The sequence below is a fragment of the Medicago sativa genome, chromosome 2 (genome assembly GCF_051527215.1).
Source record: "Medicago sativa cultivar Bolivia chromosome 2, Bolivia_mono, whole genome shotgun sequence".
NCBI classification, from domain to species: Eukaryota; Viridiplantae; Streptophyta; class Magnoliopsida; order Fabales; family Fabaceae; genus Medicago; species Medicago sativa.
This window is the reverse complement of record NC_140750.1, coordinates 52,422,661-52,494,288: the sequence shown is the minus strand read 5'-3', so window position 1 is coordinate 52,494,288 and position 71,628 is coordinate 52,422,661. Positions and strand designations below refer to the sequence as shown.

General features: G+C 32.5%; 3 protein-coding genes, 4 long non-coding RNA genes and 1 pseudogene across 8 annotated transcripts in view; 3 read left to right on the top strand and 5 right to left on the bottom strand.

Moving 5' to 3' along the window:
- The window catches only part of LOC146948803 (uncharacterized), a 3,807-nt gene extending 3,216 nt beyond the window's left edge, over positions 1-591 (top strand). The window contains exon 3 of the long non-coding RNA XR_015025354.1: positions 1-591. This exon is cut by the window's left edge and continues 38 nt beyond it. This is a non-coding gene — a long non-coding RNA (uncharacterized LOC146948803).
- Positions 592-12,294: 11,703 nt separating this feature from the next.
- On the bottom strand, positions 12,295-14,747 carry LOC146948802 (uncharacterized). Of its 2 annotated transcripts, XR_015027026.1 has the most exons (5): positions 14,182-14,746; positions 13,952-14,078; positions 13,540-13,829; positions 13,015-13,119; positions 12,295-12,914 (listed from the first exon to the last, which is right to left on the bottom strand). It is a non-coding gene; the product is annotated as an uncharacterized LOC146948802 (long non-coding RNA). The 2 variants fall into 2 exon arrangements; XR_015027025.1 differs by having other exon boundaries at positions 13,015-13,829; positions 14,182-14,747.
- A 13,470-nt stretch (positions 14,748-28,217) lies between these two features.
- Positions 28,218-30,325, top strand: LOC146948801 (uncharacterized). Its single transcript, XR_015027024.1, has 6 exons — positions 28,218-28,725; positions 28,825-28,851; positions 28,972-28,995; positions 29,268-29,327; positions 29,646-29,764; positions 29,852-30,325. It is a non-coding gene; the product is annotated as an uncharacterized LOC146948801 (long non-coding RNA).
- A 1,985-nt stretch (positions 30,326-32,310) lies between these two features.
- Positions 32,311-33,170, bottom strand: LOC146948800 (17.8 kDa class I heat shock protein-like). The gene has a single exon (XM_085744998.1). It carries the CDS (start codon positions 33,068-33,070, stop codon positions 32,546-32,548), a length of 525 nt encoding a protein of 174 aa, XP_085601124.1. The 5' UTR covers positions 33,071-33,170; the 3' UTR covers positions 32,311-32,545.
- A 12,631-nt stretch (positions 33,171-45,801) lies between these two features.
- LOC146948799 (uncharacterized) lies at positions 45,802-49,094 on the bottom strand. The gene is made up of 2 exons (XR_015027023.1): positions 47,404-49,094; positions 45,802-46,732 (listed from the first exon to the last, which is right to left on the bottom strand). It is a non-coding gene; the product is annotated as an uncharacterized LOC146948799 (long non-coding RNA).
- A 2,403-nt stretch (positions 49,095-51,497) lies between these two features.
- LOC146948798 (uncharacterized) lies at positions 51,498-54,762 on the bottom strand (annotated as a pseudogene).
- Positions 54,763-62,194: 7,432 nt separating this feature from the next.
- LOC146948797 (uncharacterized) lies at positions 62,195-63,822 on the bottom strand. Its single transcript, XM_085748431.1, has 2 exons — positions 62,611-63,822; positions 62,195-62,553 (listed from the first exon to the last, which is right to left on the bottom strand). The coding sequence occupies exons 1-2, from the start codon at positions 63,125-63,127 to the stop codon at positions 62,195-62,197; spliced, it is 876 nt and encodes a 291-aa protein (XP_085604557.1). The 5' UTR covers positions 63,128-63,822.
- Positions 63,823-67,717: 3,895 nt separating this feature from the next.
- Positions 67,718-70,957, top strand: LOC146948796 (uncharacterized). Its single transcript, XM_085744996.1, has 5 exons — positions 67,718-68,464; positions 68,757-68,814; positions 69,192-69,275; positions 69,374-69,509; positions 70,482-70,957. The coding sequence occupies exons 1-5, from the start codon at positions 67,834-67,836 to the stop codon at positions 70,743-70,745; spliced, it is 1,173 nt and encodes a 390-aa protein (XP_085601122.1). The 5' UTR covers positions 67,718-67,833; the 3' UTR covers positions 70,746-70,957.
- The last annotated feature ends 671 nt before the right edge of the window (positions 70,958-71,628 follow it).

Sequence of the window (71,628 nt, the reverse complement as noted above, 5' to 3'; positions counted from 1 at the left end):
CAGTATTGGACTGACACAATCGGAGGAGGAGCAAAGGAATGTCACAAGATTAAGGAGCGGTGGTGATAAAAATAAGGAGCGGAAATCAGACGAGACTAAGGGAAAAGAAAAGAAGCAGTACATAAAGAAGCATTTGTGACAGACTTGTATAAGAAAAGAAAAATCGCAATGCCTTTCGAGTTTAGCACATTTAAGTGGGAAACACCAAGGATGCCTACTCAACCTGACAAAGACAGTTGTGGAGTCTTTTGCATGAAGTTTCTTGCTGAATGGGAGGGTGGCAATACACAAATGGAATCATTCAAAGACTGGTCCAAAATGAGAAAGAATGAGAAGAAAGGGAAAATTATGGATTTCAGAATCGGAATATGTTCCAAAATAATAACCGACACAAGCAATTGCAGAAGAACCCATGTCGAGAAGGAAGCAACTTCATACTATGAAGAAATGCTTCAAGAGCTAGCACGTCCAACTTGAATTCGAATTAGTTTTAATGTTTTTATATTATTGAGTTTGATTAAAGATTTTTTGGATATGTATCAACTTCATACTATTAATTTCTTTTATTATGTTTCTGGATATGTTTTTTTTTCTAATGATCTTTAAAAAATAAGTAAAAATGGGCTTCTCAACCTTCCACTCTTTAGCACCCTGTCCCCTCTTCCATTACAGTTCATTCATCATCATATTACTGAAATTAGTTTCATGCAGTAAGAGTAAGGCTTGACTACATAGGCCTGAAATCAGTTTACTCTTTTCTGCATAGTTTGTGGTTCATAGCAGAATTTTGTTTATGCTTATAACACTGGTTTTCAAGCATTACACAGCCAGGGTGAACATGTGGAAAATCATGGAACAAATCACCTGTTCTATATCTAAAATCCACATAAATTTGAATGCAGTAATAATTCAGAATATATATAAGGGAACCTAACTGAAGATTTAGAGTTAACATAAAGCACATGTGCCTCAAAAACATGATTTGTGTTTGAGCTACACCCAAAAAGTAGGTATTGAATGGGCCAATGTCATGATCAGAGCATTTGTTCTAGCAGCATGGAAATTAATGATTATACATAGAATAAAACCATGAGCGAAGTTTACCTTGTCAAAACGGGAAACTCAGCCTTGAAGCGAGTACACACAAAGTTTTGTATCTCTTCAACAGATACATTTTGTTGTGTAAAAATCATATAGAAAACCATTTTACTCTGAAAACCAATATGCTGTGTAAATGGTTTTAGCAAGTTTTACTCTGAAACCATTTTGCTGGGGAAATGGTTTCAGAGCGCTGATTTGCTTTGGAACTATTTTTAACAATTTCTTTGTTTGGTAACTCACCAGTTCACACTGGTAACGTGGTTTTTGTTTGGTAAAAATCATATAGAAAACCATTTTACTCTGAAAACCAATATGCTGTGTAAATGGTTTTAGCAAGTTTTACTCTGAAACCATTTTGCTGGGGAAATGGTTTCAGAGCGCTGATTTGCTTTGGAACTATTTTTAACAATTTCTTTGTTTGGTAACTCACCAGTGCACACTGGTAACGTGGTTTTTGTTTGGTAAAAATCATATAGAAAACCATTTTACTCTGAAAACCAATATGCTGTGTAAATGGTTTTAGCAAGTTTTACTCTGAAACCATTTTGCTGGGGAAATGGTTTCAGAGCGTTGATTTGCTTTGGAACTGTTTTTAACAATTTCTTTGTTTGGTAACTCACCAGTGCACACTGGTAATGTGGTTTTTGTTCTATCTTTCTCCCAAAACAGTTGACCTTGGTGTTGTCTTTGTGTTTGTGAGAGTAACAAAGACAAAGACACCGCACCAATAACTCGTTTCTCAAATTCAATTCCATTCACATTAAACTCAAATTCAAGCTCAAACTCAAATTCTAACTTCAGCAAAACGATGTCGTTAGAAGAAGAAGAGGGTTTAATGTTGGGGTTGTAACGTCGCATGTCCTGCGCTTTCACTTTATGTTTGCTTTTTGTGTTACCCTCCAATTTTTACGAAAAAGTGACACTAGTTATCCAGAGTCATGGTTTAACTATTATTGATAAATGGTTTTAAATAATGACTATTACTGAAACCATAAGTAGTATTTAATGGTTTTCTTTTCTTATACAAATCTGTCACAAATTCTTTGTTACAAACATAACGCAAATAATGTACCTTATCAGATTTCTTGTTTTGTGAATTATTCTTCGACTTCAACATAGTCCTAATAGAAAATCCAGTGTTATATGCATAATTACCATAAAAATCTTCAATCTCTTTAATAGATTGAAAGACTAAAGACTTCCATGATTCTTTATTGCTAGGGGAGTAACATTGAGAACTGTCAGCATGAATCATTGCTAGGGGAGTAACACTCAATTGTCCACTCTCAGCATGAATCAGTGATGAAGTTTCAACACTCAGTTGTCCACTCTCAGATGAAGTTGATGTCAAATCCATTGAAAACAGCAACAAACACTATTAAGAACAAACAACCATTAGATATCATAAATTGAAACTACAAATAAAGTAAAATTGAAGCTAATTGCTACAACTGAATCACTAAATTTGAATCAACATGCCAAAACCAATATATTGTGTAAATGGTTTTTTCAAGTTTTACTCTGAAACCATTTTGTTGTGGAAATGGTTTCAGAGTGTAGATTTGAAAATACAACTGAAGCAGAATTGAAATGGTCTCGACTTGGAATGGTCTCGAAGGAGCTTCCAAGCAAATGCAACCACTTAGCTTCAATGCAGTCATATTTATACTTTTTTTACTAACAAACTCATTATCAATGCAGTCTTATTAATACTTTTTTTACTAACAAACTAATTATCAATGCAGTCTTATTTATCATACAATTTCAAAAGTCCATTTCAACTTCACATGCACTTCTATGATCCATATCAATCTTAGTTTCTAACACATGAAGCTTTCACCCTTACCTAAAATATATTAAAGACTTAAAAGGAAATATCATCTTAGTTTTGTCTAAGTCATCACTTAGGCTTCTTAATATTCTTTACCATGCTTGATCTTAAATTCAAACCTCTACTAAATGATGAAAGAAACTCTAACATATAAAAAAAAAGTTAGAGAAGGGATTAAAAGCATCTCAATGCATTTCAATGCTTAATTAGAAAAATATCTTGCATGCTTGCAGATTGGACCCTCATTCACAGATAGGAAACAGAGAAATCTAAGATTAGTTGTGACAAATGTAGTTAGGATCGAGATCCTACGTAGGATAGGTCGGCCGGTGAAGGAACATATTAACAGGAACGTAACACGGTTCATAAGTTGGAGAGAACTAATAAGAGGAAAATAGAGGAAAAACACAGGAACCAAGCAAAAAAACAGAGAAAATAGAGGGAAAACAGGGAAAAACAGAGGACAACAGAGCAAAAACGAATCGGAGTAAAGTCGAAGCACAGGTGAGGTGCCGTGGGATGTAGAATCGCACGATCCTACGAGCCAGTGCTCAATCCTGGCTACATTGGTTTTGACTATAAGATCCTAACTTGAAGCTAATGTGACACCTGTACAAAACCCATTTTCACTACAACCTTATTCAGAGATAGGACTTATATCCACAAAAAATTTAATCTCTATAGGCTACTTAAGAAAAGTTCCATTTCTGCTACATTACCTCTATAAAATCCTGACAACAGAAAGGTATCTAGAGCTAGAATTTTTTAAATACTTACTAAGATAAAAGAAAGTGCTGATAAAATTAAGATAAGAAAGCAACAACAGTAGTAAAATAACAATGAGAACAGCCATACATTATATATACTTATTAACATAGTACAAACAATTTAATAAACTAATGCACACGATCCCCCTTCATTCAAATTATGATACAGTGTTCATTAACAAGTATAGAAGACAATATTAGATTTCTGTATAATGTATCAATCATATACAATACTGGCAATTTACACAAAATACCAAGTCTTATAGGAAATAGAACACTTTGGCAATCACTATCATACTGTCATGACATAAATAATAGTAAAAGATTAAACCAAACATAAACAATACTAGTTTATCAAATCTTCTAGGAAATCGAAAACTTTTGATCCATATCAATGCAGTCTTATTTATCATACAGTTTCAAAAGTCCATTTCAACTTCACATGCACTTCTATGATCCATATCAATCTTAGTTTCTAACACATGAAGCTTTCACCCTTACCTAAAATATATTAAAGACTTAAAAGGAAATATCATCTTAGTTTTGTCTAAGTCATCACTTAGGCTTCTTAATATTCTTTACCATACTTGATCTTAAATTTACAAATCAAATTTGAGAATACATGACTCTAAATTGATAACAAACATGTTCAACTATGTTTTTCTGCTCAATTATGTAATGTAGCAAACTAGTAAGTATGACACAAAAGAATATTAACAAGTTCAGTAATAGAGGATCTTTTCTTCCCACTTTCACAATGAGACAAGACCAGAGAGGAAACAAACTGAGAGAAGATACACATTCAATATACGAAATGATTAACACATCAATGCATGTCAATTTGCAGATTAAGCATTCAAGATCAGAAAAGTAGTTCCTTCAATTGAAGCTAAATTGTTCCTTCAATTGATCCTAATATCAACAATTTGAATCAGTAAATTGATCCTAAGAACCGAAAACAACTAACAAATCCGAATTTTGAATCAAAACCTAAATACAATTTACTGATTACCTCAAAATGCAAGGTAAAATTCGTGCAAGCTAACTGGAGCGGCGAGAAAGGATGAATGCCGGTGAAATCAAGCCGGAAAACCACGCCGGAGCAAGCGTAAACGCGAGCAAGAGAGCAACGTTTGAGCAATTGAGTCGGAGCAACGTCGGAGCAATTGAATCACGCCGTGACCTAGCCAGAAAACCACGTCGGAGCAAGTTCCAGCACGAGCAAGAGAGCAACGTCGGAGGATTTGAGTCGGAGCAGTTGAGTCGCCGTGACCTAGCCGGAAAACCACGTCGGAGCAAGGGTCAGGGCAAGCAAGGTAACGTCGGAGCAGTTGATTGCAAAAACGCGTGCGAGAAAGAATGATTTTCTGCAATCAAAGTGTGGGTGTGAGGTGTGAGCTGTGAACCGTTAGATTCAGAATGATCTGATGGTTTACAAGTCCTTATGCATGGTGCATAAGTTATGGCTTATGCACCATAACTTTTGCCGATGGCAGAGGCAGAAGCAATAACAATGTATTTATGCTAGTACAAAATCACTTGAAGACTAAAGCACATAGGTTATAATGTGAACTACTATATGAACTATAGTAATTATAATGAAGATATTTTATTATTATAAGTGTATACATAGTATACGAATATTACTACAACATAATTATAATAGGTTAATATAATAAGTTTTAAAGATGAATTATTCGATGATGTGTATTGATGTGTTATTTAACGATGTGTAATTTAAGTGCTATTTAACGATGTTGTGTTTGATGATGATATTATTTAAAGATGTGACCTTTGTTATTTATGCACTATATGTATTGATTATGATGCTTATGATGATGCGATGTTTAAGATGTTGTTGATTATCATTTGAAGCTGTTATACTATGATACTGATATGAGATGAATTATTTATATGCTGCATATACTGCTGAGTCTTATTTAAGATGTAAGTGTCGGTCTAAGTTGTGAAGTCGTAAGAAGTTGTCCAAATTATTGGAATCATATAAGTTGTTTAAGAAGTTCAAGATGTCTAAGTTGTAGGAGTTGAGTCCATTGTGCTCATTAAAGTTGGGGGCTTTAGGCCCGGCAGCCTTTGTGCTCATTAAAGTTGGGGGCTTTAGGCCCGGCAGCCTTTGTGCTCATTAAAGTTGGGGGCTTTAGGCCCGGCAGCCTTTGTGCTCACACGTTGAAGAGCCTAATTACGCTCATTTATGTTGTTGATTGGTACCACATGCATTTGCATATCAAGAAGTTTCACGATGGTTTAAGTTGTTAAGTTGATAAGAGTTGCATTTGTCAAGTTGAGTCGTGTTGTCGAGTCAAGTGTTAAGTTGAACATGATGTCTAATGATGATTTAAAAAGATGATGGTTGTCTATGATTTGATATGATGCTGAATGATAAATGTTTGATATGTTAATAATGTTCTATGTTGTTAAATGCATTTTGATGATTTATAAGCTTAATATTATTGTTTGAGAAATCTCACCCCTTCTGCGTATATGTTGCCTCGACCGTGGGTAATGTGCAGGTAATAAAGATTAGAGGCGTTCATGAGTGGATTCCTCACTTTGTGTCTAGGTGCTCTGATACGTAACGGGATGGGGGCTTGCTCTTATTACTATTCCTTACGTGTCTCTTTTATGAACTAAATTATGAGATTTTCCAATAAGGCCTGCGTGCCAAGACTTTTAAATGTTGAACTATTTTCCGCTGCAACAGTTTAAGATTTCATGATGTTGAATTTGAAGAATAATTATTATCTGTTTTGAGATGTTAAAGTAGTGTGTGACATTCCGTTATGAATTAAATACTCTGATTTTAAATGAAATTTTTATGTTGGGAAAACGGGGTGTTACACGGGGGCAGGGACGGGGATGCTTAAACCGGCCCCGTTGCCATGCCTACGGTTGAGGTTGATATTAGTATCAATATATAAGACCCAAACTTTCTTGAGTGTGTTTTGACGAGGTAATTGAAATTTTTTAAAGAATTTAGAATTTTAGGCAATTAAAACGATTCAATTAAATTGTCTTCATTTCTAAATAGTTTTATTTGGGTAGAGTAATTAAAAAAAATTCATTCTCATCATTTTTGGGTCGCTTTCAAAAACTTTAATCTTTTTGGCCAAATTTAGAAATTGAAATTAGGGGTCAATTTGCAATTTTTTAGGGATCATTTTAAATTTTTTGAATTTTTTGAGGGATAAATTTGTAATTTCCAAAAAATTAGGGGGCGATTTGTAATCTTCAAATTTTTTGATTTATTTTCTCAATAAATAAGTATTTGTAATATTTACTGATAATTATATTTTAATTTCCTATGAATATTTTTATATTTTAATTCTCTTTATAATTTGATAATTTATTATTTATATTTTACTTTTTATTATTATTCTCTTGACACAGTGGCCAATACATACTCAAATAATCATACTACATTGTAAAAACTCAATTATTTTGATTGATAAAATATGGTCAATTATACACACAATAGCTCTATTATAGAACTCAATTACACATACAAATTGAGTAACTAACTCCTAGTTAATATATAACTAGTCCTTGCACCCGTGCTGCCGCACAGGTCATACAAATTGCATATGTGTAAATCCTAAAAGCAAATTTTAATAGTAAGTATCAAACCTTGAAAGTACATCTTAGTGATCACACCTCTCTCTGTTGTTATGGATAAAATATGAAAATAAAACTGTATTAGTCTAAAAAAATAATGTGTTTTCTATGTATAATCTTATATGCTATATGTGTGGGATATATGAACTTCTTTTTGAGAAAACATATCAACCAATTTACGGACCTTCCTTAAAAAAAAAAAAAAAAACCAATTTATGGACCGAAAATGTATACCCAAACACAAAAAATAAGGAAAGGAAAGTAAAAGGAGAACCACATCACCTTAACAAAGCAGAAAAGCATAAATGATCATGGTAGTAGAGTTGGGCAATCATGCATATATAAGATAAGTTGGGGCAAGATTTTATTGAAAAATTAAAACGTTCATTTTTAGAGTTTCCAATCTAATGAATGGAACTTTTTTTGGATATCATAATCATTTTAATCTTCTTATCATGTTAGGACTGACTTTTCCTAAATTTTCTGACAATTTGATTAGTGTATACGTTTTTTTATTTATTTTATGTGGACATATGGATTTAATTATTTAATAATTGTAGCATACATATTTTTCTTTGAGGTATATAGTACTAACTGTCAAGTAAGTCTTTGTTTTCTCCTTTCATTTTGTGGACATGCAGAATGGGAAGTTCCTTTTTTTTCAATAGTGGAGGAAACTATTCAATTTGATAATTAATTAATTCTTTAATTCTTCAAAGATAATTGGAAAGTCAAGTTGTTAATTAATAGTGTAAATTTTTTTTAGATGTACAAATTCAAAGATATATAAATATATAGAAGATAGAGATAGATGTGTAACTTGGATCATATCCTTTAACCTTCTCTATATATTGTTTTTAGAGGCACTATTCTTTATTCATCTCAATTTTATCTATCTTTATCTTAATTACACATACACAATGTTTATCTCTATCATTATACTTGGAGTAATATGTTTATTATTATTTTTATAGGAAAAAATGGTAGACACTTGTCTTCACCTTTATAAAAAAAAAAAAACAGTATTATTTATAAATATACCCCTTATTTATATTACCAATTTGTATTAATTAATAGACAAAAAATAAAGAGTAAAAAAGAGAAGAAAAACTATAACATCAAATTGAAGAGGAATCATCCAATAGTTTCATGGAGAAAGTGACGATAAATAACCATTTTTAATAAGTTTCTTCCTCACCATCAATGATGCAACAAAATAAAAAATAGAAGCATGATTTATCCTAATTCACAAAAAAAATCAAAAATCCACATAAACATTAAGGAATAAAAAAATATATAAAAGAAAGTTCGAAAAATAGACTAATAAACATTTGAAGCTTAACTATTTGATCAATCTAAGAGTAACTTGACTCCCTATCAATTATCATATCATAGAAACCAGTTAATAAATCGTCATATAATTAATATCAAGAAATATTGAAAAATGGATTCAAATCCAAATCCAACACCAAAACTCACTGATTTCTGGCTTTCATCTTTTGCAGCGAATCAAGACTACTACCACCACATAGTATTATTAGAATTGTGAATATTGTTATTTCCTTTCATATTTGAAGCTCTATGTCTCCTCATGTAGCCACCTAAAGCTTGTCCTATTGCAAACTCCAATCCACAAATAGAACACTCTTGTTTTAGACTTTGATAATCAAAAGATGAAGAGTAAAAGTGAGTGGAAAAACAACAATACAAAATTGAAGATAAACTATCCAATTGTTACTTGAAAGTGATGATGAACAAAACCCAAAATATGATGCACAAAATCACATATTTATACACAATGTTTTCAATGCAGAAACTAAAAATATTGAGATCATATTAGTGGTTGTATATATAATGAGTGAGTGTATGGTCATAATTAAAAAATGAGTTACGGAATAAAAAAAAAAGCAGTTCAAAGGTTGTGATAGAAATGAATCCATCCATCAATAATCCATAATAAACATGTAAAGAATGTGTGAAGGAGGTATAACGTAAAATGAAACAAAAAGCATAACGCATATTAAAAGTTAATTGTGCCTTGTATTACTTGACCTTGTGTATTCTTTTTAATTGTTGATATCAACTACTGTAATAATTCATTGTTGGTTTGTTCATGATATGCTATTCATTCAGTTCAATCATAATGTATTAGTGGAAGCGATATTATAATAACACTAAAACAGCTACTGGTCAAGTGGTTAAAGTGCTTGGATGGAGGCTATGGGTTGTGAGTTCAACTCCCTGCAGAGACTTTTTCAGAAAGATTTTTTAACTCAAAAAAGGTAGGATTAGGTTTAGGTTTAGGGTTTCACAATGAGCATGCATTGTGAACCTTAGTATTATATATTAAGATTGACTAACCGATACTTTTTTGGTGGTGGTAATATGTTTTTTTTGTGGTGCGACTAACTGATACTAACGTAATAATATTCTGTAACAGCCTCTCAAGCTCATGATTTGAAAATTAACCAATCTTGAAAAAGATGCATTCTAAAACAGACGCTTTCAACATTTTGTTTTCTTTTGAAGTAAATGACGCTATCAACATGTTAACAAAGCAACTTAAAGACTCATGAATTTGGCTCAGTTGGTAGAAACAATGCATAATATATGCAAGGTCCGAGATTCAAACCCCGACCGCCACAAACAAAAAAAAGCAACCTAATGAAAAACAATGATATCCTGTAACAAAATACGCTTTCAACATATTAACAACTTAAACTAAACTAAGTTTTGCTAATAAATGATTTAAGGGTTTAAGGTTAGTCACCCTAAGCCTAAATGATAGCGTTAACAGAAGTAAATTGGGATAACGGATAGCAAACGATGTTAAAGTGAAAGGATTACGTTACTATCCCGTAACAATAAGATTAGCAAAATTGTTACTATCAATTAATAATAGGAAATTATTTTTAAATTCATTTGTTATGCTGGGAGTAATAATAGGAAATTTAGTTTCATATGCTTATATATAAATAACTCTTTAGAGGCTTTGAAAGATATCAAGAAATAATAAGCATTTAGTGGGTAAAGTTTGGAGTTTGGCATTGATTCGAAGAGTGCACTTTACTTTATCGTATCACTAAAATACAAATGACCATTAGTTTATCATGACACATAACTAAAATACAAATGATGATGATTACCTCAGGGATCGTAGAAGAAAACATGAAGAGTGAGTGAAACAAATCCAAACGTAGCTTGGCAAAAATGATAGAGAAACAACTGAGTAGAATATCACCGTGAGAGTTCCAATGGGATAAAATTATATGCAGACAACCATCGTCGTGGTCATTGACTTAGTCCTCTTCTCTGGAGACTCCAAAAAGATTCTTGAAGCTGAACATTTGCATTTTTTTGTTGTTGTTCGCTTAAGTCTAAAATAATCCTAAACTAAAATTACTTTGCTTATAAATTTTGGATTGTTAAATCATATTTGGATGAGGAATGATATTTTGAAATCCAATTTTCAAAAACACGCTTATAAGCAAAATTTGATTTATAAGCAAAATTTCATTTAAAACAAATCTCAAGAGTTGTACATGGTGGTCTACACATAAATTTTGCAAATTTGATTAACACACCATCAAATTGATGATTTGTTAACTGCAGATGTAGAAAGAAACAAATTAGACATAAATAATTAAACTGATAAAAATAAAATAGACATAATAGACGAACAACTAATTAAATAGAAAACTATGGTTAAATACATTGCTTACCTGGCATACATGCTTGAAAATGTTGATTTTCTCATATTATATAATGCTAATAATGTAGGATTCAACAAATAGTTGACTTGCCGAAAGAATTTGATACATTGACACAATGTATATTCCTTGAAAATTGGAAACAATGAAGAATATGTAAATTGCTCATGTATTGGGTTAAATGTGTATTGGGTTAACAATGAAGTTGCTATGTTGTTGGTCGGGAGAATGGGAAAATTGAAGATGATGCATTTTCTAACACAATGGAAAACGATGAAGGGAGAAGGTGGTCATTAGTGATAATTAAGCTTACACACTTATATTCATGAAGTGAATGTGATGAAAGGGTTGAAGAGATATGTAAAGATGAGAATTCAATTGAATTAATGGAGAAAGCATTATTGTTGAATGTATATGATGCAATAATGAGATATTGTGAGTGGTTTTAGGTCATACTAAATTGCCATAATAAAATAAAATAAAGGATATAATTGTAATTAATGAGATGCAATATTAGAGAATGGAAGGTGAGTGTGTTTTGAGTAAAGGTGCCGCAAGGAAAACAAAATTAAGAATGAAAGAGTAGCCTTTTAGTAGTGCCACATCAAAATATTTACGACCGACAATAAATGTGTTAAGTGGTGCTTGAAGAGCTTATGTGTTATCAACACAATTTGCACTACAAAAAATTAGCCTTATAGAGACTGAATATTCAGTCGCTACATCATCAAAACCGGTCATTGATTGACTTAGTGATTGAAATAGCGACCAAAATTAAGAGTGGCTAAAACGCTGGTCGCTAATGGTTTGTGTCCGGTCTTGCGATTGATATTTCGCGACTGCTTTTGTGACTACACATAGAGACTAATTTTGTCACTGAATTCTGAGTGGAATTAGAGACTGATATAGAGACGTTCTTGGAGACTGATCTAGAGACGGAATCTAGACACCGATTTAGACACTCTTTTCTTGGCTGAAATCAGCTAATTTAGTGACTTATTTTGTGATTGGATTTGACACTTAATTAGCCACCGAATTTAGAGATCGAATTTGTGACTGAAATTATTTTATTGTATTATTAATTCTAGTCGCTATTTCGGTCTCTATCTGGATTTTTCTTTAATTTGTTTATTAAATACTATACTGGACACTGTTTTGTGACTGGAATAATTACAATATTTTTTTTAATATTGTAATTTTTTTAACTCACATTTTTATCAAATTCCATACAAAAGATCAAAATGATTCAATGTAACATGATGAAAGAAATAACATTAACCATTCAATGCTACATACATAAACTAGTTAAAGTATATTACTAATGAATAGAGGATTTGTCAATTCACAAAAGCCTATATGCACTTGGTAGTCTTAACAAAATACATAATACTAACCAAAAGAAAGTTGCAAGTGGTAGGCTTAACAAAATATTAATCCAAAAAGATTTGTGAATTAACAAAACACATCAAATTATCTATTCAGAAACATTTTGTGCTTCCAACTCTAACTCGTCATCAACTTCATCATCATCAACCCCATCATCATCAACCTCATCATCATCAAACTCATTATCATTAGCTTGGTCGACCTCATTGGCTTGGTCCACAGAATGGTGGGTGGGCTAGAAGTTCATGGTTTCCATCATTTGTTTTATCAATTGAAATTGGTGTTCAACGGCCTTATTTGTTTTTGCCAATTCTTTCCGAAGTTGGTCTCTTTCATTTCTCATTTCTTCAAGCTCATTCCAAGACCATATATTTGTCCTTTCTTTACTCCTGCAACATCAGTCCACACCTTTAGCTCATTTGGTGGAGGCATTCCTTGCGAAGATGCTTCTTGTGTCAAAGCATCCCACTTGCATGTAAATTCTCTCTGTTAACCAAAAGATAAGATTAATTGATATGTCAAACTAACTAAAAACATAATAAAACCAAGATAATAAGAAATACATAAACTAAGGTTGAGATTTTACATCCACATGTTCAGATCTTTTATCAACCCACGTCTTATCTTTTTTATGCTGGTGTGTGCGTCGAAACAATGCCACATTAGAAGGTGGGATGCCGCTACTTTTTGTCTACGAAAAAAATAATAGACATTAAAAGCATTAGCACTATGCAAACACGAAATCATCTATTTCATGAAAATAGACAATAACAGTCAAACACATCAACAAAGGACATCAGCTACTGCATTAAAAAAGGACATTAAAACCAACAACAGATCCCCTCACACCATAACAGACCCCTAACACCATAAAAACAAATACAATAGCAAAGGACATTAAAAATGGACATTAAAACAAGTAATAGACCCCTCGCAACATAACAGTCATACACACTCGTCACAACATAACAGTCATACACAAACCCCTCACAACATAACGATCACACAAAACAATAAACGACATCGCTACTCCATGAAAAAAGACCATACTGCAATTACTGAAGTGTTTTAGTATAATATTTATGTTGGAATAAAGTAAAAGAAAGGTTACTATCATATTATCTTTATGTCGAGAAGCGGTGATAGAGCCGCAAGTGTGAAGGGACCCTCCCAACCCTCCACAATCGGATGCTCGATTGGTTTTGGCTTGTATCCTCTTTTTTATATATGCTTGACTTGCCCAGTGATTACACAAGTTAGGCCAAATATCCTCATTAATCCAACTCGGCCTATTCATTATCGCGTGAGCCTTGTTTAAATTATTTTCATAACTGTTGCACCTCTCATTTCAAAGTTCTTTCTTGCCCATCTATCATCGGGTGGACAAATTGAAAACTTTTTCTGTACGTAAAAACAAACAAATATGAATAGGGAGTAAAATCAAACAAAAATGAATAGGGAGAAATAGGTGTATGTGAGGTTGAAGCGGAATAAAATCTGAACATAAAAGGAATAAAACATACCTTAAATTCTCCAAACCACATGTCTCTTGTCGCACTAGGTACCTTTTTCCACGATAGCCATGGCCCATTAAAATGACTCTTGAAAATTTCCCCAATACAATTAGTTGTCGGTTAAGAGGGCAAGAATCTACAAAGTGAACAATACAATATATAGTAAATAAAGAGAAACAAGTTATGTAAATATAATATATAGTATATATATACCCTTTTCCATTGAGAAACAAAGTTACCTTTCCAACATTGCTTTGTGTCTCTGATGCAGCTACAGTTTCACTAGTTCCTGGGAAGGTTCCTCTGAATGAGATGGTTATGAAACTGATGGTGAATCTACACCTCTTATGGAAGATGGAGGTGTTACATGAGATGAACTTGGAAGGGGTGCAACCTGTGATGTTCCAGGTGATGAAGTAGTAGCAGATGTTCTAGTCGTAGGTGAGACAAGACTTGTCCTAGGTGTAGGTGAGACATGAGTTGTCCTAACTGTAGGTGCAACATGACTTGTTCTAGTTGCAGCAAGACTTCTCCTAGCTGCAGGTGCACCATGAAGTGTCTCTGAAGTAGGTGGGACAAGAGGTGTTCTTGAAGTAGGTAAGAAATTAGGTGTCCTTGAACTAGGTGTGACATGCAGTGTTGTAGAAGGATCTGGGACATGAGATGTTGTAGAAGGAAGGGGAACTTGAGATTGTTCAGAAGTAGAAGTAATGTGAGTTGGACGCTTATGAGGTTTTTTGGACTTAGGAGGACTCTTGGAAGATTTTCTTTTGTCTACCATCTGCAATGGATACAATATAAAATTCAAATTAACAACCAAATTCCACTTAAGAACAATAAGAAAATTAAAGCATTATGTATATAACATGTTCAAAAATAATAGATAAGAGATAAAAATAATTACCTTTAAGACAGAACTATATAAGACCATATATAAAATAAAGAGATGGCAGGTAAATAAAATTACCTTACCTTTTTTTAAATAAAATTTTATCACATTATGGACTTTTTTAATATTTTAGATAAGCAAAATATATTAACAAGAGATAGAAAGATTACAAGCACTGCAACTAGTTAGCAGGTAAACTACTCAAGTCTATTGGCTAAAACCCCTGTATTGGTAAAAGATGCAACCAGACCAAAAAGACACCAATCCCCCCCCCCCCCCAATAAAGAACAAGGTACATCATATCAAAACACTAGGAACATACATGATAAACATGTGGTGTCACAACAAAAACACAAAATGCATGCACAACAAAGAAGAAAAAACAACACAATAGGCTTGATTTAAAAATAGCTTGTGGACTGACACTTATAATTTACTAATCTTCATTTTCATCATCCTCCTCATGGAAATCCACATCTTCATATTCATTCACATCTTCATATTCATCCTCATCTTCATCCTTAATGCCTTCTGCAACCCCAATGATTGTTTCTAATTCCTCATATTCCCATTCATCTCCCAGATTGCCAAGTACCTCACCATTTGCTACAGAATCCACATTAGTGGTTGAATCTTGATACGCAACCTCTAATGCATATCGATCATCAACTGTACCTCTTGGTTTAGTTTTAATGACAACCCACCAATCAGCCTTTTCTTTTATTTTTTCTGGGTAAGGTACATAATACACTTGCATTGCATTTGTTGCAATTATGAAAGGATCATATTTTTGGTACATAATACACTTGCATTGCATTTGTTGCAATTATGAAAGGATCATATTTTTCATATCTTCTACGATGATTAATCTCAACAATACCATATTGGGGATTGTAACGCCCTCCTTTTTATTTAATTATTTTAATTAGTTTTAGAATATATTTATATATTTATATGATGTATATGAGGGATATATGATTTGTTGAGATTAGATGTCTTTTTATAATTTAGTTAATATATTTTGTTGAGTGATATTTTTTTATGTTATATGTTGGTATTTACTAACATAATATATTTGTTAATTGTTATAGATATATATTTGTTATTTGGTGTATTATTATATATTTAGTAGAGAAATATTATTTATTAGAATATGAGGATTATTAGTGTGAGTGGATTTGGGGGTTAGAATAGAAAGAAGAATAAGTTGTTGGGCCTAAATAGATTTGGGAAGAATATTTTAGTATTATAAATAGAGAAGCTTAGGTTGGAAAGAGTTTACCTTAAACCGCTTTTTGGAAAAGAGGAGAACAAGAAAGAAGAGAAGAGAAGAGAAAAGTCAAGAGAAGCGGAGAATACCTTAGGAAAGAAGAACGTTGCTGCTGATTTAGGAATTAATCTAAGGTGAGGGTGAGACTATCTTGCATTAATATTAAGTTGTTAAATCATTAGATTACATCTAACAAGTTGGGGAGAGTTTGTGAGAATTTGAGAATTAGGGTTTTGAGAGAGATTTGATGATTAGATGATGAAAACTTGTTGAATTGATGTAGAAATTGTGTACAGACCTTAGATAATCCATAGGATGATTATTGGAAGTAGTTTTGAGGTTAGCACCATGAGATTAGGTGAAACTTGAAGAAAATCTGCATTCTGCCCTAATTTTGATATTAAAACTGGTATTGATCGTTACAAAATTGGTCTTAGGCGTAAACATGAAAGTTTTAGATAATTTTGTTAGCTTTCTAGTGGCTTTAGTTTGACGTGAAAATCATGTTTGGTCTTTGAGTTATGATGAAAATACTACAGGGAGGTCTTAGCAAAATTGTACGGTGACAACATTCTCTGTTTCATGTTTTTGCGTTTTGTTCATATGTTTCTGTTTTGAATTGATCTTTGTTGTAAACATGAAAGTTGTTGATATTTGTGATATCTTTCCAGTAGCTTTGGTTTGACATGAAAATATGTTGTGGATAATTTATTATGTTTTTACAAAGATACATAGTGAATTATTGTCGATGTTTAAATACGATGTTATATGAAGTTGTTTATGATTGATGAATATGATGTTTTAAGATGTTGTTTATTATCATTTGATATTGTTATATTATGATATGACATGAATTATTTATGTGATCCATATGTTGTCAAGATGCTAAGATGTTAAGATGTTAAGACGTGAAGATGATAAGAGTTGTTAAGTCGTCGAGTCGTTATGAAGTCATCAAGTTGTTAAGATGTTATGTTGTCAAGATGTCAAGATGTTAGGATGTCATAGATGTTCATGAAGTTGTCTAAGTTGTACGAAAGTTATGTCGTTGCATTAGAGTTGTGTCGTTGCATAGTCAGAGATGGGGACTCAATGCCCGACAGGTTCTTTATGACCTTAGAGATGGGGGCTCAATGCCTGACAGGTCCTTTATGACCTTAGAGATGGGGGCTTAATGCCCGACAGGTCCTTTATGACCTTAGAGAAGAGGGCTTAATGCCCTGGTGGTACCACATGCATAATGAAGATGTCTAAGATGATTTATGATGATTTGAGAAGTAGAAGTTGCATAGTCGAGTCGAAGTTGTTAAGATGTTGAGATGTGAAGTTGATAAGTTATTAATGAAGTGCTATGATGAATGAAGACGAATGATTTATGATAAGATGTTACGTGAGTTATAATTATGTTGATATATGAAGTTGATTACGAATTTGATTATGAAGTTGTTTTCGGTAATGCTATGTTTTGATAATAATACTTATGTGAAATTACATGATGATTCTTATGATTATATTTGATATTAGGTGTTGATGCTTATAAATAATGTTTGATGAAATGTGGTGACGTTTGTGATTAATATTGATGCTATGTGATGATTGTTGGAGACTATTATTTGATGTTATATGATGATGTTAAGATTAGTAATTGATAATATATGAAGATGTTTATGATTAGTATTAAGATAGTTTTACGACCAATATAAGAAGATAATGACACTAGTTATGGAAGTTTAAGTTGTTAGATATGATTAATGAATTATAAGATGTTTAAGTTGTTGAATGTACTTTATATGATTTATATGCTTAATATTATTGTTTGAGAAATCTCACCCCTCTGCTTGGAAATGTTGCTCTTCGTATGGGTAACTTGCAGGTAACCAGGATTAGTTGCGGTCGTGAGTGGACTCCTCACAAGTGTGTCTTAGGTGCTCTGATACGTAACGGGATGGGATTATGTCTTCTATTTCTATTCCTTACGTATTACTTATGGATTTTTATGAATAAATGTTGAACAAGACTTATGAGATTTTTATGTTGAGGCATGAGTGCCAAAGATTATTTTTATTGTTGAACTAATTTCCGCTGCGAAGTTTTGAATTACTTATGTTAAATGATTTTGAAGAATAAATTGTTATTCATTCAGTTTATGAATTTTTAAGAAGTGTAGCATTCCGTTTAAAGTGAAATACTCTGATTTTTAATTATGAAATTTTTTTTACGTTGGGAAAACGGGGTGTTACAGGGATGAACCTTCACACCACGATTCAGAGCAACATTAAACTATCCACAATTTAATAAAACTAATTGCTTGGTTGGGGGCTGAATTAATAAATATAATAGATCAGTTAGTAGAGCATGACTTGTAAAAAAGGATCTCAAAATTGGTTACAGCAGCTGAGGTTGATATTAGTATGAACTAGTGTATTACCTGGGTTATCTATCCTATATATAAAAAAAAAAAAAATAGGTTTAAAATACATAAGTTTGGGATGTCTTTTTATTACCTATTTTACTCTTCATTTAAACTATTTTCTTTACTATTTTACCATTTAATAATATTATTTTAAATTTTAATTAAAATAGGAAATATCTCACTACAATAGGAAAATACATAATTTTAAATTTATATATGGAGGTGATAGAGATTTTGGGCTGAATTTTTTATAATTTCAATTATACCCTTAAACAAATTTTCCTATATTAACGTTATATTGTTGATGGTATTAAAAAAGATAAGGATTTATATTATATTTGTTAAATTACTGTTTTTTTAAAAGTTTTGTTAAATTACTGTTATTGAATAAGATAAATAAAATATTTTGGGTTTGTTACAATTTGAAAGTCACAAATATTTTTACTTATAATTTTAATCATCAAAACCTCGTATAAAATTCCGTTTATAATTTACACGCGTTAGCGCAATAAAAAGAGCAGAAAATACATGGACATCACTAGTATATATGATTTTTTTTTTTACAAAACTAGTATACATAATATTAATGTTTGTATTTTATGTATAATATTTACTAAAAGAATAATAAGAGTAATATTTTTTATTTTAAAACTCCTGATTTATATGACCCGTATTTTATTAATAAGTTGTTAATATATAAAATAATAAATTCTAGTTTTTTTTATAAAAGAATAAATAAATCGTAGTTATCTAAATTGAAAATAATATCAATAATATTAGTGTTTGTGCTATATGGATAATATTTATTGAAAATACATATAATTTAAAAGAAATAAAAGAAAAAAGATTACTCATATTATAACATCTAATTTTTTTGGTTATATAACTCATAAATTTTTAAATAAACTATTAATATCTACCTAAAATATGGATTTAAATTGGGTCCCACAAATAAACGGTGGGATTGGACCCCTCATATTAGTCGGTCATTGGACCAGATACCGAGTTTAAAAAAAAACTACTTAAAATATAAAATAAATGAATCCTAGTTATCTAAGTTTAAAAATTATCAAGAGTGCATGTTTAGAATGAAAATAATGAGTACATATAGGCATACAAAGATATTTCTTTATAGTCATATGAAATTTATTAAAATAAATAATTTAATGAATTAATCATCTAAAATTTTCTCTATCAATTTAATATTTAAAAAAATGAATAAATTATCTATTAAATTTGACAAATCTATGCTAAATAAAATATAATTTAAAATGAAATTTAATGAAGGAGAAAACAGAGAAACGAATAAATAAATAGTTTGAAATAAGGACAAAACTCATGTGAATTTCTTTATGTGTTTTTCATACGTTTCTTAAGTAAAAATATACTTTTCACGAGTAGTTTATTTAGAAATCATATGAAAAGCACCTAAGAAAATAAACATAAGTTTCTTGCTAGAATACAAATAAGGATAAAACTTAGGTGCATTTTCTTAAATGCTTTTTGTGTGGTACTTCACATAAAATACTCACAACTATCTTTTATTTCTCAAATCTACAATTTTTTCAAAGTTTGTTATAACCGCAATAAATGAATTTTTATTATGTGAAGAACGATATGAAAAACATGTAAGTAAAATGCAACAAAGTTTTGTCCTTAAAATAAAGGATTTTTTTTAATGACAAATATTAGCACTAAGTTGTTAAAAAAGAACAAAAAGTATATAAAAGAATAAAAAGAACAAATGATGAATATAATAGTAATAATAGACTTATGAAGGGAAAAAAATAGTAATAGTAGCAGTAATTAGGGATGTCAAAAAATTTATATGCATGACATCTATGGATAAAATCGACCATTGACACGAAGTGAATAGATTAACAGGTACACATAAATAAAATAAATTAATATTTCGAGTACTTTAAACTAATGGATATATATATATATATATATATATATATATATATATATATATATATATATAAGTAATGGTATCTCTACAGACAATTTATGATGATAATTAAGACGTGTAATTTGTGAAGACTTATGTGTACTTTGTTGATATATTCTATATAAAATATTACAAATTAATTAAAATTGTAAATGAAATATTTAGTGGATAAGATCAAGGTAATGAATGTAATTTGTTGAGATATTTACAGCAAATCAAAATATTAGTTTTAAACAATAAAAAAAATATTTTTTTGAAGAATAAAAAATGGAATATATTAACAACGACGATGGTTCCTCTAAAGCACAAGGTGTACTAAAGAGGCCACCCCAAAAGAACAATCAGTCAAAGTATAAATACAAAAACAAAGGTCAGTCGATACCCAAACAAAGTAACGGGTCCGACCACCAACTTTGAGTGCCATAAACAAAATTGGCATTGTTAGCTTTCAGCCACCAAAAAGAGTTATATTTAACCTTTTCCGTAAGTTCTATCATTGTAGTTTGGATATTCTTAAATAGTTTGTTGTTTCGTTCATTACAAACTATCCACACACACAAGAGCCAAAGAAGCTGCATGAAAGAACGTCGCTTTCGAGAAATTCCAATATTGAGAATAAAAGTAGAAATTGTTTGTGATTACAAGAATTCTCTCAATTACCCTAATCTTCAATTCCTATGCAACCACACCCTCCAATCTTTAAGTAACACTTGAAATTTGTGATTCTCCAAGTATTCGAATCCGCAAACTCACATGCAATCCTTGAAGCCCTTTACCTCAAACTCTTCTTTGCTATGTCCAAAGCTTGGATCCCCTTGAACTTGAGAAGATTAGAAATAACCCCCAATCCTCTTGGAGGCGGAAAGAAATCGCTCTATTCACTTTGGACCCATGATTCCCAATCAAGTTCCTTGAATGGAACCAATATACAATCCCTATAGCAATCTATGACTCAAAGACCACAAAGATTCTTAGAAAAAGTGCTTAATCTGAAGAACTAGTGGAAAGAGAGGTTTGAAGGCTCAAGAGAGATAGTTGCAATTGATTCAGTAGTTTAGGAGTTGTAAGGATATAACTATATATCGAAATGAGTGGAGAGTGCAAAATTTTAGCCAAAAACAACGTAGTGATTCGAATCACCAAAAGTCTGATTCGATTTAGACATGTACAAATAAACAATCTGGACTTATGAAGATTGATATGAACCAAACAAAGCTTGAATTGAATCAAAGTAACCCAGATGAAGGTTGATACGATTCAAAGGTTTATGATTCAAATCAACATGCCAAAAAAACAACACGAGAAGAAAACAATGATATGAATCAAAAGTATTTTGATTCGATTCGTCCATGATACAATTCAAGAAATCATGAATCGAATCAAAATGTATGACACACAAGAAACAAGGGCAGAGAGCATGATTGATATGAATCAAGATAATTTGAATCGAATCAAGCATCTTGAAAAAAAAGTTTTGCCACTCAAAAAGGAAGATTTCTACACATATGAACACATTTGACATCCAAGAACCATATGACACAATGAGGCAATGAGTGCTAGGTGCTTTAACATGTTCTAGGCTAAAACTAACATTATCTAAGCATTATCAAAATAACCTAGCTAATTAAACATCATCAAAACAAAAACATAATGCAATAAGCAACTTCAATTTTCTTAATAAATGGTCTCATGAATTTTGGCATATAATGAATAGGAATCGATGCATCATAAGGAGTTAGAACCGAGATAGGCTTTGGAACCCAAGTAGGCATTGGAACCGAGGAACATGATGAATTGCCAATACGAGCACCTTTTCTTTTAGGCAATGATGACTTTGTTGGTGACGATTGGTTATCTAGAAATTGGGAATCAACACGCTCCCACGAAGATGGGATTCGACTAGTCGATGCCTCATTTGGTTTAGATTTGACTCTTTTCTTGGCTCCCTTGGTTGGTACCTTTCTTGGAGGTGGAGACAACATTGTGGATTATGGAAATGCTAACTGACGCAAAACCTCTTTGATTTGCAGTTTCATTTGGTAAGAGACTTTTTTGAGACGTTCTTGAATACCACTCAACTCCTCCATGATAGAAAAACATTATTCATTACTTTCTTCACCCATACATAACATTTCCCAACGAAGGTCTATCTCATTCAATCGAATAGACTTGTTGTGACGGATTTTCATAGCAAAGATACATGCACAAGGTAGCCCATACGATGTCTTTATCACACAACCACAATTTTTATTGTCCAAGCCAGTTTTCTTGTAATGTTTTGCTTCCTCATAAATATAGCTCAGAGCAGATCTACATACACCTCTAACCCAAAGTATAAAATGTTGTCTTTGTATCTATGTTCCAAGACAGCACAACTCCTACCAAATGATGATTTTATCTCAGTTAGCTGGATTACCAATATAGTTGGGGAAACGGTAGTTAACTACCGTTAAAATTATCGAACCGTACTTAACTACCGTTGGAGGCAAATGCATAAATTCTATGTGTTTTTAAGCAATTCCACACGTGAGAAAAGCAATTTTCATAATAATATTGTAAGAGTATTCATGGTTTTGATGCGAAGATGTTTTTATGTCTTGTAACAGAATGAGGTCAAAGACATTAACTCAATATTAATATGTAAGGTTTTAAGTTATTTTATTCCAGACTTATTTTTCTTGTTAGTATTCATGGTTTGTGTGGTGACAAATTGATTTTGAGGCTTAAATGCTCAATTAGTCCTTTAACTTGATTTCAAGTATCGGTTTGGTCTCATAAGTAATAAAAGGTCCGTTTAGGTCCCTTAACTTTATTTAAAGTAACGGTTTGGTTCCTTCTATTAATTTAATTTAAAAAAACGTTAAATTATTAGTCCCTCAACTTATTTAATTAGTATTAGTTTGGTCCCTTAACTTATTTAATTAGTATTAGTTTGATCCCTAAACTTAACTTTTTTTGAATTAAATTAACAGAAATGGTCAAACCGATACTTTAAATAAAGTTAAGGGACCTAAACGGACCTTTTATTACTTATGTGACCAAACCGATACTTGAAATCAAGTTAAGGGACCAATTGAGCATTTAAGAGAGCAAGCTAATGCTAATTAATCATATGAATACATGGAATACATCAGTAATACTTAATTATTGCAATGGAAGGTATTTGTAATGAAGAGGAATGCTATCCACAACCTCTCTAACACTCTCTCTCAAACACTCTTTCAATTATTGGTCCACATCATCACTTTTTTAAAACTAAAAACCTGATAACCAGCTAAACTGGTTTACTTACACTCTGCACATCTCAAAAAATAAACAACACTTTTATTCAAACTTCAAAAAAATAAAATAAAAAAATCTGCACATCTCTCGTGATTTTTATGAACCCACATCCAACTTCTAAGGCCAAGAACATCAAGGTCAAACAACGATCAGATCTCAACAAAACAAACACATATTACTTACGTGAAAAAATGGGTTTTTTGTCAGCTGAAAAATGGGTTCTTTAACTTTATGAATTCTTTATCTCCATCTATTTCTCATCTGCCAACAAAAACCCACGCCCAAGATGAAATTTACTTTTAATTTTCAGCAAGTTTCAAAGTCTAAATCCTAGGGTAATTTTTGTGCTCTATTTATTTGATTTTGATTTGGTCGATTCTGCATGAATCCAAATTAATGGAGATTCTTCAAAGGTGAACAATCCTTTTGACAAGTTTGTGATGTTGAAGCTTAATGAAGGCTTTCGGAAAAATAACGGCTCCCTTCTTTCTCTTGGATAATTAGGATTTGGTTGTGGTTAGATGGAGATGGAGAAGAAGAGATCTTTCAAGTGCATCTGTGGGGTACTCGATGAAAGAGGAAAAATGAAATAAATAAATAAAAGATAAAATAAAAAATATAACTGTGTAGGTAAAGAACCGGTAGCCTTTAAAACGTGTATGACTTGGTCCAATTAAAGAGAGAGTAGTTATTGGAGAGTGTTGTAGCGCCTGACGCTAGCACCACTCTTGTAATGAAATACGTAGCAGCTGCAAGTAAACACAATTGATGAGTTGGCTGGAAAGTGAAATGAATTTCAATAGCAACTAGTTTTTGAACAAATCATATATAACAGCAGTTTTTTTATTTGTTACAAAATCATAACAGTTGAAAATGAGTTTAATAATGAGAAGAGCATTGCTATATCTCACGATAGATTTTTTCCCAAAAATTTCACGAATACATTGTTTTGCTATCTTTCATTATTATTTTTCTCTTTTAGATAGGTTATATATCTTTCTTTCTCTCCTGCACTACTGATAAATAGAAAAGGGAAAAAAAAGAGACCATGTGTGCCTAAAAAAAGACAAAGCCACCGCTACTGTCACTTTGCTACAGAAAGTTACTAGTCACCTTATAAACCACCGTCACTAGCATACTACATTGCAAGCATGTCATCATATATTATTAGTTTAATCCAGTTAGATGTAGCATAAAAGCATAAATGAAATTGTTACAATATGTTGTCATGAACAATGAGTTTAGTGTAATTCGTGAAATACTCGTGACAAGAGTGTCGCGATATTTAGCATTATTGTAATGAGAAATGTAAGTTAAATAAAAGATTAAGAACAATAACTATTTCTAGAATTCAAGATCATCGATTCGTGAAATACTCGTGACAAGAGTGTCGCGATATTTAGCATTATTGTAATGAGAAATGTAAGTTAAATAAAAGATTATGAACAATAACTATTTCTAGAATTCAAGATCATCGGCATGCATAGATCTAGTTCTTCTCCTTCTCCACCTCACCTTCTCCATATCCACTTCTTTTTCTTTTCAAAATAAGAGACATGCATGAGAAAAAGAAGGAGAAAGTGGACTGAAACAAGATCAAAGATGGAGAAGAATGAATAACTGTCTCTCTTCTTTCTAGTTGGACCGATACACGAGGAGAACCCCTCTACAGTTTGAATTGAATAAAAGTGAAAATAAAATTTAAAGAAGAGAAAATATTTTTTGTGATCCTTTCATTCTTCATTGCAACAGCCACATAAATAGGGGGTGGAAGGAATGATAGTTGTTTGTTTGAAGATTTGGATGGGCTAATATTACAAAAGAGACCCTCAATTTGTTTTTAGTGATAGAGACCTCAAACCTCTTCAGTTTTTCTGTTAAGTACTTTGTAAACTTTATTTTGATCTTATGGAAGTTGTTAGGATCTGTCATATTGGGATAGTACTATAGTCAAAGTGAGAAGTGATGATGAATTAAAATTACAATATTGGCCTAATTTTAATGAGTTAATTTTGTAGTTTTTTGTTGTAGCACAACTGTGCTTTGTAAAAAAAATAAAAAAGAAATAGGTGTTAACTTTCTGGTTTCGTCTTTAGGTAGAACTCATTTAACAATCGAACTCAATTACTTGATATTAAAAGAAAATCGTTGTTCCCTCAAAAAAAAAAAAATCGTTGTTGGCATAACTTCAAATTAAAATAATAAAAACTTTCACTAATTAGTTAACATTTGTTTTTCTTATTATTATTATGCTTAATCAGTAAATGAAAAATTGGCATATTATTCTGTTAATTTACTTTCTTGATAAAATTAGTATTTGTAATTTACTGATAGTTATATTTTATTCTCCAATGATATTTTCATTCTCGTTTTGATAATATTTTTTATTTATCTTTGATTTTGTTATTATTTTTCTATTTGTTATAATATTCTCCTTCTGATTTGTTACCTTGGTGTATATGGAAAGCCACCAAAATTCCTACTCACACAAATCATCAATGGTATAATGAAATAATAAAGAAATAAATAAATAAGATTTATACCTCACATTTGAAATTGAATTAAACACTATCTTTATCTTAACATTTATTTGAACTAATTAGAAGTATCATAAGCTCCCTTAAATAAAAGTATCATAAGCTAATTAAATAGATTGGTCAAAGATAGAGCTGTAAAAAATTATGGGAAGATAGGGTGTCATAAGGATGGTTGATAAATATCTCATAAGTAATCATTAACAATAAAGCCAAAAGGAAAAGGATGGCAAGAACATCCACTTAGAACTTTGAACAACTTGTTTAAGAGAGGATTGTTAGGGACCCTTTGGATATGGTTTGTTTGGGTGTGACGAGTCAGAACATCATGTTTTTAAATGGCTGGGAGGGACTGTGATTCCGGATAATTTGACTTCAAAATTTTCAGGATTGTTAAAAAAGGAGAAACGGGTGAAAGATTTATTATTGATTTTTCACACGATGATGTGGTCAATTTAAAAGGTGAGAAATGACTGAATTTTCAACTTCAAATATACTTCGATGGGAGAAGTGTTGGATGCAATCGAAACCTTATCTTAGAGTTGGTTTTTAGGGAAGAAAATGGGGGCTCCTTGACTCTTCTATGAGAATAATTTACTTTCCTTTTAGTGTATTTGTAAATAGGCTTAGGTTTATTTTGGCTTATTGTTGGGATCCTCTACGAAGACAAATACTAATTGTACTTAATCTCATTTTATTGGGTTGAGTACGTTCTTACTTATTTTTCAATTGATATACAAGTTTGTTTTTACTACTAAAAAAACTTTGAACTAATGAAAAAGAAACTCAACAATACCTCACTCAATTTTCTTTTGTAATTTTTTGGTTAAATATGTTTTTAGTTCCTATAAAATTGCGATTTTAAGTTTAGTCCTTAATTAATTTTAATAGTTCTTTTAGTCCTTAATTTTTTTTTTCTGCGCTCAGTATTAGTCCCTACTCAATTCAAATTTATTTAATTTATGTTTAAACTCTTAAGTTTTTGAACAATTTTTTGCAGACGTGTTAAGAATATTACTAAAAGTTCCTCCGCCAAAAATTATCGCAAAAATTACTTTCTACATTCAGATTTTGTTACTTTTATCTTTAATTTTTGTTGTTTCAAAAAATTTATATTTAATTCGTTTCATGTTAGGAAATTCTAAATTTTAGTAAATGAACATTTCATAGTGCTCTAAACTTATCTCAAAAAATCGTTGAAAAATTTAATAGTTTAAGGATAATTAAACAATCTTTAAAATATCCTAACAATCTTTAGAAAAAATTACTTTAAGGATATTTGTGTTTGGAGAAGAAGAAGTTGATGAAGTATGGATTAATGGATATTGTTGTGTTTTTGCATTTTTGGATTTGAATTTTTTTATCTTAGTGAATTTTTTCGAGAAAAAATAAATAATTAAGTAAATTGGTCTTTGTATACGTGGCATGTGTGGATACACACGTTATCATGTCTAACGTCCGAATTTAACAACGAGAAATTCTTACGTGAACTCTTACCCAACACATTATACTTACACCCAACCAATTAAAATCAAACACTTCATTAAAATAATAAAAAGAAATAATATCAGAATTTTTTCTCTTTATTTTTAATATTTCTCTCTCTTTTTTCTACTTTTTTTAACAGACAAGAACCACCCACCACCATTTACGTTTCCATTTCCTTAATTAAAATCACACTTTTTTTAAAATTAATAACATGTGTCCTATTTTTATTGGTTAGATGTAAGAATAATGTGTTGGGTGAGAGTTCATGCAAGAATATCTCTTTAACAAGGGGACTCATTTGATAGTAGCAAAACAAATTGATGGACGGTTTCACTATCTTAAAAAATTGACTGACGACCAGCCCTATTCAATCCATAAGGAATCATCATTATCTACATCTAAAAAAACCAAAATTTGTTTTTGCCATTTTATCATCTTTAATATTGCTATCATAATATTAGACTATTAGAAGGCATGTTTTAGGTATGTTTTGACAAGTGTCAATTTTTTAAGTCATCCACCTATACATCACAAAAACTAAAAGGTACACTCTTTTAGCCAAATTTAGCTCTCATGGCTTAGGCGGCAAACTCATTCTTTTGAAATTCAAATCTCCACTAAAATACAAAGAAGATGCTCTCTAATCCACAATTTTAGGAAAAATATCTATTCACTTCCTCAAAGACTCATACGGTCATACCCACTTTCTCACACTAACTGCAAATTTCTTTTTCTCTCATAATTTCAAACCCTCTTCTCTCTTCGTTTTCTTTCTTCTTCCCTTTCATTGTTTCTTCTTCTCCTTCTTTTTCAAACCCCTTTCCTCATAAACATAAACATAAACATGGAGTTCCTCTTTCACTACCGAGTTCTTCATTCTTTTTTATTTTTCATCAGTTTTTTTGGTTCAACCATTGTACAACACCGATCTACAACACCAGATTTGATCTTTAAGGGTAAGCGACTCTCTCTCATTTTTATTTTCGGTATTCTTTTATTTTTCAAATTATTGCTTGGGTTTTTCTCATTTTTCATATTTTGAATGTTTTTGACAGCAATGAACAATCTCTAGCTATGATAAGGTAAATACCTTCACCTTCCTGTAAGCTATAAGTTAAAACTGTGTTAAAGGGTTCCATCTTGCTTTCCATCTCTTATTTTATATTCTTATTCTTTTGTTGAATGTTTTATTGTTTGTTCAGATTCACAACTTAAGGTTTCATTGGGTAAGTTGATCATCTCTTTCATTTTCTATTTGTGGCTTATAGATTCACTTCCATTCATATTTCATTATTGTTTTGATGTTTTTGCTGAAACCCCAATTGTTCTACATGAAAAAATGCAAATTATGTGTTTGTCAATCTCACTTCCAGATTTGGTTTTGATTATTTTTGTTTTCTCAATTGTATTAGAAATTACATATTAGTCTAAAGTAACTTGGATCTAGATATGCTATACATATGAGTTTTTTACATATGAATTTTTTTTTTATGGCTAGGCAAAGTGAAACACTTTTACAAGTTATCTGGAACAGTTTGACAAGGGACTTCATCTTTAAGTGAGTACAATTTTTACCTCATACTTATTTTACTAACCACATATTCTTCTTTTCACTGTCTATGAAGTTAAACATGTTCTATTTTCACTATTCCTTTGCAAAGATGGTTTGGTTCGAATCTGGTTTTGAAATCTTTGGTTTGCTTTCATTGACTATGTAGTCTATGCAATTGTGATAACTAACATAAATTTCACTCTGTAGTCTAATTAGTTCTTTTTCACTCTGTAGTCTAATTGGTTCAATTTTTTTTCTTACTTTTTATTCATCTTCATTATAGTAAATTAGTAATAACTAACATGAATTTCATCATTTATATAGGGTGATAGAGTACATGTCAAGAGGTATATTCTCATGAAAAGCATAATGAAACACGAGGTTCAAAGAGGGCTGCTATTATTGATTCCTTGGGTTCAAAGAGGGCTTTAATGAAACATGAGGTTTGATAAGTACTTTTTTATCCATATTTGATGATCTCACCTGTTTGATTCCAAGTTAATTAATACCAATATTTGTTGTTATTTTAGGTAGCATATGTTTTAGGCCAATTGCAAGACAAAACTGCTTCAGCTGTTGTACACCTGTTAGCTTCCATCTTTTCCTTCCCCACCCTCCCCAACATACCCATTTTAGTGGGAATCAAGGCTGCCTTTTATGTGCAGGTATGTGACAAGTGTGTTGGCATCAAACATCATAGTCATCATAGGGGACTTAAAAATTTATATTTACATGGTTATTTAGCCTTTGTCTTTAATCTATATGTATTGAATTACTTGATGGCTTTGTATCCTGGGATTTAAAATGTACCGGAGGTGTTTGCATTGTGTGTTTGTTGACCAAGAAGGGGGAACCACAATATGGCATTTGTTGTGATGTGTATATTTTAGATTCTATCAATATTAATGAGGGTGGTTACTCCATTGGTTTAGATGTGCATAATTCTATTCAACTGTGATTGTATAGAAAAGATGTTAAATGACTTCATTGGTTACTTCATGGCATCTTGATTTATTATTTTTTGCATTCCATCTCATTTCGCAAGAATAATAGCACAATATAAATGACTTTATTGGTTACTTCATTAAGCGGGTATGTTTTAGATCCTTATAATAAGGTTATTTAAACAAATATAAATTATACAATCATAATTTCTTTATATGCGGCTATTTGAACTACACATGAAATTGTTGAAGTGGACCTTTGTACAATTTAGCATGTAGACGTGGTTTAATTGCAAGACAAATATAACCAATAGATGTGGTTCTGTGTTAACATTTAAATGTGTTTATAATTTGCTCTTTTCTTAAATTCTGAATTTTGATTGGCACCAATACTCTCTGTGTGCTTATTTAATATGGAAGACTTTTTCATTGATAGTACTCATTTCTAAGCTATCAAACAATCAAATTTAATTGGGTTATGCTATATATCGCGACAGAAATGCACACGAAAATACCACGAATACCTGATTTCTACTAATTGTATACCATGTAACTACTATTAAATAGAAGAAAATGATTAAGTATCACATGTTTCATCAAAATGAAAAACCAAAAAAACAAGATAAACCCACGTCACGTTAAAATACCCTGTTCCTAACAACTTCAAAATCACCGCAATAGACACATGGCTCATTGCTAGCATGCAAAGTATTGAAGCTATATCACCAGTTATGAGTAATATTTCAATACCTGGTTGACAAATTGCAGGGCATCTTTACTTGAGGTTTATATCTAAGCATGAATTCAAAATCCTTACTTTATCCCTGCAGACTTACAACGACCCTAAATTGATACAAGGTTTTACCATCAAGAGAATCTTTCCAATATATACAAACCAACCCATTTTCTCTTTTATTACAATAACAGGTGCCACAAATTTCAACCCATCCTTAAATTTTTAAAGTTTTCTATTTGTGGCAAGGACCTCACAATTGGTCGAGATTCTTTTTTCGTTCGCTCCAATGTAAATGTCAAATTTGAAATTGATCCCACTCCAGCTTATTCACGTTATAATTTAAAGTATGTTTTCCTCCTTTTTATGATCAACTCATGTGCGCATGTAATATTATGCAATTGTTACAAATAATATGGTGGATTAGATCCGTGTTGTAATATTTATCATTTTTTTTATAATCAATTGTTTATTAAGCGAGCAAAATTATCATTACTGCTATGTTATTTCACTATATTATTCTGTTTTACAATTGACTTGATTGATCTGAAACGTGATTGTAATGGTATGTGCTATTACGAGTTATGACTACATTTTTTTTTAAAAGATATAACGACGTTATTTAAACATCTATAAATTATACAATCATCGTAACCAAAAAAAAATATATACAATAATACTAGATCCTTATTACATGTGGTTAAACAGGGGGCAAGAAGAGATATTTTTAAGTGTACAATTTTTTTTTGAAAGAATTTTAAGTGTACAATTATCTCCTAAAAAATTTGGAGGACTTGCAAATACTAGATAAGTAGATATAGTACAAGTCAAATATTTACCAAATGAGTAGATATAATACATTATTTAAAAAAATAGATATAATACATATCAATCAAGTCAAATCTTTGCACATGGCTATTAAATGTGTGAGAACTTTATAAAGAAAATACATGTGGTTAAGCGAAGGTCAGGAGGATATATCTTTAAGTGAACAATTATCTCATAAAAAATTAAAAGGATTTAGAAAAGTTTGTACACAACTCAATCTGCACTCCATAGACGGGGGCTGTAAGATATATTTATGGTTTGAAAATAAAATGAGTTAAAAAATTTATTTGTTGGATTAACAAATTATAGTGAATTTTGATAAATGCATATATGTTAATCAATATTAAATGTATTTCATATTAGGTATAACAAACTATAAGTATATAAAAATATGTATATTTATAATTAATTTTCTCATAACACTATAATTAATTTTCTTTAATTAATTTTTTTCCCGTGCGTTGCACGGGTGTAAATACTAGTATTTCACAAACAAAACTTTTTTATAATTTCCAATGTACAATGAAAGAGTGTTCATTTCCTATAACAATCAAACCCAATAGAATGTCAATAAAATTACAATCGAAGCAAGACAAATAAAGCAAAAAAAAAACACATACATTACTTCAATCAAATTCTCTACTAAGAAATTACACAACAATTAATTTACAAACCCTTCACCAAACTCCACACATTTGGATGAAAGAACTTGAAAAGTTCTAAGCTTTGCAACAAACAAAACGTCCAATTCCTTTGGGAGAAACACCTTCACCATCATTACCCTCTTCATAAATATGAACCTTCTTCTTGTGTTGATGCTTGTTCTTCTTTTTTGTCTCATCCTTAGCCACTATTATAGTCAACACTCCATCATGCATTGAAGCTTTGACATCATCAACTTTTGCATTCTCAGGTAATCTGAATTCCCTTAAGAACACACCATTGTTCCTTCTCTCCCTGCAATGCCACTTCAGACTCTTCTCTTCATTTTCTTCTTCTTCTTCTTGTTCTGTTTTCTTCTCTGCTTTGATGCAGAGTACTCTGTTTTCATGCAATTCAAGCTTCACATCCTCTTTTGTGAACCCGGGAAGATCGAATTGGAAGATATGGGAATCAAGAGTCTCCTTCCAATCCATTTGAGTGTTTGATTCATATCCCAATGAATCTGAATTTAGTTTGAGAAAAGGTTGGAATTGATCAAATGGGTTGTTTTGGTTAAACAACAGGGTTTGAAACAGAGACATGTTTTCCTCCTCTGTTTTCCTCTGTTTTTTGTTTTTGTTTGTTTAGTTTTGAAGTTGTAGTTTATTTATCAAGGTAGTGTTGTCTTTGTCTCCTTGTATCGGTTGCTATTTTTCATGAATATGTGTATATATAAGGTGATGTTACAGCTTCTTGAAAATTCTAGGTTCGATAGGAATGCTCTTCATATGAATAGTATTTTATGCTTAGAGGAGTGTTGATTTTGGTAAGTCAACAGAAATGTCCCGGAGTTACTAGAAATTTGGCAAGTGAAGCTTCAAAATAGAATTTTTATTATTTTCAGCAATACACTTAAAAAAATTCATGGTTGTTGCCTTTTTTTATACAAACAATGGTGTACATATTTATCTTTAATCAAAAAAATTACTTATTTATCTTTGAACATTAGCTTACATTTAACGCAAATTATATGCTCCATAAGTGAGACAAGTATTGAATTGTGTGCAAGTTAGTTTTTTTTTTGTTGGTCAGGGTTTGAACCCGAATCTTGCATATATTATGTATTGTCCCAACCAACTGAGTTTAGTTCACGAGGATATACAAGTTAGTTTCTATCATTGAATCAATAAATCTTATTTAATATTAAATTAAATAATATATGATGTGACTTCTTAATCTAATAGAAAAAAACAATTGTGCATGATGCATAATCATTTTATTTGTGTATGTTAGACAAAATATGTGTTTAAAACCATTAACATAGAACTTTTTTTTTTTTTTTTACAAAAGAGGGCCAAAACCCAAAACTTTTTATTTCTTATATTTAAAATTAAAGGAAGTATGTGTCAGACACTAACAGTTTTGGATGTGTAGTTCAGTGTTCGTCTCATACTAATGAGCAATTTTCATTAGTAATTAAGATAATATGGCTCTGTTTGGTAAAATTAGCTGATAGCTGATAAGCTAGCTGATTGCTTTTAGCTGATAGCTTTTAGCTGATAAGCTAGTTGAAGTGTTTCGTAAAATTAGCTGATAGCTTTTGCTTTGAATAATAAGGGTAAATATGGAAGAAAAAATGAGAAGCTAAAAGCTATAAGCTCAAAAGCTACTTGAAGTAGCTTCTGAAAAATAGCTTATAAGCTCCTGAAATAAGCTATAAGCTCGTTGTACCAAACAGAGCTAAAGTGTTACCAAACAGAGCTTTTTTTGTCAAATGAGCTTATAAGCTAAAAGCTAAGAGCTAAAAGCTCTTTTTTTGGGTTTACCAAACAGATGTTTTTTATATAAATAAGGGTCTTGTTAATCAGTGTCTTCAGGGCAATGGTTAAAGAATCTTTAAATAGAAATTTATCTTGGAAATGTAATATGTTACTTTTGGTCAAGCAATAATTACACACCTTTTTCATAAAAATTTACAATTTACTTCTTTTGGATGCTTAATCATTGCCCTTGGGGCATTGGTTAGCATTCTCCTATAAATAAATATATTTAATGTAAACTTTTATCTTAATAGGTCAATTAATAGCTTTTATTAAAGATATAATTTATTCATATGTACATACAATGATAGGGTAAAGAGTTTTTTCATTGTCGATCAATAATAACTATTTATCATTAAAATTGCATAACTTTTTTATAAGTAATTTTAAAGCTACGCACATTAATGAAAGATTGTGATATGATAAAGAAAATTGTTCATTAGTTCAACAAGACAATCATGTGTTTTCAACCAAATAATGATCAGGCCCAACAACAACGTCGATTACTAAACTATGTTGAACATAAAACATTCATATATACAATATTTACATATTGTCACTATAAAAAAAAATATATTTATCAACCTTAAAATAAAATAAAAAATATTTAATCAAGGTTTGATAATGCAGAAAGATGGGTTGCACTTCCATCTTTTTAACATTCCTTTCATTATAGACTATTTCTTTTTTCACCTTAAAACATTCTCACGCGTCATGCAAAATTTACAAAAATACTTCTGATTTGGATTATATAATCTTGGACCGTCAATATATTCTTAAGGGCTCGAATGCCCTCTAGAAAGGCTTAGGCGTCCTCCTGAAGGGCTCCCGAGGCTTAGACGCGCCTTCCAGAGACGCCACCGCAACTAGCTTCTAGAAGCATCTAGAGCTTAGTAAAAACACTCAAGGCCAAGCTTGCTTGGGGCTTAAGTCACGAGAAAACAAGCCCATATAAGGCTATAAATTCACCTCTTGAGAGCATTCTCAAGGCATGACATAAACAGACTAAACCATAGTTTCTAATATTGTACTCACTGCCAGTACAAATCTGAACCAAATTGTTAGCATTTTCCGGATTCTAAAATCTGAAATATTACAAACTCCATTTATTTTTTTTTGTATTTGATGTAAAAGGTCTCTGTTGACCGTCGTTGAATCCCTGCATAAGCTGCAAAACAATTGCAGAGATTATATAAACGGTCAGCAATGACCATGACACCATAAACACTCCTAAAAAACTAAAAGAAGTTTAAGAAAAAGTAAGAAAAGATGGGAAGTGAAGAATAAATGAATTTGTAGAAGATGCAAGCCTATTTATAGCCTTAAACAAGTCTTAGATCATAACTACAGTCAAATGATACGTTTTCCATGGCCCAACCGTCCAAAAATGCATTAAATACACCACAAATCGTCCAAACCTTTGGTGAAATGCCACCGTCCAACTTGTTTGGGAGTTTTCGAATTATATAATCTGAACTGCTCTAAATAGTTTTGAAGTCGTAGTTTATTTATCAAGGTAGTGTTGTCTTTGTCTCCTTGTATCGGTTGCTATTTTTCATGAATTTGTGTATATATAAGGTGATGTTACAGCTTCTTGAAAATTCTAGGTTCGATAGGAATGCTCTTCCTATGGATAGTATTTTATGCTTAGAGGAGTGTTGATTTTGGTAAGTCAACAGAAATGTCCCGGAGTTACTAGAAATTTGGCAAGTGAAGCTTCAAAATAGAATTTTTATTATTTTCAGCAATACACTTAAAAAAATTCATGGTTGTTGCCTTTTTTTATACAAACAATGGTGTACATATTTATCTTTAATCAAAAAAATTACTTATTTATCTTTGAACATTAGCTTACATTTACGGCTTGTTTGGAACAAGAGAAACAAGCAAGAGAGAAATAGAGGCGAGAGAAATAGGGGAGAGATAGACCATTTCTCTCGTTTGGGACAGCAGAGAAATTGTGAAGAGAGACAAAATTCGTGTGGGTCCCACGTATTTTGTGGTTCTCTCCAAAGTGAGAAGAAAGGAGCAAGACAATGCATGTTTCCACATTTGCCCTTGAATTTGACTGAGTTTCACTGAACACAACATAGATTTCAGCTTGAATACAAGATCCATGGAGATTTCACAAGTCACAAACATGCAATTAGTAATATCTGAAATTTTTTTGGGGTGAAAATTGTGGGTAAGAATCGATTTATTTTTGGATGGATGAAATGCAAGGTTTTTTTGGAAATAAAATTCAAGGTTTTTTTTTAATGAAGTGATGCCCAGGTTGACAAGATTTGAGAGAAGGCAAAGGGATTGATTGGGATGCGCAAGTTCTTCCATGGAGAAAGGCAGATTTATTTTTTTGTAGAATGGGAAAAGAGAAAGGTTCTTTTTGGTATAAAGAAAGGCTCGTTTTTATATAATTAAAATAAAATCAATAATATGAATAAGTTAGCTTTTTTAATAATTAAAGTTATTATTTCAAATCATTTAAACTAGTATTAGTGAAATTAATCTACTTTTTTTTGGTACAAAAATTAATCTACTTTTAAATTAAGTAATTTAATAAATTAATTATTTGATTTAAGTTAAAAGAAAAAATTAATTTTATGTTTTTTTAATAAATAAAATTGAGGGCATTCTCGTACTTTTAAGAGTAATCAACACTTCTATCTCTTCTATCTCTTTCTTATCTCTCTTAAACCAAACAATACTCAAAATCTACTTTATTTCTCACTTATTTCTCTCTTCTCATACTCTCTCTCACCATTTTCTCTCTTCTCATTCTCTCTTCACAACCAAACAAAGCGTTAACGCAAATTATATGCTCCATAAGTGAGACAAGTATTGAATCGTGTGCAAGTTAGTTTTTTTTTGTTGGTCAGGGTTTGAACCCGAATCTTGCATATATTATGTATTGTCCCAACCAACTGAGTTTAGTTCACGAGGATATACAAGTTAGTTTCTATCATTGAATCAATAAATCTTATTTAATATTAAATTAAATAATATATGATGTGACTTCTTAATCTAATAAAAAAAAACAATTGTGCATGATGCATAATCATTTTATTTGTGTATGTTAGACAAAATATGTGTTTAAAACCATTAACATAGAACTTTTTTTTTTTTTACAAAAGAGGGCCAAAACCCAAAACTTTTTATTTCTTATATTTAAAATTAAAGGAAGTATGTGTCAGACACTAACAGTTTTGGATGTGTAGTTCAGTGTTCGTCTCATACTAATGAGCAATTTTCATTAGTAATTAAGATAATATGGTTCTGTTTGGTAAAATTAGTTGATAGCTGATAAGCTAGCTGATAGCTTTTACTCCCTCCGTTCCTTTTTAATTGTCACATTTTGACTTTTTACACAAACCAAGACAACAAATACTTTTACTACTTTTGATACAACAATTTATCTTTTTCCTATAATAACCTTAATCATTTAATACTTCATTTCATACATTTCTCTCTCTGCAATAAATATATAGGGGTAATATAGGTAAAGCCACATTTAATGATGCTTTGAACTTTGAAAACGACAGTTAATTAGAAACAAAAATTATATGCAAAAGTGACAGTTATAAAGGAACGGAGGGAGTAACTGATAAGCTAGTTGATTGCTTTTAGCTGATAAGCTAGTTGAAGTGTTTGGTAAAATTAGCTGATAGTTTTTGCTTTGAATAATAAGGGTAAATATGGAAGAAAAAATGAGAAGCTAAAAGCTATAAGCTCAAAAGCTACTTGAAGTAGCTTCTGAAAAATAGCTTATAAGCTCCTGAAATAAGCTATAAGCTCGTTGTACCAAACAGAGCTAAAGTGTTACCAAACAGAGCTTTTTTTTGTCAAATGAGCTTATAAGCTAAAAGCTAAGAGCTAAAAGCTCTTTTTTTGGGTTTACCAAACAGATGTTTTTTATATAAATAAGGGTCTTGTTAATCAGTGCCTTCAAGGCAATGGTTAAGGAATCTTTAAATAGAAATTTATCTTGGAAATGTAATATGTTACTTTTGGTCAAGCAATAATTACACACCTTTTTCATAAAAATTTACAATTTACTTCTTTTAGATGCTTAACCATTGCCCTTGGGACATTGGTTAGCATTCTCTGATAAATAAATATATTTAATGTAAACTTTTATCTTAATAGGTCAATTAATAGCTTTTATTAAAGATATAATTTATTCATATGTACATACAATGATAGGGTAAAGAGTTTTTTCATTGTCGATCAATAATAACTATTTATCATTAAAATTGCATAACTTTTTTATAAGTAATTTTAAAGCTACGCACATTAATGAAAGATTGTGATATGATAAAGAAAATTGTTCATTAGTTCAACAAGACAATCATGTGTTTTCAACCAAATAATGATCAGGCCCAACAACAACGTCGATTACTAAACTATGTTGAACATAAAACATTCATATAGACAATATTTACATATTGTCACTATAAAAAAAATATTTATCAACCTTAAAATAAAATAAAAAATATTTAATCAAGGTTTGATAATGCAGAAAGATGGGTTGCACTTCCATCTTTTTAACATTCCTTTCATTATAGACTATTTCTTTTTTCACCTTAAAACATTCTCACGCGTCATGCAAAATTTACAAAAATACTTTTTTTGAGAGAAAATAACTTATATCATTTCATTAAGGATTAAAGTAGTAATACATGCTGGAATAACATCATAGTCATGGAAGCTAGTACTAGATGTGGCTGCCTTAGCTAACACATGTGCAGCCTCATTCGCTTGCCTCCTAGTAAACTCGACATGAGAGTTTGTTAAATGATTTCTACATAATTGAATGCTACTATCCATGATAGAACCAAATTCGGTGACATCTCCACGACCTTTGTTGAAATAATCGGCTACTCTTTTTGAGTCAACCTCGAAGTCAACATTTGTTAGTTGAAGCTCTTGTATCCACCGAATTGCATGATATAAACCCAGTGCCTCCCCAACATCAACAGAACAAACTGGAGTAATCCACATTGTCTTAGAACGGATATGATTCCCATCTGAGTCTCGGATGCACATTCCAAATCCTACCTTGTTGTTAGTATTTGAAAAAGAGGCATCAATGTTACATTTGTATCTTCCCCTACTGGGTTTCCTCCATCTGAGATTCGCATCCCCATTTTGGCGTAACGTACTTTGCGCACCAGGTAGGGAACTCTGACTAGACGGATGTTGCTTACACTTCGCTTTCCTCCATCCTTCTAACAAGTGTGTAGCTCTTTCCAAAACTGTAATGCTCGAGTCTGATACCTGTTGCCACAGCTTGAGATTTCGAGCTTTCCAGATACTCCACATTATAGTAGCGATAATTTCAATCTGTGATGATGATAATTTCTGCAATAAATTAAAAATAATATCCGGAGCGTTATCAAACTCGTTCAGGGACGGGGAAATCAAGTGCCACACATTTGCTGCAAGCCATACATCAATGGCTGCCTGACAGTGAAAGAAAATATGATAGCTATCCTCATGAGGGTCTTCACACATGACACAATCTGACGGACAGTTAATCCCCCTGCTACGCAGTTTCACCCGTGTTGGAAAGCAATCTCTACAGATTCTCCATACCAAATTTTTGACTTTAGGAGGTACTTTTAACCTCCAGATTCCACTCCAATACCCTGGTTTTCGCAAGTGATCATTGTTTATGACGTCTTCAATGCAAATCCGATACGCACTTCTGACAGAATAACACCCATTCTTCTCCCCTTTCCATACCAACTTATCCATCTGAACCTGCTGATGAAGAGGAGTATTCAGAATATTTTGGGCTGTTTCACTTGTAAAAATCTGATGGACCAACTGTTCATTCCAAACTTTCTCATTTTGATCAATAAGATGCCCCACAGAATAAGGTTGAAGGGCCATCATGTCAGAACCAACCGGAGGGATGCTAGATCCTGACCCAATCCAAGGCTCATTAACAATAGAAATATTAAAACCAGAACCAATCTTCCATCGTGCACCTTGTCGGACAACGACTTTGGCACTAAAGATACTACGCCAGACAAAACTTGGGTTATGCCCCAATTTAGCATCCAGGTAACTGCTATTCGGATAATAACGAGCTTTGAAAATTCTTGAAACAAGGCTATCTGTGTTCGTTTGAAGTTGCCATCCTTGTTTGCCAAGCATTGCTACATTAAAAGCCGCCAGGTCTTTGAAACCCATTCCTCCATGATTTTTGTGAACAGAAAGTTTTTCCCAGGATAACCAATGCAACCCTTTGTTACTTGTACCTCCATGACCCCACCAGAAAGCGTTCATCATCTTTTCAATTTCATCCAGCAGTGAGTTTGGTAACCTGAATATACTCATAACATATGATGGGATTGCTTGAAGGACGGATTTGATCATAACCTCTCTTCCTGCTTTGGACAGACACTTACTACTCCAGCTACTTATTTTCTGCCACACCCTATCCTTGATGATAGGGTGTGGCAGAAAATACTTCTGATTTGGATTATATAATCTTGGACCGTCAATATATTCTTAAGGGCTCGAATGCCCTCTAGAAAGGCTTAGGCGTCCTCCTGAAGGGCTCCCGAGGCTTAGACGCGCCTTCCAGAGACGCCACCGCAACTAGCTTCTAGAAGCATCTAGAGCTTAGTAAACACACTTAAGGCCAAGCTTGCTTGGGGCTTAAGTCACGAGAAAACAAGCCCATATAAGGCTATAAATTCACCTCTTGAGAGCATTCTCAAGGCATGACATAAACAGACTAAACCATAGTTTCTAATATTGTACTCACTGCCAGTACAAATCTGAACTAAATTGTTAGCATTTTCCGGATTCTAAAATCTGAAATATTACAAACTCCATTTATTTTTTTTTGTATTTGATGTCAAAGGTCTCTGTTGACCGTCGTTAAATCCCTGCATAAGCTGCAAAACAATTGCAGAGATTATATAAACGGTCAGCAATGACCATGACACCATAAACACTCCTAAAAAACTAAAAAATGTTTAAGAAAAAGTAAGAAAAGATGGGAAGTGAAGAATAAATGAATTTGTAGAAGATGCAAGCCTATTTATAGCCTTAAACAAGTCTTAGATCATAACTACAGTCAAATGACACGTTTTCCATGGCCCAACCGTCCAAAAATGCATTAAATACACCACAAATCGTCCAAACCTTTGGTGAAATGCCACCGTCCAACTTGTTTGGGAGTTTTCGAATTATATAATCTGAACTGCTCTAAATATTTTCGGATTATATAATTCGATCAGCACCAGACTATGTTTAAGTTTCATTTTTTGGTAGGCTTTCATGGACAATGACATAGTAAAAAAATTTAAAAAGTTACATAAATAAGTAAACTGCTTAAATCAAAACAAGAAAATAACATAAGTGATGAATCTTTTAGGAAGGTGTTCGAAGAGGTGCTTTTGTACTTGATCCAGTTGGCCTGCCAAAATGATGTAAGGCAAGGTGTTTCAAGATGATTGTTTTGAGTTAGATCATGCTGCCTTGTCAATTGACATATTCATATTGGCAAGGCAACAAGATCTAGCTCATAGCAACCTCTTGGTGTTCATGTCTTTTGGAAGATTTTTTTTAGAGTTTTTGTGATGTTTTACAGCAAAATATATCACTGACATCATCAGAATCATGATAATTCCTACAATGGTACAGTACTCATTCTCAACCAACGACTTTAAGAGATGTTGCATGTCATTTCTGGTACCCCTAATGGATTTCCTATACTAGTCAGTAGCATTATAAACATGTTTGATTGTAGTTGAAGTGTTTATGTTCCTCTTCCTTAAGTTGGTAAGCATTTGCCTCAGAGGAACCTTTGACTCAGCCATCTCAAAAAGGTGCACACGTTCATTTGGGTTTAGACGTCTGGCAGTTCCATGACCTTTCAACACATCTACCATGTCATAGTTGTGTTTACCGTCATCAACTTTGAGGCATCTATCACCCGCAATCAACAAATAACCTCTCAGTCAAAATGTATTCTCGCATTTAACCGAACCAGCTATTTTGTGCCGAGTCTTCCTCTTGTACTCTTTGTATGAACCTCCTCTTTCACATATCACGATAACAAATACACTTCTTCCAGTACAGATTCATTGACGTGATTAAAAGGAAAGCGCCTAGAAATCGAATGGGGGAAAGTTTATATACACATTACCTTTGCATTCAGTCGAAAATGATGATGTTAAGGCACCTTGATTACCAGATTGCTGCTCTAAATCACATTTTCGCCCAAAATGGTGTGTTTCTAGAGATGTAGGGAGTGTTTGGAGAGAAAGGTGGTGAACTGCAGCTACGTTCTTGGAATATTTATATATTCAAGGTTTCTGAATTACGTAATTCACAAACTCACGATACTCTTCCTGCTTTTTTTAAACATAGGGCATTCGAATTATATGTTCCGAAAAATGTATATACTGTCCGGATTATATACTGCGGACATTCCTAAACCCTTCCCTTGGCCAGGATCCAACTTTGACACAGCCCAACACATGTTTTGATTGATTTTGGATTACGTAATCCAAAACCTGTCTGGATTATGTAATCCGGACGGAGGGTATTTTGGTTAAGCACGCAGGGCGCGCAAGAATGGGCAAGGGTGGGAAAAGTAATAGTCAACTCTATTTGTTGAGTATAGAAATCGTACTGGCTTATACGCCTCGCGCACACATCCTTGTGTCTCGCGTACAAATCATGTGACTTGTATAGCAGTCCCTACACTTAGCAAATTGGATAGTAGCAAACATGAGAATTTCCACTTTCCCATGAGATTTAAAGACATATCTCAAGAGATTCCACTCAGAGTGTATGAGCAAAACAGAGGTACTAATAGTATCATCGTAACAATTGAATCTGTACAACATGTGTTATTATCATATCACATTTCCATGCGTGGCATGGCATAGCAGCTAGGTGTTACCTTAACTAATGTCGTGTCTTTGGTTCAACTCTCTGTGCATTAGTTTTAACATTTTTTTTTTTATAAGTTTTAACATTTTTTTTTGGTTCAACTTTCTGTGCATTAGTTTTAACATTTTTTTTTTTATAAGAAAAGTAACTTATTCATAAAAGTGGGTTTCAGGAAGTCGAACCCAAGTCATTTTACTGTCGTGCTAAACAGTCAAGGTTTGAAACTTTAACCACATCAATATCAAAAGTTTGGGTCCGTCTTTGACCGTAACCACACCTCAGCTTGCGCTATAAATACGAATTTCGGTATACTCTTTGTAACAAAAGTTTACCCCATGGTGGACAAAAAAATGCTATAAAAAACCCCATAGTCTTAAATCTATACTAAATAGTAAAAATAATAGAAGATTTTTTGCTATGAAGTAAACAGATATAATGATAGCATTTTTTTTTTACAAAAGTGAGTGCAAAATTATGTGTGCTGTAACTATTTATATGATACCCACCAATGAGATGACCATGTTGGTGTTGTGAGTTAAATTCCATGTCTCTACGAAATATGTATCAACCTTTTTACCAACTAGATCAAACATCTACGTCGCCAATGCTATAACTTTATTCACACGCAAACGACCACTTTACATGAGTAAGGTATATATAACGAATTATATTAAAAATGATGAGAAACAAAAACTGAATAGAAGATTATAAATGTTGGAGAAATAACAGGGAAAATGAAGCATCATGGTCCAGTTATTTAATGCATACATGTTTCAATTAAGCTTTGATTGTCACCATCCGGACAATGATGAAACATAAGCTCTGCATGTGATCCTATCTTGCAAACCATATGCATAAATAAATTCAGGTCCCAACCATACCATAGTTACTACAACATGTCACATAAAATGGTCCTAAACAGATCACATTCTAATCCAACTTGGTATGTTATCCGTTAGTTTGGTTTTCTTTTTACGTACAAATGTATCAAACAATTTTTTATTTTAAGCAAAGAAACAAGTGGCATCAATAAAGATTAGTCATCACAATTAGATAGGCATGGACCGACCAAAAAAAAAACATCAATTAAAACACAAAAAGAGGGTAAACAAAACTTGTGTCTCACCAAGTGTAGCCCCTCGAATTAACCCCAAAAGAAGAAAAAAGTCTTAAATTGCATTGAAGAAAATAATGCCACAAAATTCCACCATTTAGTACTTAATCTCCAAGAGACAACAAGAGACGGAGGTAAAACATTGAACAACCAAAGAAGAGTAAAATTCCAACCAAATCTTGAACCATCACCTTTTTGAAAATTCATATCAATAGTAAACACTAGCCAAGCAATTGCTTTTAAGTAGTTAACGAGCTCCAACAAGAACGAATTGTTCAGGAGAATCTGAGTTCGATTCATGACTGAAACAATTCTTAGCTAGACTTTACTTTACTTTCCGGCTGAACTCCGGATTACTATGATCCCTTTTCCCTGATAACCGGAGGATTAACACAAGATATCAATAGCAAACACGACAGAATATGCAACTCTTTGTCAAATCAATACCAAGAGATGTAGAAGTGATAACCTAGTTAATAGCTAATTGGAGGGTGAAGGGACTATTTTAGAATCTGATGGCATTTCTGGAAAACCAAATAACTAAAGGACAATATTGCACTTGTAAGAACTTCACAAATTTTAGGGCTCCAATTTATGTTACAAATAAAGAAAATTAGGTCTAGCGAAAAGAGATTAATTTTAAAGCACACCTTAGAACTTAATCAACAACTCCAAAGTTGTTTACTAAACCTATACAAAAAAATGGTTAGAAGATTCCTCTACTTGGGAGTATAGACTAAAGTTTGTTACAATAGTACATTCTCTATGTCTCAGTTGCTCATTCGTAGATATAAGCATATTAGGAAATTTTTCTGCCAACAAAGGTAGAATGTTAAAAGTTTTGTCAAGTCAAAATTCGGCAACGAGACTCAAAAAGATGAATGAAGATATTGAAAAATTTGGAGCATGTCAACATTAGTGGTAGAAATTCATCTGTCTAGCTAGAAATTTGTGGAGGAGTCGTCACCAAATGAATTTATTCTTGATATCAAGCCAAAGAGAGGATTTAACGTAGTTTAAAATAGGTTTTTTTTCTTCCTATAAAATCTAATTCGTCAGAAAATTGTCTAGTCTTCGTCACAGAGCAAATCCCATGAGAGCTTTAACATTGACACTTATTTAAGAGGAAGGTTGCTTTTCTGACAAGGAATACTTCCAATTGACACATGGAAATGACCTTAATGCCCCCAGCGGTTGTTAATTGCCGCTGGTAAATACGCCGGTTGTTAACTGCCGCTGGTACCCAGCGGTTGTTAACTACCGTCGAAGCTGAATGTAGCGGTTGTTAACTGCCGCTACGTGCTTGCCCATTTTCCAGAAGCTCTTTTCCATCTTCCTAACCAATTTTAACTTTCATTTTCATCTAAATTTTTTATCAAATAACCAATTGAAAATTCTTCTAAAATTTTCATCTAATAATACCTAAACATATTCATCCAATATTTAACAGGAACATGGTAAAATTAAAACGCAAGAAATAATATAAAACGAACGAACGTACGTATATGTCATATAAATAGGAAAATGTATCGAACATGTCATAATAACACATCATGATCATCATAGTCAAAAAATACAAAAAAAATCCTAATACTAATCAGCCCTGCCTACCCTGCCTCTGCTGCCCCCTGCGCCGCCTGGAAATCTGATAAGTAAGGACGGGCTCAGTAGCACTAACTATCTGCAGGACCTCCTGGACAACCTCCTCTTTGGTCATCTCGCCATGCCTGGCCGCAATATCTCGGGCTATGTGAGCCACATCCCGGACGATGGTCAGTGTGTCAGGCATCTCCCTGGCATGCTCCTCCTCAATCAGCTGCTCCACATTCGCCGGCCTGGGAGGGGATCCCTCATCAGGTGGGAGAATGCGAGGGTGAGAGACTGTGGCATACCAAGCCATGTAGCCAGGAACATGATGTCATGGTGTCTGACACCCATCTACCCAACCACCTACTAACCATGCAGCAGCGTCCATCAACACGGTAGTCAGCATCTGTGTAGGCACCTGAGGGACAGCTGAAGGATGTCTGGGAATGTCCTGCACAAAGGAGAACTGCCTCTTCACCCGCTCAGGCAAATGACGGTACACCCTCTCCTTCCCGCACATGAGCCATCCAGAGTAAGTGCACAGCATCTGAAATGGGTGGACGTCTCTGCGATCACCATAGGTAGAAAACCTGACGTCATCCACCTCCATGCGATCCATGCGTGATCGGTAATGGTGCACACTCGTATGGCCTTTGGTAGTGAGCCATCTCCCTGAATCCTCGGGTCCCTGCTCTTCCGAGGCTTAGGGACATACGGGTCATCAGCCCTCCTTTCTCTCCGAGCACTAGCGGTACTCGCCTCTTTACCTCTCTGCATCCTATCCTCTCTAATAACCCGCTGCTGCTCATCCGTATCCCTAGCCATATCTGTACAAAACAAATTTTAAAAAACATATATTAATATTAGTTCTATCAATTTAGAGAATGCATGTACTTTAAAGAAAATTTACAAGTACACATACACATATTTTAAAACATCTCATATTTACACATACACATAGTTAATAATATATTGAATCCGTAACAGAACATTGTACATATACATGCATTACTCAGAGTAGTTTTAAGTTCTTTATAAAAATAACTAATAACCAACACTAATAACCAACACTTACGCTAATCTCAATTCATAGCCAACTCATAAACAACTCATAACCAACACCAATACTAATCGCAATTCATAACCATAATACTAGATACATATATACATTATTAAATTTAACATATTTGGAAGAAAAAAATTCACAAAAAAAGCAAGATTATTTCACTTAGGCATTTCATCAAACACCTTAAGTGCATTTTAAAATACTAGCACAATTAGTGTTATTTCAACATCAAATTCAACTACATTGAACATAAACCTACTCTAAACAACAATGCCAGCATAACCAAGCCTAAACAACATCTAATTCTATCATAATTTCCAATTTTCATACCTAACATAAACCTAACCTAAACCCTAAACATTTTGCTAAAATTATGAAAACTAACAACCTAAACAGCCTACATTACATGTAAATAGGAAGAAAGGTACTTACTTGTTAATTACTTGAAGAAATTTGCCTCAAATCCGTGCAATTGAAGTTGGGGTGAAGTTGGTTTTGGGTTGGTTTTGTGTTGTTTTGAAGTTGAACCAGAAACTGGAAGCTGTTTGCGTTCTTAACATACAGAACTCAGCGGTAGTTAACAACCGTCGTGTTTACCAGCGGTTGTTAACTACCGCCAGGGGTATTAAGGTCATTTCCATGTGTCAATTGGAAGTATTCCTTGTCAAAAAAGCAACTCTCATTTAAGAGATCTTAAAGATTTGATGCCAAGGCCACTTGAGCTAAGTAAGAGTGCATGAATTTCTCTAAGAAACTAACTATAACCACCTTTGGAACATTTACACCCCCTGACCAAATAAAATTATTTATCCATTGGTCCAAACACTTTAGAAGAGAAACGGATCAACGTAAATGTGAAAGATATATAAGAGCTACTTTGAATCAAAAACTTGACTAACTCAATTCTACCGATAATGGATAAAAAAAAATCTCAGTAAATCAGATAAAGATGGTAATTTACCATGGAGAAGGTATTGCATGCATAAAACTTGCATTGTTGTAAACTCAAATGCTGCCTAGATGACTGTAATGATTGAAAATGGTAATTAAAGCTTCCAAATTATTCATAGTACTAGTATCCTTGCTAAATATTAAGACATCATTTGAATATAAAACATGACTAGGAGTGAAAAAAATTCAACGAGAGTGCTCGAACGCCTAGTATTGTTCCAAGGGACTCCGTCTCTATATTTATAATCATTTTATGCATCGGAGGGGACAACGATCCTCTACCTTTAAGGAGGAAAAGTCATCTACGTTTCTTTATATCTCTCTCAACTTTTCGCTCCATATTTTTTCATACTTTCTCCCTTTTTTAAGTTTAAAATCACCAAAAGATAGAAAACTTAAGAGTCCGGTCCAAATTCCATCCGAGTCCATCGAAATATGACTTAGTAGCTTGATGAAGAAATACAAGAAGAGATTTATTTATTTGTGTCTAACACTTCTTTAGTAATTCAAATATTTGGCCTTCTATTGGTTAGCATATCAAGATTAAAAACCCAAATTTAAGAAAATTGAAGTCAATATAATTTATCATATCCTATAGATTCAAAAAGAATCATGTGCTCTCAACGGTAGCTTGATAAAGAAAGACATGGGGGGATAAATATAATTGTACGAACAAAGTAAGGTACAAATATATAATTAAGCTAAAGCAAGGAAATTGTACCTTCTTGGATCATTATGAAACTATAACAAACAAAATAATGTAACCTTCTTTTTGTTTTGATCAAGACAACTAAATATTCCCCACACACGTTATGTTCCTCAGCTCTACATGTTTGACATTCAACATTGCCAGCCTCAAATGGCTGCATTTCTTCTAATGGTGGAAGAGTATTAGAAGATACAACATGTTACATGTACGTGATATATCTCTAGCGAAGAAACAAAAAGAAAACACAATTTCTTGAGTGAGAAAAAAATAATTTTTATAGACATATTTTAAAATTTGAAATAAATTAAAGGTGCACAATGAGACAATAGTAAAGAACTAAATGGAAATGTCCAATAAATACAACTCATAAAATCATGCAATATATGTTTTGAAAAACATGAAATTCAATTGCAGAATTTAATAGACCTTGATCTTCAATCTCTTTTTACTATCAATATTACTTACACATGAATAGAAGGGAAATGGACGACAAACTGAGCCGTTAGACCTTTTTGGATGGCAGAATCTATCATTATTAAAGCACGAGTTTGGATCTGCAATACTCATCTTCGCTTCAAGTATATGTTAAGTTCGCCACTACTTAAAAAACAAAAGTTCACCACTACATTTTTTAATCACTAAAATGGCATAATTGAAAATGAGATGCTTCTAGGAAATAATCATCATGTGACTAAGAGATAGGAATAATCCTTGCACGAGTTGATAGGTTTTACAATTAAAATAGGTACAGAAAAAAGTTGTGTGTGGTTCAATTTCGAAACTTAATAATTCAAATGGAAGCTTCAAGGAAATGTGAATCATGTGCTATTTAATCCTCTTAGAAAGAAAAACAAGATTAGTTGAAACAAAAAAAAATGCATAGCGTGTGCTGCAAATAGCATTGCATATAATTGGAGGATTTTCCACTAAAAAATTAACATGTCATATTTTCTTTCGACAGACATGACATACTTTATGACATTTTTATCTTGACAGTCATTATTAATCAACAATTATAGAATTTTGAGGTCGTTTGTTCATAATCATCCACATGGGATGTCTCAGTCATTGGCTAAAGATGCCAATTTAAATCGATGCCTTATTTTGGAAAGGTGTGAGTGCATTATTATGTGCTAAACCTATCGATACGTAACATAATACTCCCTCCGTCCCATATTACTTGACCTATTTAGAATATTTGCACTATTCATGTAACATGCTTTGACTCTATTTTTCTACTAATATATAAAAACAAAATATAGCATTGGCATATTACATGTTGTTAGATTCGTCTCGATTAATATTTTCAAAATATCAAATTTTCGTAATTTTTTCTACTAGATTATTAAAGAAATTTAAGTTTAAAATTGTGCATTGGCATACGTGACAGAGTCAACTAGGTCAAGTAATATGGGACGGAGAGAGTAATAAATTGGATCATGCAAATTTACGTCGTAAGGATACAAATTAAGGATTTTAAAATAAATTTTATATGAAACAGATAATTTTTAAAACATTTTTTTAACAAGAATTTTTTAAATTTTGAAGTTATTTAATGCACAATTTCCAAAACAGCACTAGTATTACACAATGGGCAAATAGGTAAGAAGAATAAGGCTTAGATTAATTACTTGCAGTACAAGTAATTACTAGATAATACATTTGTATAGTACAATCAGTTTGTATAGTACAATTAGCATAGCGTATATATACCTATTGTACTCCATTTTCATCAATTGAATAGAATGAATATTCCTTTTCTCTCATCATATCATAATAACTAGTAAAACAGTATCCAAAATTGTGCCAAAAGTTATAGAAAATTGTTGTTCACACATTAGAGAAGACTGGGACACACATGTAAAATACGCTTTTGCCCCCTCGGCAGTTAACTGCCGAGGAATTAAAAATCCGGCTGCAGTTAACTGCCGAGGAATTCCTCGGTAGTTAACTGCCGAAGAAATCATTTATGCAAACAGCAGGTCTTGCATTAATGCTAACCCTTACCAAGCCGTTTTTAGGCCAGTTTTGACCTGTAATTTCACCAGAGCATTTCCATAGGCAATTCAAATTATACAACAATGAAACTCGGTCATAAACAAGAAAAATACAATATCTTTTACATATGTCCATAATTAAATCAAACCGACATTTGGTTCAAACCACACAAAAGTTTGAAATTCATCAAAACGGAACAGTGTCCATAATCAAACAACACATTACAAGTCATTACACATCATTACACATCATTAAATTAAATTCCTACTTACATTCATTACAATTGCATATGGAACGAACATATATATATAATACATTATTTTCCACCATATTCCTAAAAATAAATCCGACGTCGCTATCGTCTTTAATAAGCCAAGGCATATAGCTTGCCGTTTTCCATGCGAATTCATCTCTATCTTCTCCTAGGTCTATCATTGGCATTAGAGCAGACAAGTGACGTGTATATTGATTTTCACCAAGATGCTCAAAATAAGTGTTAAGTTGTGTCTTCAAATCATCAATAGAGTCTGTCGGTGTTATCATAACCTTAACCGTCTTTTTAAACGAGTAATACCTAACACGACCTTCAATTCTTGCAACCTCTGACATGTTTCACTTGACAAAAGCTTTAACAAAATAATCATAGATTAGAACAAAATTAAATGGAATGTAATAACGAATAAATCAAATGCGTAAACATTAATAAGCTATAAATAAGTATTACACTAGTTTCAAGTAAATAAAAGTCATATTATCATATATATCAATATCAATTACATAATGTTACTTATATATTGGCCACAAAAAATTGGCATTACAATTTTGACCCCAAAATATACGTCGGTGTAATTTCTACCAAAAAAAAGGACTAACACCGACAAAAAAATCCCTTGTTAATTGCCAAGTGATTGGAGAAGATCAAGTGACATAAAATCTTCCTCATCTTCCGCAATAACTTCAAACTGTTGCTTTGGTTTTTCGGGAGTGTCCAACAAAATAGGCGCCGCTTTGTTTGATTCCTTTTGTGGTTTTGGCGGTTTGTTTCCACTTTCAATAGCCATGAGCTTTCGGAACAACTCATGTTGATCCAAATACTCATCTTCCCAAGTCACCGCATCTTGTTTCTTGTGATTGTGCCACTCCGTAGATGATGGAGGTAGTGGACAACCATTCCTCAAGTAAATAAGCACAAAGTGATTAGGAATTACCCCAAGGCACATGATGGGAGTTTTTTGCTTACCCGGCGGTGGTGGCCCTCTTAGTGGAAAAAAAGATTCCGAGTTACCAAGTTCAAGATTTGTCAACACAACCACACACCTTTTGTAATAATTGGCAACAATGTGCCCCATGTCCGGAAAAGTCAACCACTTATCAACAAGATGTGCACAACTTTTTGTATTTGCGGGAGGATGTAAGCCATTTAAAATGTAGTTATAACGATCCTCACCCGCAAATACTTCAACATAATCATCTCTATGATCTTTTAATTCTTGAATAAGATGTGTACGAATCATGAGATGATTTTGTTCGGTTAAGCCCATGAACTCGGCTATAGCCCGGAATCCACAATGTCCATCGCCAATAACATCCACCACTTTTTCAATAAATGGAAGCATGAAGCGTGGCATATAATCAATAGGCCTCATAACCGGGATAGCCTTAGGCTTTGGATACCGAGAAGGTGGTGGAAGTGGGGAAATTGGTGCTTTACCAAGACGAGCACCTTTTTTCCTTTTATATGATGATGTTGTTGGTGATGGTGACGGTTGACTATCCGAATTTTGGGAATCAACAACCTCCCAAGAAGAAGGGATCCGGCTAGTGGATGTAATTTTTCCTTTAGACCTCGCAATGTCCACTTTTTTCTTGTCTCCCTTGGTTGTTGCTTTTTGTGGTGGTGGAGACATCATGGTGGTTTCAGGAAATGCCAATTGCCGCAAAGCCTCCTTGACTTCAAGCTTCATTTGGAAAGGGAGTTTCTTGAGACGTTCTACAATACCCTTCAACTCATCATCCACCGAAAAACCAAGTTCATTACTTTCTTCTCCCATGCGTAACCTTTGCCAATGGTGGTGTATCTCATCCAATAAAATTGGCTTTTCTTCAAGGAGTTTAATTGCAATTTCGCATGCACATGGTAAGCCGTAAGATGTCCTTTGAACACAACCACAAATTTCCTTGTTCATGCACAACGTTTCCCTACAACGTGACTCTTCCATAGCAATGTTGTCCAAAGCATATCTAGACACATGACCACCTAAGCCGGAGTACAAAGTGACATCTTTGAATCTATGTTCCAACACGGTAACGCTCTGACCAAAGGCTGTTTGTATCGCAGTGTGTTGAAGCAACAACATGTTATGTATTTTCTCCCAACAAGTACCCAAATCACCCACACTATTGTCCAAATATTTCTTCACCAAAGCATGGGCCGATTCTACCCTATTGGTGGATCTACAACCAAGATGCAACACACGGTCTGTCCATACCCTCACTATTTTCTCCTTCACTTCATTCAAGGTGGTCATGGCATAGGCTAGGAAAGGTGGGAAATCACTACAAGCATCTTGGAACTCCACTAATGCATTTGCATATAACTCTTGAGTGGACGATTCAACCATATCTTTCCATGCCCTCATGATCTTCTTGACAACATCGCGATTACTCACCTCTTTCCTATCCTTTTTTCCCATAGGATATTTACAATCTAAGACGCACCTTTGTTTAACATTTGCTTGCACATGAAAGTAACAATTCATACCATAACTTTCCGGGAAAACAATTCCAACCGCTTTCATCAAAGACCCATCTCTGTCGGTAACAATCACCTTAGGCATATTCATCTTTGAAGTAAGAAGTTTACGCAACATTTTTAAAACCCAAACAAAGTTTTCCTCTTTCTCATGCATCAAGAATCCAAACCCAACCGAATATGTCAAATCGGTCGAAGTTACCCCAACTACCTCAAACATTGGCATCTTATACAAGTTGGTTTTGTAGGTGGAGTCCATAACCAAAACCGTTGGAAAATTGTTAAACAACTTAACGGATGTTGGATGAGCCCAAAAGATATCTTCGATTGTATTACTTTCACCATGTGTTCTTGAGTAATAAGTATAGTTGTGTTCCTCCAACTTCGAGATTAGATATTGCAACGGCTTCTTGTCACCTCTATTTGCCTTCCATATTTTTTGACGTTCATTGTACACTTGCTTCACATTTGTCATGCAATGTGGTCTTTTGTTCTTCAAGTGTATCAAAATATTTCTTGGAAGCATCTTGCTCTTGGTCAAGTCATGTACAATCTTCTTGTCATCCTCCTTTAATCTACCGGCAAGAATGTGTCCTTCTAAAGCCGGCTCCATCGCATGGTTGTGAACTCCATTAAGAATGTTCAATCCCCATTCCTTTGTTTGCGTACTTTGATATCCACTAATCATGAACAAGCACCCGCATTTTCTTGAGCCCGTTGTCGCATGCTTTGGTTTTTTTTTAGGCATTTTGTGAGCTCCACTCCTTTCACACACTAGGCGCAATATTGGATGGATCAAGCTTGATCTTTGTGTAACAATTGTAAATCCCGCCTTATTTGCTTGACAACGTACCCACCCAAGCAATTCTTCTCTATCTTGAAACTTAATGTCGTTAGAAAAAAAACCTAGCTGTGTCCACTTCGTGGGCTTGAAGTGGGACGACACCGGGGCTAACATATTTAGAAGCTTGTTCAATGTTTGGTTTGACTTCAACCTTAGGCGGCTTGACATCTCCGGAAATTTGGACAAAATTACGTTTTGTCTCTTCCGAAACATCTTCCGCGTTCTCGGTCATTACTATAATTAAACAACACATAAATATGAATTAACAACTAACTAATGCATAAACATCAATGCCATAATGAACTAAAACAAAAAAAAAACAAAGAAAAAATTTTTTTGAAAAAATGGCAGTAGCTGCCATTTTTTCGCACCAAATTTTTTCCCTAAGTGTTCCTCCTACCGAGGTTTTCCTCGGTAGTTAGGTACCGAGGTTTTCCTCGGCAGTACACTACCGAGATTCCCCATGCCAGAGTTCTACGTAACTGACGTAGATACCCATACAATAACCAAAAAATAAATCGATTAAAATGCTCAATACCTGTTTTTTTACGTCTAGAGTGTGTTGATAGCTCCTATTCTTGATGCTTGAATCATTTGGGGGAAAGATTTGATGGAAAAAAATTATAGAATTTGGGGAGGAGTGGATGAAATGGTATGGAAGTTGATGAAAATAGTGTGTAGGGGGAGCAGGTTTCCTGTTTCATCTGACGAAACATAATCCTCGGCAGTTAACTACCGAGGAATTCCTCGGCAGTTAACTGCAGCCGCATTTTGAATTCCTCGGCAGTTAACTGCCGAGGGGGCAAAAGCGTATTTTACATGTGTGTCCCAACCTTCTCTAATGTGTGAACAGCAATTTTCAAAGTTATATAAATAAAAAAGTAAAACGGTATACAAATCTATAAATCCATTGGATAACTATTTGTTTTGCATAGTGATTAATGTAGGAGACATGGATTTGGGGGAATTAGTTTTGGAGGCTGAATTGGTCTTTCTAAAATCAAAGCTAAGTAGTATTTCAGTCTTCTATTTTTATTTTCAAAAATGATAGTGAAGTTATGAAAATTGATTGTTCAATCATCATAAAGAGAGCTCTTGTAAGGCTGGTCTTGGTGGGGTAAGAAAATTACTTGAATTAAGCGGTCTGAAGTTTGTAAACTAAAGTGTCAGGGTAGTTAGGGTTTAAGGACCATTGGGTTTGAAAAACCTAAGCTTTCTTGGAAAATAGAGTCGGTGACTCTTGGTAGATAAGGAGACCTATTGAAGGAAGATTTCCATTCAGATTTTTTTAGAAACTGAGTCCTCTGAAAAATTAAACATTTTCGAGGAGCAATTTACTCGAAGTGTCCTCGAAAAGTATAATAATTTGAAAGTCACAAATATTTAAACACATTTCTTTAGTAGTTCACATCTTGGCCAAAAAAAAGTATCTTTTGGACCTTTCTTATTGGAAAAATAATTTACTTAGAAGGTATTCACGTTATTTTTGACAATATACTTAACACAATTATGAACATCGTTGGTAAAACATAAGATAATGAGAAGGCTAGAATGGACCTGACACTATTGCAAAATACTGAACTTCGAGATATCAACTCTTTGAAATGGAAAATTATGAAAACCTGTAGTCAATTATGGTCTAAGTTCTTATGAAGCAAAATTTGTTTATCAGTCAAAAGGATTGAGGATGTCAAACATGTATTTTCTAACTTGGTAAGGTGTGTCGACGTCAACACTAGATGAAAAGTCATGATTTTCATGGAAATCTTATTTCCTTTCATTTTTAATTCATTTTCAAACCATGTTATAAATCAATTGACTAAAGTTAGTCAATTTTTTTAAGATTTGTGTGCTTCAACTTTGAGAGTGGAGGAACTTGTTATAATGGATTAGAATATTTCAGCCATTCTTTGTAGGGAGCCCCTAATATGGTCCCAATTTTAATGGTCCACTGGTGAACCTCTTCAAAGAACCCACTACAGCCGGTCACTTTTTTCTGAGAGTTTTCTTCTTCTTCTTGGGTACAATTTTATGAGTTACTATATGTAAAATTAGGAATAATCCAACTGCATCAATATAAAAAAAAAAAAAAAAAAAAAAAACTCAGATCCAACTGTTTGTGTATCTTCGTAACACTTTTTCTGGACTTGCCTCTCCTTCGCAAACACTATCAAGCTATTGTTATCATCTTAATTTTCAGACCAATCATCCTTTAATCAATTATATTCAATATTCACAATCTTTTGTTTCTCTTTTCACAACAAGTTTATTCACCTCATTCTACATAGAAAAGTAGTTATGATTCGTTGGGCTTGTCATGAGGAATTGAATGACTACTGAAATTTTGATTCTTTGTTAAGCCTCTCAAAATAAATGAAACTAGAAACCTGATAGTGGACTGACCAGGAAGGATTAACAACATAATATCATTGTTTATCAAAACATACACATTCTCTCTCAAAAATAAATATAGACATTCTCTACACTTATGTTTCCAGATCCATTCACAAACGCAGATCCTAATTCAATGGAAAAAATTGCAAAACAAGTTTTGCAATCTACACTATATCTTCAAACTCGATTTTGTATACCCAAGTGAAGGTGAAGAAGAGATATAGAAGGAATGTTCTGGACATCAACGAGATTTTAGACTTATATTCAAGGACATAAAAGTAATAACTCATACTCACTTTAAAGAAGAATTTTTTGCTGTGAGACCATGAAACAATTTTTTTGTTTTAACCGGTTGTAGAAGGTAAGTTAAAGGGGATCATTGATGGACTCTTAAAATTGGGGACCATATTAGGGGCTCCCTTCTTTGTAAGTTGGAAAAGTTTTCACTCGGATTTTTTTATTATATAGAACATCGTTTAGTGCATCTCGCATACAAAGCTATGTTTAGCGGACATGTTCAATAAAAGTGCATGTATATATCTATCTATCTTCTATGGATCTGGATTTGATGTTGTAATAAAGCACGCAGTTTCACACTGTACTCAATCAGAGCCATTGATATCAAATCGAATAGTTTAGATTACAAAGCAGTTTTATGATCCTGACAATTAAATCAAATTGGACGGTCCTGATCTGTTACAGCGTCCTGCTATAACAGCAGGAAATCCAAGTCCATCTTCTATATATCTATCTATCTATCTATATACCTTTGAATTCTAAACTTGAGCTAATATTCTTATGCAAGAGTTGTGATGATGTGGCATGTCTAAATGAGCTTCAATTCCTCATTCTCTATTGAAACATTTCCACTATCTTAATAATAACTATATATAGATAGATAGATAGATAGATAGATTCATAATTATTTTTTACCATCCACTGATCTATTTATATATTTCAATGAAAAATGAATAGGTGCCCGTTATGAAGGTTGTATATGAATAGTTTTTTTTTAATTATTTTATCTTAAATATATACTAAACTACACTTATAGTTATGTTAAAAAAATACTATACTCCTATATTGTATTATTAATATGATATATGAATAGGTGCTCATCATGAGAGACTATATATCCTTTTCAAAATCTTAAAAAAAAAAATAGAGATCATATATGAATACATGTTTTATATTATTTATCTTAACTTTTCACTAAATTTGCACATATACTACCCAAAATAAGGGAAATGTTAACCGGTGTCCCCGGGGCATTCGTTAAGCATACTAAAAAGGAAATTATATAGTAGTTATTGCATTGAAATTGTGTAATTAATTTATAAAAAGTCAAAAACAATTTCTTTTTATGGTAATAATTTACTTTTTTGGTATGCTTAATCAGTGTCCCGAGGCACCGGTTAGCATGACCCTACTAATAAGGCATGAATTGATGGAAAAAAATTTAAGCATTCAATTTATTTATCTATTTATCTTTTCTATATTGTAAAGTAAGCTTGAATTAACTTTATGTTTGGATTGTGCATATATGGTACTCTATGAAGAGTTCTCTCATTCTCTTAAAACCTTACAACTATTTACTATATCAATTTAATGTCTAATTATATTATACAATTAATACCACAAATAAATGATGCATTCATATATAACTATATGTATACAAATTATCAACAAAAAAATACTAATACAAATTGGTTTGATATACTAATAAATACACCCTAAAAAAAGTAAAAAAGATTACAAGATATATTAAAAAAAAAATTATCGCACCAATTTTTAACTATGTTTATGTTGTAAAAAAAAAACTTTAACTACCTTTCTTTTCCTATTTCTTAACTACTCAAATACTCATTCACATTAATTCATGACAAATTTTAATCATTAGAATTGTGTGTATAAATACATAATTTATGCATAGGTGTTACATGTTTGTAGTATACATTTTAGTTTTGGGGCATCATCACATTCTCTAAGAAACTTGCGAATATGAGCTTCAATTCCTCATTCTCTATCGAAAAATTTCCACTCTCTTAATAACTATATAGATTCATAATTATTATTTACCATCCAGTAATCTATTTATATATTTCAATGAAAAACGAATAGGTGCCCATTATGAAGGTTGTATAAGAATAGTTTTTTTAATTATTTATCTTAAATATATACTAAACTACACTTATAGTTACGTTAAAAAAATACTATGCTCTTTTTTTTTGAAAGAAAAAAAAAAGACTATATATGAATAGGTGCTCATCATGAGAGACTATATATCTTTTTCAAAATCTTTAAAAAAAAAAAAAAAAAGAGAGAGAGAGAGAGAGAGACACTATATATGAATACATGTTTTATTTTGTTTATCTTAACTTTTCACTAAATTTGCACATATACTAATAATACATGAATTGATGAAAAAAATCTAAGTGTTCAATCTATTTATCTTTTTTATATTGTAAAGTGAGCTTGAATTAATCTTATGTTTGGATTGTGCATATATAGTACTCTATGAAGAGTCCTCTCATTCTCTTAAAACCTTGCAACTATTTACTATATCAATATCTAATTATATTATACAACTAATACCACAAAAAACTGATCCATTCGTGTATAACTATATGTATACAAATTAACAAACACAAAAAATTACTAATACAAATTGGTTACCTCCAAAAAAAGTAAAAAATTACAAAATATATATATATAAAATTATCACACCAATTTTTAACTATGTTTACGTTGTAAAAAAAAAAAAAAAAAACCTTTAACTACCTTTCTTTTCCTATTCCTTAACTATTCCAATACTCATTCGCATTAATTCATGACAAATTTTAATCATATATAGCGGATATATTGAACCTAATAATTGTGATTATATGTATAATTGTGATTATATTGGGTAGAAGAACCTAATAATTTTTTTTAAGGGAAGAACCTAACCATGTATAGTATTTTTTTAAGGGAAGAGTGGTAGGAAGTTTAAAGGCCACAAGGCATTGCATTCAAATATATAAAAAAAATTAAAAAATAAAAACCAAAGCAATCTATTATTGCACTATGGTGAACCCAACAAACAAATATTTGCAATATTAGGGTAAAATAGGATAGTGTCTTCAAACTAAGAAAATATATATACAAATTCTACCATATATGTCATTAAAACTACGATATAAATTCATATAAATTCTTTTATTTTTAAACAACACTCTTGTTTTCATATAAATTAATATTAACATAATAATCATTTTGCTGCATTTTAAAATATTATCAATCTTTCCTTCAAAAAAAATAAAAATATAATCAATCTTCTAACTATATGAATATATAGTTATGACAATTTTTATTTTCTCATTTATAAAAATGTTGCAAGTAAGTATTATAATCAAACCCAACTATAGAAAAAGTATTATAATCAAACTCGTGCAAGGTTATATACCTAGTCTTTTTTAAAGATTCAAAGATTCATGGGTGATTCGAAGTGATTGGTGAAAGAAAAAGGCGAGGGTGGAGGGATCAATATGTGCATCTTACTTGCATAGAAAAACCTCACATATTTTATCTCATTGTTTAAATAAATTAGTTGATGTTGACTTCATAAAACATACAAAATGACGTTAATGTTGAAAGGGAAAGTTATATATTTGTCTTATTGGTTGAGACACAAAGATGTGTGATCAATTGAGTTTATGGAAAACATAGTCAAAGGATGTGTTAAAATTTTGCTGGTTGTTTTTGAGGACTTTTTTCTTTAGAAATTTCATCGAAAAGTTTCTCAATAACAAATTGATCAATTTAACCAACTCGTTTATGTAGTTGAGCCTATCGAACATCTTCCACCAATGGATGACAAAATAGTGCATGCAAGAAGACGGGGAAGAAAATAATGCAATACAAATTGCAGAACAAAAGAAAAAGAATCAGAGCCTGGTAAAGAAGATCAAGACTTGGAAGCACAAGATGCAACTACTCAGAGCAGTTTGAAGGTTTTTTCAATTTACAATTGTTTTGTAAATTATATTTATGAGTATCTGTAATGATATAAATCTCATAAATAGTAGTTGAGTCTCATGGGTTAAAACTTATTTTTTGCGGTGAATCCTTAATTTTTGGAGAATTATGTTTAACATTATACAAATTTGTATTCATTTATTTCAATAAGAAATAATAACTAAGTTTTACTTAAATGTATGGTTTTCATAAACCTTGTATATATAGCCTGGAGCCCTGAACAGTAAAGGAAACACACTCAAAATATTATGGTGCAATTATGTTTCCACAATTTTGTTTAATTTATTGTGGTCATATCTTTTATAAAAAAAATTATGAAGTTGATGTGTGAAGGATATGCTAAAAAAAAAAAAAAGGAACTTACTAAAAAAAGGGAGGGAAAAAGTGATACAACAAAGAATAAAAGAGAGTATAACAACTCAAATTATTTTAACAATCATGATGGTTTTCAACTGAAAAGTTAAAAAAAATATAAAAATAAAAGTGGTTTTCTTCAATGAAGTTTTTTCTTGAACCATAGCACCATTGTAAGTTTCCTCAAAGCCTGCTCTTCATTCTTCAAGCCATTAAAAAGCTACTAGCCTGCTACAATGTCACTAAAGACCTATATATTCCTTGTTGCTTACATAAGATTGGTTTTTTTTTTTTATAAGCCTAAGAGAAAGGTTAGGCATCGGGGGAAGTCTCTGAAGCATCCCAACTAGGTTGGCATCCAATAGAAACCCCCTTCCCAATACGTAATATTACTAAAAAAAAAAGTATGTACAAGAGGGGGGACTAGGCCAAAACCCTCGAAAGAAAAATAAAGGATCAGAAATGGCTAAGAAAAACGGTAGTTAGGCAAACCATTTATGTCCCTAGCAAAATCCGCCACCAAACAAGGCATAGTGGTGCACCAAGTAGTGTCAGTTAACGCATGACCCAAAGAAGCTAGTGTGTCGGCACTCCTTCCCGAAAAATATGAGAACAAATCACCATCAGACCATGTTGCAAGCAATTATGCCACCGGTTCCGAAGAATACCGACATTATAAATTTTAGTACCCTTGCATACTTGCTCCAACACCAAGCACTTAATATTTCTCCAAAACCAATTAGGAATTGCGTCGTGCGCCACCATCGGTTCAACAATAAAAATCAACGAAGGTTTATTCAAATGGCTCATATCTCAAAAAGCAACTCGGTAATCATTATTGTCAATTCCCTAAATATTCTAAAAAATAATATTCATTGAGAAGGCGGAGGAGGACCCTGGGAACGGGTTTGATAAGCAACCTTGTTCGCTTTCTTCCTCTGTGACTTTGATATAGCCGGCGAAAAAGCCATTTCATTCTCAGTAGCCTTGGTCAACCGAGTCTTCATAAAATCCATTTATGTCTGTAACGTAGGATCAACAGTTGCGTCAGGCACAACAACAATACTACTGATATCTAAATTTGTTTATGTGACGGGGGATAAAATAGGTTCCTTCTCATCCCCAAGGTCATTTCGAACCACTTCATCTGTAACATTAATGAGTTGCATATTGAAATAATTATTAGGTACATCAACCAAACAGATTACCTAAGTTTCTGAAGATGTTTCTGCTGGCATGGAATTATGTTGCGCAATGCTCCCTCTACATTAGTATGAATTACAGCATCATGTTCTTGCGGAGTGGCCTCCAATTCAGATGAAGTTGAAGCCACGATTGTGTGATTGTTTTGCACGGGTACTGCCTTGTCAAATGCTTGTTGTTGCGGCTGCGGAGATACTGGTGTCGGGTTTTGCTGCGGATCTTGAAAGGCTGCAGAGGAACCGATACCTAAAGAATTATCTTTAAGAGGTACCCACTCGAGCCTCTTGGAAGAAATTTTTTTCTTTCCCTGGACAACCTTTTCCTTAGCTGTGTTGTTGTCCTTCCGGGGATATAACCACCTACAAGTTGTAACATCATGACCTATGTTTTGACAATGCATGCAAAAATTCGGCAAACACTCATAATCCACCTCCACAGTAAAAGCATAACCCTCCCTTTCCACCACAATTTCATTGAAAAGTTTGCGAGAAAAATCCATGTCCACCAATACTCTTGCATAATGACCAAAAATGTGTTTGGACGTCGCATTATTAATAAGAAGTGGGGTGCCTACAACACTAGTGATTTCACGGAGTGTCCTTTCCATCCAATACTCCTGAGATGGTTCCAACAATCGAATCCACACTTGAGCATGAGTATTACGTTGAGTGTGCATATTAAAATCATTGGTCCATTCAAACAGACGTAATACACCCGGTTTCAAATTCACCGTTCCCACCGCCCAAACAGATCTTAAATCAGTCTCAGAGGCAGAAGAAAATTCATAGTATCCCCTCCCTACCGACAACATGTTCCAGGTCCATGTTGTCTTCCATTGCTTATGGAGTTTCAGCTGAATGCCATTTGTCGTGTAAGGTTTATCGCTCTTGTTCAGAACCAGTCGTCCGCACAGGTGTCGCTTGCAAACTGCCATTCCTTTTTCATACAGTCCTACGATATTTTAATGCTTACCAAGTTACCATCACCCCTCTAATGGACGGTTGAGGCAAATTATCATTAGAGGAAACATTTTGCGATGCCGTCACACCTGGGCAAAGGAAACCGAGGTCGTTGAAATTGGATTGGGAGGAGGGCGCACCCTTACAGCCGGAGAGAGGGCCGTTGTGGAAGAAAGCTCAGCCTGCCAGTCGAAAGGCATGGTAGCAACTGAATCAAAATCAGAAAGAAGAAATAGATGTCAGTAGGAAATTGAACGGAGGTCAGCGTAATAGCAGCACTGAAAGTGATCACATCAGAATGAGAAATCAACACCGATCAAAAAGCTCCACAATTGAATTTTGATTGAGGCAAAAACACAAACACGTGTAGTGAGTGGCTTTGGAGTGTGAAACAAAACCACCAAAGTGGGAAACACCAATCATTGGCTTTTCTTCCTTGCCAAATGCAACACCAAACCCCCAAATTGAATAATAACGTGAGGACTTGCTGCTGTGTATGACGTGACTTATTGAAAGGATGAACTTGCAAGTATTATCGCTGGCTGCAATCAAAACATTGTCGAAACGGCGCTCATGCTAGGGAAAACCCTAGCAGAGCGTAATCTAAATTTTTTTTAAAAATTTCAACTTGTGTTTTTTTCTAATGTATAGATAGAAAAATCACATAAGATTTCGCTTGAAGCTTAACTCAATTGGCATGGACATTCCGTAATGTATGCAGTGCGGGGGTTCGAACGCCGCACACCCACTTCTCCACGTTTAATTGTGTGAGCTTTAGCCACTATGCTACCAAACCAAAAAAAATTACATAAGATTGGTATTAGAAATTGCTAAAAGTGACTGAAATATTTCATCAATTAAAGCAACAATCTAGTTTAAAAATCTGAGATAGTTGCTGCTAAAATCAAAGTATGTTAGAAGTCGTGGATCTGGACCGTGTTAAACAGTTGTCTTAGTTTTGGTTTATTAAAATGGAGGGTAGATATATCATGCATTTTAAGATGGGATAGAGTAGTTCTCTTTTATGTCTTCAAAGTGTCTAATGTAATTTCGTTGCAATGTTATGAGTTAGAGTACTTCAATATGAATTTTTAGGATAATTCCTTTCTATCAAGCTCTGAAGCTTATTTCTCATATGAGATGAATTTTCATATCTTAGATCATGTGATTTGTAACAAGTATAATCCACATAGACACTGACCTTAATTCATATTTAATATGAGAAGTGTACGATGAATCTGAACTGATTAAAGTTTGCCAAATATTTTCCTTCTTAATCAGTTGATACTCATTTTTCAGTGCCAAATATTGTTTTAAAATACTATGCTTTATGGTAAGTGAACCTCAAATCAAACTGGAATCTGAGTTTAAAAATAATGCAAGATGTTTATGGAAGTAAAAAATTTGTAGGGTGTATTGGAATCTGTACCAATTGGACAATGGATCTGTCGAAAAGAAAAGGAAGGACGAAATCCATATTTTGATTTTCTCCATTAAACAAGTCACTAATACCAAACATTGACTTTCTTGTCAGTTTATCCCTTTGCTTTCAAGTAACTGATATTATGGTTTGCTAACTTCTATCGAATTATATTATTGTAGATTAAAATTAAAAATCTATTTTATTGTTTAAAATTGTAGAGATAGAGGTCGGCAAGTATTAAAAATCTATTTTATTGTTTACAATTATAGAGACAGGGGTAGGCAAGTATAACTCAGATGATAAAAAAAATTAAAAGAATATTTGATATACTAGAACGTGAGTTTGAACTCGTAATTTTTCATTTTTTATATTTAGCATGTGAGTTTCGCCGTTAGACTCAAATAATTAAAACCTCATAATAAAGAATTGATTTTTTAGTATTTGAAATTATTGATTTTTTAGCATTTGAAATTATTGAATTTTTCACCACAAGACCGATCCTTATATGGTTTTAGATAGAATTTAGTACTTGAAATTATTGATTTTTTTTTTTTTTGTTTACACGAGTAAAGAATTGGAATTGGAATTGGAATTCTAAAATGATTAATAAAATAAAAAATCCATGGTATTCTTCCATATTCACAACAATTCCAATAATTAAATTGCATATGAAAAAGACTAATGTGTGGGAATTTTAGATTTTAAAAATTACAAAGAATTTGATAATTTTGGATAAAAAATTGTTGAACATCTATATTTTATAGACTCAATTGGTGATTCATATAAAAAAAAAATCTCAAGTTAACATATAAAAATTTAACCAGATCTTTTTTCCTAGTTGAGTTGAAAAGATCCATTCAAGATGAAAAAGGGCTCTAAAACTTTGGAATTAAAACATATTTTCCTAGTTAACAAAGAAAATTTCGATTTCACAATTGTATCTTATTTCCACTTAACTGGTCCTTTTTATTATCAGCTTTTGATACATCTTATTTTATTTTAAAAATGACATATGCTTAATTTTTATTGCTTGCTTTTAATAAACATGAAAATCTTCAGTTTGGGGGAGCTGCAAATTCAAGATATCTTGATTTGGTAAGATAAAGATCATATATCCAAGATTGTAAATGATGATCTACCTATGATTCCCTACTCTTCTAGCTAGGCATGAACAAGTTTTGTATTCAAATGAAGAAGTAAATCAGCCAACCTGTAATCCAAAATTCTTTATATCAACTCTCAATATCATATCTCTCATTATGAGTCAGGAGGACCACTCAAGAAAAACATATGAAACTTTGTTTAAAAGGACTAGAAGCAATACTACAGAAAATAGAACAAAAATATATATAAGAACAAAAACAAAAAAAAGAGAAAATATCTTTTTTAAAAGTTTCATAACAATACTACAAAAAAAGTCTCACATGATCTAAACCTCTTTTATTTTCAGTGCAGTAGAGACTGCAAGACTATTATGGTAGATGTCCTAGGCTCTATTCCCCTTTTTGTTTTTAGTGCATATAGTTTGAGGTCACTAATTAATTAAAAGTTCCAAATTGCATGTTTGAATTGAAAATCATTTTAGTAAAATCGCGATGACAATCTGATTTACTTGAATTTTTAAAGTGTAGCTTTTGTTTAAATCACGGTAGTTCTCCGTAATTCTCGCAAAATCATCACCAAGTATACGTGCATTTCGCCTTAGTTTGGAGCCGGGACGTACGCAATTGGTGAAGCTGAAGTGAGGATTGAATCTACGAATTGGAGCTTTCAGTTTTCACGGTGAAAATTGCATTAAACAACCGCAAGAATGGGATAAATGGTCATCGATCGCGGATCCAAATAGAAGCTTAGACCTTAGCTCTTGTATGATCAACCTAAAAGGGATTCAAAAATCTAAATCAAGACTTCAAGCAGTCTCCTCATTATTAGTGAGTCATTTGAAGACTTGGGACAAAGACAAGAGTAATATTGATTTGATGTGGTAATTTTTTTCCCTGTTGTAGTAAAATTCAACGGCATATATGAGTTAAAGTTACAAACCACCATTTCAATCCCAAGAACCACCATACTTTGTTGTCAGTGCTCAACAATGTGTAATAGTGCACATAAAGGATCTCATGTGCTTTTTCTACCCTCCATATGCTTGCACACTCTCATGCATACATAAATATGGGTAGAAAGAAAAAGAGAATGAGATTCCATACAGATAATAAAAGGAATGGACCCAATGATTGATCTTTCTCCTCACATTTTTCACCTTTCTTCTCCATCACTCCAGCACACACAAAAATAACCTTGAGAAGCCATATCTACTACATACACAAAATAGAAAAAGTTAAATGCAAGAAAAACATGATTTATGGCACAATATCTCACCCAACGAATCATCCTTCAAGCTTCCTTGATTCTCCCCTAATAATTAAAACCTCATAATAATTTAAGGCTAAATACTTTTTGGTCCTTTAAGTTTAACAAAAATACTGGATTAGTCCTTTAAGTTTTTTAAATTTTAAATAGATCATTTAAGTTGTTAATTTAATATATTGTTACTTTTTTAAGAACATATTTAAAACTTAAAATTAACAACTTAAATATCTATTTGAAACTTTAAAAAACTTAAAGGACTTGTTTGAAGCTGAAAAAATTGAAAGGATTAATTCGGTATTTTTGTCAAACTTAAAGAATCAAAAGAGGTATTTGACCTAAATTTAATATCAAAAGTCATTATACATTCATAAACAACAAAGTGATTAAACACAGATAGTTAATTCAATGAAAGTCGAATTGATTAAAAGTACACAAGTTCGAACTTTATCATAAACATTAATCATCGACTAAACTTTACTTACTTCGAAGTCAATTTCTAAATCATTGATTCCCATTAAATTATACATTAATTAACATTGCCAAGTGTAAATTACACATTAATTAACATTTAATAACATTCATCACCTTTGGTACATTGCCAAGTGTCCAAAATCAGAATCACCCCTCGTGGTTTAGTTTGCAAAAAGTAATGCCCTTCACAAGAAGTTGTATGGCAGATCCCCACCTTCCCATGTTACAACTTCCCCTCTTACCTGTCCCTACCTTCCCCACATTTTATAAAACCCTCAAATCCCCTCCTCCCTCTCCCTCCAATCCCTCACAACATTTCCCTCATTTTCCTCTCTCTTTTCATTGCAATCTTAACACTATTACTCCTCAAAAAATCTCATACACTTTTCAATTAATAACAACACATAAACACAAAACATGTGTAGCTCCAAGGCTAAAGAAGTAACTGTAGGCATAGAATCTTCCACAACACCACATGTTGCTAGAATCAATGGAAGGCCAGTACTTCAACCAACATGCAACCATGTTCCAAATCTTGAAAGAAGAAACTCAATTAAGAAATCAACACCAAAATCACTTTCTCCATTACCACTTCCAAACAAGACTACTACTACTTCTTCATTGACACCACCAATTTCTCCAAAACCAAAGTCACCTACTAGTACTAGACCATTAGCTATAAAGAGAGGAAATGACAATAATGGACTTAATTTGAGCTGTGAAAAGATTTCAATACCAAAAAACATAATGAAAACTCCAACTTTGGAGAGGAAAAAGTCAAAGAGTTTCAAAGAAGGGTCTTTTGGTATTGAAGCTTCATTGAGTTATTCTTCTTCTTTGATCACTGATTCACCAGGAAGCATAGCTGCTGTTAGAAGGGAACAAGTGGCACTTCAACAAGCACAAAGGAAAATGAAGATTGCTCATTATGGAAGATCAAAGTCTGCTAAATTTGAAAGAGTTTTTCCTATTGATCCTTCAAGTGCTCTTGATTCAAAGACTACTAATCAAGAGGAGAAGAGATGCAGCTTCATCACAGCCAATTCAGGTTAATATTTTCTATACTTTGAATCCATTGTAACCATTTAGTCATTAAAAATGTTTGATTTAGTCATACATACCTAATTATAAAGTCACACATGTGATTAGTTGTGATTTATTATCGATGTAAAAAATTTATGTTGACAGTGTATCAAAATTAAACTCATTTTATTTTTTTAATACAAATTGATATAGTGTTAAAAAAAATACAAATTCATATATATCTTTTTTGATACTAAGTGCAATTTTGCTTTAGCTTGAATCAAAATTTTAATCTCAATGTCTCTTTTGATGAATAGATCCTATCTATATTGCTTATCATGATGAAGAATGGGGAGTTCCAGTTCATGATGACAAGTAAGCCCTACTTCTCTCTCTATGTTACACACAACTATGAAGGACACAACTATGAAGCACCGGCACATGCACATACATCAGACACAACACTAACATATTCACACCAGTAATATTTTGAGAAAATAGAATAATTAAATGTAATTACATGTATTGGTGTCATCTTTGTGTTGGATATTGAGATGTGTCAAATATCGGACATGTCTTCAATCTCAAATATCGATGTCGAATACTGATACGTGTTAGAAACATAAATGTCTTTAATGTGAAGTGTCAATCCTCCATAAACACACATAAACTAATTGTAGAAAACATAAATAATTTTCTAAGACAACTGATGAAGACTGACAAAAACTATATGATGTTGTGTCCATATTCAGGATGTTATTTGAACTTCTAATTTTAAGTGGTGCTCAAGTTGGATCTGATTGGACCTCCACCTTGAAGAAACGCCTAGACTTCAGGTTTGATTCTGATAAAATTCATTCATATACTTAATTGCATATGCACATACATAAATTTTTTTGCTCTAGGGAAGTACTAATTTTAAATTTATGTACAGGGCTGCATTTTCAGAATTTGATGCAGAAATTGTGGCCAATTTGACTGATAAGCAAATGATGTCTATTAGTTCAGAATATGGCATTGAAATAAGCAAAGTTAGAGGAGTTGTTGATAATGCTAACCAAATTTTACAGGTAAAAAAAAGTGCGCTTTTCATCATTCTCTTCTGCTTGATCTCTATTCTTTTCATATCATGTTCTCAAAAAACAATAGCTTGAGAGAACTTCTAGTAGAAAAGAACAGAATAATTAATTGTTTTTTTCCACTTCTTATTATTTTAATTTTTAATTCACTCGTTGCCAAAAAAGGCTGCAGACAAGTTAGTTCCAATAGCTTATAAGTTTCTGTTTCTGTCCCCACATGAGTTGATTGATCAATGCTAAATTTTAAACCTTATCAATGCTGTCACATATTACAGATTTTTTTGTAACTTTTGTTTGACAGTATGTTGCAGTTAATTTTAACACAAGGCTCCTATCTTGATAAACAGCTGAATGGAACGCTTATAGCACTTAAACGCTTATTATATAAGTGTTTGTCTATAAGCTATTTATATAGTAAAAGATAAAATAAATTCAAATTGTTTTCATATTAGTTATTTTCATTAACTATCCTAGAACTCATGTAAATAAGACTATCCTAAAACTTATGTAGATAAGTTGCCATAAGCTATCAACACTCACTATTCAACGTATTTAGTCGGTTAAAGCATCGATGAGTCGGTATAATATTGTTACGACAGCTGCCTTGTTTATCCTTTACTTTGTATATAAATCATTTGAGTCATTGTAAATACAATTTAAAGATAGTAATAAAATCTATTATTATTCTCAAATGTATTTACAATTGATCAAAGGCTTATTTACAATTGATCAAAGGCTTATATACAAAGACAAAGGTTATACATGTCACAGTTGTGACGCCATTATCCTGACTTATCAATGCTCTAATTGACACAACATTAGCCAGTGAGTGTTGATACAGGCTATCCTTACGAATAACGCAGGTGTTTATGAAACGAGATAAAAACAATTTTTTCTTAAAAAATTGTTTTGAATGGTCATAAAGTATTTACTAATACTTACTTTGAAATTATGCCATTACAGGTTAAGAAAGGCTTTGGTTCATTTGACAAATACATTTGGGGGTTTGTGAATCATAAACCAATCTCAAATCAATACAAATTTGGTCACAAGATTCCAGTGAAGACATCAAAATCAGAGAGCATAAGCAAAGACATGATTAAGAGAGGGTTTAGATATGTTGGTCCAACAGTGGTTCATTCATTTATGCAGGCAGCTGGCCTAACAAATGACCACTTAATCACTTGCCACAGGCACTTGCAATGCACATTATTGGCAGCCATATAAGAGATTAATTGACCCTACAAGTTCTCAAGACATAAATTGAAAGTTATTATTATCTATGCTTAAAAGCATATGTAATATAACTAATATGCTGACTATAGTTTACTTGGAGTTCATTGTTGTGTATAGTATTAGATAGGCTTAAAAGTTTTTTTCTTCTTTCTGATTTGTGAGATGTTGTGAGAATTTTTAATGATAAGTTTGAGTGTGCTAAAGCTTTTTATTTTGCTTAGTTCAATAACAAGAAAAATGTTACTAATGGTGTTATTAAGAGAAATAGATTTGGTGCATTAACTGCGTCAAGCTCAAGCAGGTTTTAGTCTCAACTGTCCGTGATCATTTAAAGTTGATCTTGTTATGTTCTTCAATTTGAGTCGTTTTATCTCCAGCTCAAGATCAAGATCATTTATTAAAGGAAGCAAAATTAGTATAATAGTTGCGTCATACACCCTCCGGTCATTATTATAAGCAAAAAACTACTTTTTAGATTCATTCATTAAATGATGTATGTGGTTTATAATAAAGACCACATACATCATTTAATGAATGAATCTAAAATGTAGTTTTTTGCTTATAATAGTGACCGGAGGGTGTACAGTTTTCAATTTCAACCGCTTGAACTTAAAATTAACAACCAAGATTATTTAAAACTAGTTTGAGCGATCTGACATCAGATTTAACGGTCGAGATCATTTACAACGTGTAGAAGCGTGCTTTTTCAACAGGGGAATCCGTTAAGAAGTGGTGGGAGTGTTAGGGAACAGTCAGCATGTGCATGTGCATGTGCAAATAGGAGGCAAGGGCATGTGTAATGTCAGTTTACTTTGTAGAGAGACCATGTGACCTACAAGGACTTTGCATTATTTGGTTCCCTTTAACAGCCTGT

Excerpts from the sequence above, each read along its gene's own strand:
- LOC146948796 (XM_085744996.1), top strand. The coding sequence starts at position 67,834 with ATGTGTAGCTCCAAGGCTAAAGAAGTAACTGTAGGCATAGAATCTTCC. Across the intron at positions 68,465-68,756 it reads CTTCATCACAGCCAATTCAG|ATCCTATCTATATTGCTTAT; the intron begins GTTAATATTTTC and ends TTTGATGAATAG. Across the intron at positions 69,510-70,481 it reads ATGCTAACCAAATTTTACAG|GTTAAGAAAGGCTTTGGTTC; the intron begins GTAAAAAAAAGT and ends ATGCCATTACAG.
- LOC146948800 (XM_085744998.1), bottom strand. The coding sequence starts at position 33,070 with ATGTCTCTGTTTCAAACCCTGTTGTTTAACCAAAACAACCCATTTGAT.
- LOC146948797 (XM_085748431.1), bottom strand. The coding sequence starts at position 63,127 with ATGGCAGTTTGCAAGCGACACCTGTGCGGACGACTGGTTCTGAACAAG. Across the intron at positions 62,554-62,610 it reads TGTGGAGGTGGATTATGAGT|GGTGGTTATATCCCCGGAAG; the intron begins GTTTGCCGAATT and ends TTACAACTTGTA.